This window comes from Brassica rapa, chromosome A06 (assembly GCF_000309985.2).
Source record: "Brassica rapa cultivar Chiifu-401-42 chromosome A06, CAAS_Brap_v3.01, whole genome shotgun sequence".
In the NCBI taxonomy this organism is placed as follows: Eukaryota; Viridiplantae; Streptophyta; class Magnoliopsida; order Brassicales; family Brassicaceae; genus Brassica; species Brassica rapa.
In genome coordinates, this window is record NC_024800.2 from 13,355,953 (window position 1) to 13,428,041 (window position 72,089).

General features: G+C 43.8%; 4 non-coding genes across 4 annotated transcripts; 1 reads left to right on the plus strand and 3 right to left on the minus strand.

Annotated features, from left to right (window-relative positions):
- Positions 1-23,311: 23,311 nt before the first annotated feature.
- LOC117126317 lies at positions 23,312-23,417 on the minus strand. The gene has a single exon (XR_004448892.1). It is a non-coding gene; the product is annotated as a small nucleolar RNA R71 (small nucleolar RNA).
- Positions 23,418-39,358: 15,941 nt separating this feature from the next.
- On the minus strand, positions 39,359-39,464 carry LOC117126311. The gene has a single exon (XR_004448886.1). It is a non-coding gene; the product is annotated as a small nucleolar RNA R71 (small nucleolar RNA).
- A 3,354-nt stretch (positions 39,465-42,818) lies between these two features.
- LOC117126303 lies at positions 42,819-42,924 on the plus strand. The gene has a single exon (XR_004448878.1). It is a non-coding gene; the product is annotated as a small nucleolar RNA R71 (small nucleolar RNA).
- Positions 42,925-69,337: 26,413 nt separating this feature from the next.
- On the minus strand, positions 69,338-69,443 carry LOC117126306. Its single transcript, XR_004448881.1, has one exon. It is a non-coding gene; the product is annotated as a small nucleolar RNA R71 (small nucleolar RNA).
- Positions 69,444-72,089: the final 2,646 nt, after the last annotated feature.

Sequence of the window (72,089 nt, forward strand, 5' to 3'; positions counted from 1 at the left end):
CAGTTCTCGCCCCCCTTAGAGAGTGCCTGACAATCTCCTCAGGGGTTATATCTTTATTGTATTCCCTTACAATCATGTCTCTCGGGCAGATATCCTAGAACTAACCCTCCATTAGATATATGTCATTCTTCGGGAAATACTTTCATTGACCTATGGCCTCAACTTGTTTCACTGCACCTCTAATGTTCCTCTAAACTCATGATATCCGCCACAACCTTCACGCTCTCGGTAGTTACATTAGTCGGGTTTCCATCTCTGGCTTTCCTCCAACCACTCCAACTCATGTGTCTGGCGATGGAACTTCATCAATGGACGTCACCGATGGGGTACCACCTTTCTCTTTATGATGCGCTGAGTCCGAGTGTAGTTCGGGTTCCACCATGCAGGTCCACGATACCCGTAATTGTCACTCTGGTCGATACTGGTTGTCGAAGACATCCTTCAAGTAGACATCCGATCAGAACCATAATAGAAGTATAGATATAGTGGGTGGTTTTGAAATCGTTCATAACTTTCAGAAAAATCACAACTTTCAGAAAAATCAAAACTTTTCACACACTCTTTTCTTTTAGTTAAAACAATTCTCTCTTTTCTTTTTTTTTTTTTTTTTTTTTTTAAACGTCGGAAATGCCGATCCCTTAGGACAGAACTAAGGGATCTTAACCCGCTCTGATACCAATTGTAACAGCCCGATCCCCCGGCGTCCGACCGGGGTTATCGAAGGGGCGTTATGGACACGTGTCTACTCATTTAGACAACCCTACGTATCCCGTTACTGGTCCCGAGAGACGAGCGCATAACCTTCTTTGAAATACCGTCACACCCACATCCATATACTTCTACTTACAGTCCTGCGCACAGGAAAAAAATGGAAATGGAGGGGTGAGCAACAAGTTACTCAGTGAAGTGGCTCTAGACCAGCCTGCCCGCATGACACTCTATACTACTCTATGCGGGAACTAGGACCGACTAGCCACTACAATCAGTTAATGCATTTTATCATTTCCTATCGTCATCTGTAATTTCCACATTAACTTCCATTCATTTCTAACAACCTAGTGATCAATCAATACAATGATCTCACTCATTGCCACACAGGTCAAACCCTAGACTTAACCGACTCATCTTACCAGTCCAACTCGATCCTATGACACCTTTAACTCCCCGTTACCCGACCATGATGCACGTTTTTATATCCCGCCTCTCGCGGTTGGCACACGTTCTTTTCATCAGTGGGTAGTCCCAACTAGGCTTCTACCCCATATTCATGTGGATTCGCCACATCTCCTATGGGTGCTTCCATATTCATGTGGATTCGCCACATCTCCTATGGATACCTAGCGTGAACTGCTGCCACACATACTTTTCCTCAGTGGGTAGCCCCCCACTAGGCTTCTACCCCATATTCATGTGGATTGGCCACATCTCCTATGGGTGCTTCCATATTCATGTGGATTCGCCACATCTCCTATGGATACCTAGCGTGGACTACTTACCCCACCTACTTTCCTTAGACTCTCTATATGCTTTCCCACCCATGCTTAACCTTAACATCATTCTTTCATACTTTTACTTATCCTTTCACTTCCTTATCGTTTCCACTTAACCCTTCTCATTCCCAATTACTCCCCTTTTCATTCATACTTGTACTTGGACTCAATCACTAGACGCCACCCGTTATCGGTGTCACACACAATACACATCGCATTCAAGTTCTACTTCAATAACTTTTATAATCACTGCTCACCTATCATCCTAGCATTTATTTCTCTCTAGCATCCTAACTTCAATCACAACAACACATGGGACATCACAACCAAACATACAAGTATCAACTACCAATCAACCATTACCACAACAATTCAATTCAGTTCATCAAGTCCCATTTATCAGTATGAGGGTTCTTATGCATCATGATCCATTCATCTATCATCCTAGCAATACCATGTACTATCAACCTAACTCCCAAACAGGGTCTAAGCAAACCTAACTCCAACATATAGGAGTATACAGAACCATGAAAGAAGGTTGGGTTCGAAACACTCCACCTTAGCCTAGATCTGGATCTGGAAACAAGGATGAAGAGATCTGAACAGATCTGGAACAACTAAACAAGAGAGAGACGAGATCTGGTCACCACCACCACGGCTGCAACCACCACCACCATCACCACATGGCACCGGCGAGGAGGAGGGAGAGAGGAGAGAAAGAGAGGCGTGAGAGAAGAAGAGGGAAGAGGGAAAAGAGAAGCTTGACGGCTAGGGTTTCCAAGTCTCTCTAAATCTCTGCAGAGCTTCGCTCAAGTTTCAGAAAATGAGAGAAAAGAATGGGCTGCATCTCTTTATAAAGGAAAGGGTGAAGGGAACCCTAGGTTTTTTGTGAAATGGGCCGTAGAGAAGCCCATTCTTTTATGAAAATTTTTGGGCCAGGAACCGGGCCGTTACACCATGCTTCATCACCGGAGGAGCAGCCCATGACATCACAGACCCGTTACCTGCCGTCACATCCGTTGCGCTGTGGTTACGTACCGGATCTGCGAGATGGAGAGAAAGGCGTTCGAGGCGGAGCCGCATGTTCCCCACCACCACCGGTCTTAGATCTGTACCGCCGTGATCCCTTGGTCACCGTAGTTGATCCATATTGTCGGAGAGCCAGCAATGCTACGTCGTTAACTTCTCGTATCGGTTGGTGATGTGGAGCACGTGATAAATTATGATAAGTTCCTTATTCCTATTTTTCTAGTATTACAAGTAACCGTTCTCATCATAAACCCTATAATTATATATATATTAATTATGCCTTTGTCTTGTATTATTTATATGCGATTTGAAGTGTCTCGGTGAGGAGTGGAGATCCATGGCGAAACCGTAGCTTTCTTGCTGATAAAGTCATTTCGTTTTAGTCGGACTCGCTTCTGGTTCTTAGTCATTTGCTAAGGTGAGTGTCTATTCCGTAAATCCCGTACCAGTGTAGAATTGTCTCTATCGTAGTTTAGATTTTGAATCATGATCCGTCTGTTTGACTCTTGATTGTTAGTTAGTTGTTCATTGTAAATTGGAACTAGGGGTCTAGAGGATTCAACCGTTGATTTGATTGTGTGATGTTAAGAGATGCGATATATATATGTATGTATACATAGTTATGAGTAGGGACTATGTGAGTGGGCGGGGGTCCAGAGATGTCTGGACTAGCGACGCAGCTTTGGTGGGCGGGGGCTCAGAGACGTCTGGGCTAGCGACGCAAATTGTGTGGGGCGTGGGTGCAAAGACGTTTGCATTCGACGCAGCTTTGGAGGGCGGAGGTACAGAGACAGACAGTACTAGCGACGCAGCGTATGTATATATATATCCGTATGAGGAGATGCGGGGTGTATGGACTAGCTATATGCTATCATCACATTGCTTGTGTTGTGTGATGCTTTAGGCATCTTGTTTGTTCATTTTAGAGCTAAACTTCCATAGTGGGAGTTCTATTTACTCAAGTCAGTGGTTTGCGTGTTTAGCATCCCATACCTCACGGAGTAACTCTCCTGTTGCTCACCCCTCTTCTTCCCCTTGCAGGTGCGCTTGCCGAGTGTTGGATATCTGGACGGTTTGGTGTCTTGGGAATAATTTATTTATTTCGGTTTTGATTACTAATTTATACGAATTTTAGATTCGATTTATTTTGATATACTTTTATAATTCAATTTAAAAATGTACTTCTTTGGAAATTATTTTATTAAATGTTATGTTATTTTGTCCGATTTTGAATAATTCGGTTTAATTCGATATTTCATCGTAAGTAACATGCCGTTCTCCATATAGGAGGTGACGGGTGTTACAGTTGTATTCCCAAATATGTATCAGATCTATCATCCCTCATGATTTAGAATCGAAGTTGATGAAGCTGATCAGTTTTGTTGGTCTTATAAAGAGGAAGATCCAAGAGTTGATAACATGGTTAGGCTTGTTAAGGAAGGTGTCCGTTTTCATGTTCACTAGTGGAGGGTCAAAGGCAGATTTTTTCCCAAATGCGTGAGTAGGCTAAAGCTGAAGCTCTTGCACGAAAGAAGAGAAAGAGAAAGGTATCATAAAAAAAACCACTAACACAGGAGTTGATACTGAGTACATAGCTTCATTTTTAATGACAAGATTAAAGGTGAACTAGCTAGAGTTGAAGGCAAGATTGATGACCTGCGCAAATCATCACACAGTTCCAAGCGTTTATAAATCACATTTCAGACAACACTAAGAAGATCTTTTACTCAGTTGCTGGTTTTATATCCCAGTTCAATGATCGTACACATGAAGGCAATGCATTTCTAATGGTGGCGTGGAAGCATCAAAAGTTCAGCCATTCACAAGGCGTCCCTTCACGAGCTCATCAGCACATGCATCAAATATTATTAAAATTGTCATAGATATCTTAAAACTTCACTATCTCCCTTGGGTAGCAAATAAGTTATATAATTCTTTCTATTCAGGTCCCAGGAAAATCAGTTGGTGTTCCATGTTATGCGGAAAATATGGTGGAGAGGAGTTATCAGCGGAAACCGACCTTGTCAACAAAACTGTAACACCCGCTTTTTCTAAAATAACTTAAACAAATAAAAAGTCTGAAATCTCCATTTTAATTTTCATAAATAGTTTCTGAACACCATAAATCCAATAAAGAGATAAATTCTGAAAATGTTGATAAAAGCATAAAACTGCAAGTCTGAAAAATAAATAAAGAAAACTCCCAAAGCACCAATCCGATAGCAATCACTCATGCTCGCCAGTCTCACATGAAAGGGAAGAAAAGGAGGGGTGAGTAACATGGTAGTTACTTCGTGAGGTATGAGATGCTAAACACGCAAACCACTGACTTGAGTAAATAGAACTCCCACTATGGAAGTTTAGCTCTAACATAAAAACATACGATGCCTAGCGCATCACACGAACACAAACAATGCGATGATAGCATATAGCTAGTCTATATACCCCACATCTCCTCATACGGATATATATATTTATATATATACATACGCTGAATCGCTAATACAGTCTGTCTCTGTACCCCCGTCCTCCAAAGTTGTGCCGATGGCAAACGTCTCTGCACCCACATCCCACACAATCTGCGTCGCTAGCCAAACGTCTCTGAGCCCCCGCACTCCATAGTGGCATCGCTAGTCCAGACATCTCTGAACCCTCGTCCTCACACGTAGTCCCTACTCATAACTATGTATACGTATATATATATATATTTCATCTCTTAATATCACACAATTAAATCAACGGTTGAATCCTCTAGACCCCTAGTTCCAGTTTACAATGAATGAATTAACTATCAATCAAAACTCAAACAGACTCAATTCAAACAAACGGACCATGATTTGAAATTTAAACTAACATAGGGAAAATTCTATATTGGTACGGGATTTACGGAATAGACCCTTACTTACCCAAGCTCGGAGATAATGGGAAATTGCCCCGCCCAACAAAGCTGGCTTAGAATTTAGAATAATAAATCGAAAGTTGCATGCTTCCTACGCATGAAACATTTAGCCTAAGCTAAGTATGTTGCTTGTTACACTAGTAACAAAGAAGATAACACTTAGCTGCTACACAGATTGGACTACGGTTAATGGTTGCGTCTTTTCTCCATCTAGGTACGTAACCACCACAAGCACTGCCAACAAAATTAATATCACAAAGCCTTGTCTCTGATGATTACATCTTTGGTGGTGATAAAATCATGACGTACCAATATGGAAACACATAAGCGAATGTGGGGAACGAGAGTGAGTGACGGCGGTGGTGCAAGAAAGAGAGAGATTGTGATCTCCCTTGCTCGGATCTCTACGGTGGTGGCTTACGTTGCCTACGGTAACAAAGACGATACTCTCCGGTGACTTGCGAATCATGGCGGTGCAAATCTGTGACTAGTTGTGACGGAACGCGACGGCTCCGGTTTCACTTTCTCATCTCGTCTTGGTCACGTTCGCACAACACAAATCACAACGATGGCTTCTTCGGTGATGGAAGATAACTTGATTTGATGAGACAATGTGAGACAGTAAAAGTGTAATACCCGTTTTTTTCTAAAATAAAATAATAAATAATAATATCTGAAAAATCTCCATTTATTACTTCTCATAAATCAAATCCAACACCATAAATCCGATAAAAAGAATAAATCCTGAAAATATCGATTAAATCATAAAATCGCAAGTCTGAAAAAGAAATAAAGAAATCACCCAAAAGCACCTGTCCAATAACAATATCTACTGCTCGTTAGTCTCACCTGAAAGGAGGAAGAAAGAGGGGTGAGTAACAGGGGAGTTACTCCGTGAGGTATGTGATGCTAAACTGCAAACCACTGACTTAGAACATAGCACTACGACCATGTAGGCCTAGCTCTAGCATGAAACAAGCACAGTGTCTAATACACTACATAAAACATCCAATGCGCTGATAGTACATGCTACTCTATGCACCCCGCATTTCCTCATAAGGATATATGTATATCTCCAGGCGTACAATAGTCCATCCCTGCACTCCAATAATCTGCGTGACGGCGACTGATACAAATGTCTTTATACCCCCGCAATCTCACTGCTCGTCGGCGGCTTACACAAACGTCTTTGTGCACCCGCAATCGCACTGCTCGTCGGCGGTTTACACAAACGTCTTTGTGCACCCGCAATCACACTGCTCGTCGGCGGCTTACACAAAAGTCTTTGTGCACCTGCAATCACCACAGACAGACATATTTATATATATACATTTATAGCAGTTTTAACATAACTAAATTCATTCAATCGTTGAATCTTCTATTATCTTATTTCCGGTTTAACAATCAATAATAATAATAACCAAACAAGACTCTCAAACAGACTCGATTCACAGAGACAGATCATGTTTTGAAACTAAACTTTTCATAATAGCAGTACTAAACTAGCTCGGGATTTAACGGAGTAGCCCTCACCTTAGCCACAGGCTGAAATGAACAACGGAAGATGTGGTCAATTGAGGTCAACTGCAACACTAGAATCAGCGACTTGATCTTAGATTCTCCGGAAATAAGTTTCCTAAAATGGAAACTTTCCTAAAATGAAATCTCTCCTAAAATAGAAACTTTCCTAAAATAGCAACTTTCCTAAAATAGATTCCTGTAACTAGAAATATGGAGGAGACAAACTTACTAGAAAAACTCACTCGAAGTTCGCCAAGAAATCCCGCCGGAAGCTCACACGGAAAGCCCACCGGAAATATTCACTAGTGACTGGTCGTTGGATAATTCAACAACTCGTCATGCGCAAAGAAATAATTTGACTTGATGAATAAAGAGAAGAGAGTGGAGTTTCTTATATAGAGGAAGGAAAGAGAAGAATGTTTTCTAAACTTCCAATGTGGGACAAAATAAGAAAAGAGTATTGGGCTTTAATTTTTTTAATAATAGCCAAAAAGGCCTCAACAAAAATCAGGATCGTTACAATTCTCCCCCACTTAATCGGAATTCGTCCCGAATTCCAGAACGGAACCCGAGAAAAACTCCAACAAATACGAAAGAGAGAAGAACGCGAGATGAAAGGAAAGGAAACAAACAGTAACTAGATCTTTATCTACACCAAAAGATAAAGTCAAAAATACTAACGACTAAACAAATGATTCTGGACAGAAGGATGTCACTTTTATTTTGAAATTCCCAATCCCCAACAAACATTGAAAACCTCTGAAATCCGAGTCCCATAAATCGCCATCCCGGGTCGGAGCCGGGAGGGAACCCCGCTCTGATACCAAATTGTAATACCCGTTTTATCTAAAATAAAATAATAAATAATAATCTCTGAAAATCTATACTTCTCATAAATCAAATCCAACACCATAAATCTGATAAATAGAATAATGCCCAAAAATATCGATAAAATCATAAAACCGCAATTCTGAAAAAGAAATAAATAAATCACCCAAAATCACCTGTCCGATAACAATCTCTACTGCTCGCCAGTCTCACCTGAAAGGGGGAAAAAAGAGCGGGTGAGTAACAGGGGAGTTACTCCGTGAGGTATGGGATGCTAAACCGCAAACCACTGACTTAGTACATAGCACTACGACCATGTAGGCCTTGCTCTAGCATGAAACAAGCACAGTGTCTAATACACCACATAAAACATCCAATGCACTGATAGTACATGCTACTCTATGCACCCCACATTTCCTCATAAGGAAATATGTATATCTCCAGGCGTACAGTAGTCCATCCCTGCACTCCCACAATCTGTGCGTTGGCGACTGATACAAACGTCTTTGTACATCCGCAATCTCACTGCTCGTCGGCGGCTTACACAAACGTCTTTGTGCACCCGGAATCACACTGCTCGTCGGCGGCTTACACAAACGTCTTTGTGCATCCGCAATCACCACAAACGGACATATTTATATATATACATATATAGCAGTTTTAACATCACTCAATTCATTCAATCGTTAATTCCTCTATTATCTTATTCCGGTTTAACAATCAATAATAATAATAAACAAACAAAACTCTCAAACAGACTCCATTCACAGAGACGGATCATGTTTTGAAACTAAACTTTCCATAATAGCAGTACTAAACTAGCTCGGGATTTAACAGAGTAGCCCTCACCTTGGCCACAAGCTGAAATGAACAACATAAGATGTGGTCAATTGAGGTCAACTGCAACACGAGAATCAACGACTTGAGCTCAGATTCTCTGGAAATAAGTTTCCTAAATGGAAACTTTCCTAAAATGAAACCTCTCCTAAAATAGAAGCTTTCCTAAAATAGCAACTTTCCTAAAATAAATTCCTATAACTAGAAATATGGAGGCGACAAACTTACTAGAAAAACTCACTGGAAGTTCGCCAAGAAATCCCGCCGGAAACTCGCACGGAAAGCCCACCGGAAAAATTCACTAGTGACTGGTTGTTGGATAATTCAACAACTCGTCACGCGCAAAGAAATACTTTGACTTGATGAATAAAGAGAAGATGGTGGAGTTTCTTATATAGAGGAAGGAAAGAGATGAAGGTTTTCTAAACTTCCAATGTGGGACAAAATAAGAAAAGAGTATTGGGCTTTAATTTTTTTAATAATAGCCAAAAAGGCCTCACCAAAAATCAGGGTCGTTACAAAAAGAGTGTGTGAGATAAATCCCTAAACCTTTTGTAGATTTAAAGAGAAATGGAAGCAAGGAATAAAAGGTGATCTGAGCTTTAGAAATGTCACCTCTAAGTGCAATGTCACCTCGTATGCTTACGAAAGAGAGAGAGAGAGAAAGGATGAGGATAAGAGAATACTGATTCATTACTTTTAGCTAAATGCCAACGTAGTACATATAAAGGAAAGATTTCTAACGGTCAACAAGCGACCTGTAATCGGGATGCAACCCGTGACTCAGTTAGTTAACTACGGTAACTTAGAAAGGTAAAGATAGTAAAAGATAGGAGGGTAAAGAGGTAAATGTTGTCACAGTACCCCCTGCTCGAGATCATCCTTGTCCTCAAGGATGGAAATGAGGATACTAAGCAATGAAGTCCTTGTAGAACTCCCATGTTGCGTCTTCAGGTCGTTCCCCTTTCTACTGGACCAAGACTTTAGTGACAGCCAAATTGTACGTTTTGCCATCTTTGTTTCCAAAATCACCTCAGGTTCCTTAGAGGTTCCCAAATCAGACCAGAACTGTGGCACCGTTGGAGATGAGGTTGGAGGATTTTGGAAAAGCTTTAGCTGGCTCATATGAAACACATTATGGACTGCTGCTTCAGGAGGAAGTTCCAAACGATAATCTGCAGAGCCTATCGTGTCGATGACCTTAAAGGGACCATAGTAGCATGGAGACAGCTTATGCGGAATTTTCCTGTTCTTGAGTGTGTTCTGTCGGTAAGGTTGGAGCTTGAGATACATATAGTTGCCAACCACAAACATCCTCTGTGATCTGTGGGATTCAGCAGCTTGCTTGTTTCTGTATCGAGCTCTCAATAAGTGAAACTTGAGCATGGAGATTGCATCTTCCCTCTTACATAAGCTTTTGTTAACTAGTGTAGAGGAGGAGGTTGACCGTAAACATTCTCAAAAGGTGTGCTCTTGCTAGCAGAGTGATAGGTTGTATTGTATCACCATTCTGCTAAGGCGAGCCATTTGCTCCAAGTCTTCGGTGTCTAAGCGGTCATGCATCTCAGGTATGTCTCCAGTGTCTTGTTTATGACCTCAGTCTACCCGTCGGTTAGACGGTGATAGGCAGTAGAGTATCACAAGTCCACACCGTGTACTCTGAATAACTCCTTCCATACTTCACTTAAGAAAGTGGGGTCTCTATCACTTACAATGTATTTCGGGAGACCATGTACCTTGAAGATGTTGTCTATGTAGGCTGAGCAATTTCAATAGCGGTGTAAGGATGATACAGAGCAATGAAGTGTGCATTCTTACTGAGCATGTCGATGACAACTAGAATGCAATGCTTCCCAGAAGATGGAGGGAGTCCTTCAATGAAGTCTATGCTGATTGATTCCCAAACACCTTGTGGAACCGGTAGTGGATGCAGCAAACCAGGCTTTGCCATATTCTCATATTTGTTTTTCCGAAACACACTACAGTTCCTCACATAATTATGAACTTCTAGAGACATTTTCGGCCTGAAGAAAAGCGACTTGATCCTTTGAAGTGTAGCATCTCTGCATGAATGACCTCCCACTGTAAAGTCGTGTAGCCACTTAAATATGTGAGTTTTGATCTCCACATCGTTCCCAACAACTAGCTTTCCTTTCCTTCTCAGATCGTCATTAGTGTATGTGTAATGAGGGTGAGAACTCAATGATCAGTTTGGAGAGATGAGGATCTGTCTGCCACCAAAGTTTCAAGGAGTCGAAGAACCCTTGATGAGCTTGAGGTAACAAGATGTGGAGGAGTTGAGAACCCGAAACTCGAGATAGAGCGTTTGCGGCCACAATTTTCTTTACCCAGCTTGTACTACACCTCAAAGTTATACCCATTAGCTAAGAGAGCCATATATGCTGGGTTGGAGTAGTAGCTTTCTGTTCCATCATATATTTGAGACTTTTTGATCTGTTTTGATGATGAAAGGGCGGTGTGCGAGGTATGCACTTTTGTCGAGTTGCTGTAGCTTCATAGAGAAATTTGTTAAGGAAGGCGGTCTTAATGTCCTCCCAGCAGGTTAAAGATCTTGGCTGCAGCTTACTGAACCAGCTAAATGCATCTCCAGATAGAGAATAGGGGAAGATCTTGCAGATAATGTGGTCTACAGATACTTCATTATGCTCGCTTGCAGAGGCTAGCTCCTTAAGTTCTTTGATAAAGTCTATGGGATCTTCATGAGGAAGACATAGGAAAGGGTCCACACTTCCCCAATCATACCATTCGTGGTTCAGATCAAATTCGTTTGTCTCAGCAACATCAATCACATCAGGGATTACATCACCCTCTGCATTATTCAATTGTCATGTGCTGTTGCGAGTGTGACCTTCTTCGTCTCTTAACATCCCATTCTCGTCAACTTTAAGTATGAGCTCCAAACAAGTGGTGTCGGACGGTGAATGAACAGTGTCAGTTGATGGCGGATAAACAGTGTCGATGGACGGTTGATGAACAGTATCGATCGACGTCGGATGAACAGTGTCGATCGACGTCGTGTGAACAGTGTCGATCGACACTTGGATTTCTACGCTGCCAATCGCTGCTTGGAGGGTGACGACTGCCCTCTTAGACTTATGGATCACGCGTTCCAAATCCATTGGCTCTACTAGTAAGAGCCATATCCCCTTGGTGCTTATGGTACTCATATGGATGTACCTGAAACACAAGAAAAACATTTATCAGTTTTTTTTTAACAGTAGTAAAACCTAGACTAAATCTAACTAGATAAGATCTAATGGCGATTAAAGCTCCCCGGCAACAGCGCCAAATTTGATATCACTCAAATTACCATAAGGAGTGATTTATACTCTCTCAAATAAGAGGTCGAGTTGTAGTACTTAGGGATCGAATCCACATGGAGCTAGGACACATAATAGATCTAATAGTTATATGATTAAGCTAGACTAATAGGTTTAAAGCAGTAAACAAAAATAGCAAAGCAGTAAATAAATCAGTAAACAAGTTGAACAAGACAATTGTTCAGCTTGGCAAAGAGTTGTTTGATGGAAGGATGGTTTGCTAGATCTAGGGTTTCTATTCAGATTATTAGGATTATAATGATATATAGACTAAAGCATGATATTATAGAACTCAACGATTAGAATAACCGATCATCTCTCGATTTCTAGATTATCTATTACTAGATCCAAGACCTTCAACTCTCGATGTCGAATCTTAGAAAGTGTCTATCGATGTCTCTATAGGAGCATCGACCGATACGCCTTTCGTCATGTCAATCGATATCTCATTAGGAGAATCGATCGACACACTTCTAGTAAAAGTTTAGCGCGGGTTGATTAAATGTTCACTAGGGTTTCTAGATCAACTCTCCTTTGTTTCTATCAATCATAGCTCAGAGAAGACAAGTCAGATAAAAAACTAAACTTTTGCTTGTGCTTAATAAATCTATGATCAAGTTCAGGTTAATTACTCAAGAAAAAGCAATAAGAACAGACTCAATGATGAACATCACAACTTAGAAATTATATATTTGAGGCTAATCCCACATAACCTATCTGAACTCTAAACCTAACAGATGGATCTATTCAGACATGAAATTGTCACAGAAAATCGTAGATGAATAGATATAAAACTGCAATAGAATAGATAATAAAAACCAAAAGAGTTTCAGGAGGACTCTGAAGGATTTCCTCCTTCCTCTCCTAACGTAGAACAAGAATAAAAGAAAGCTTCGCCGTCAACAATGGCTTATAAAACAGATAAATATGGTTTTAGGTCGTCCAAAGGTATTCTGGTAATTTGTGGTTGCTTCTGGGCTTCAGTCGGTCATAAAATATGTTCAGCCCATATTCTGGCATCACTGTCGACTGACACCAATGCTGTTTCATCGATCAACAGTCCTTCATCTCCTCGACAGCCTCCTCTCGCGAGGCAGACTGACCACTCTTCAGTAAAACGGACATAACATCCGATCCAGGATGCTGATTGACCTCCAACTAGCGGCATTGGAAAGATAGCGCAAAGCTCTATCTTGGGTCAAAAGATGAGCTCAATATAACGGTGGGAAGTTCTCTATCCATAGCCAAACATCTTACGCGTCTGTGAAGCTCTGCACATCAAAAGGCTCCAAAAGACACCAAAAATCACCACATTCCACCAAATCGTACATGAACCTGTCAATGCTCTAGATAGACTCTATATAGTAGTAAATATATATTAAAACACCTATATACCATGGCTAATATTGGTGAAATCTATGGTATATCATGCAACCCGTGACTCACTTAGTTAAGAATTTTTTACATCTAGAGACACTTTCTCACATTCCAATTACACTACAAGATACTTATCACTTGAGACACACTTTCTTTTGTCAAAAAGACTCTTATGACCCTAAACTAAAGAGAATCTCTCTCATCTTCTTATTTCTTTTTATTATTTTTCTTATTCTACTTTATGTATTTATTTACTTTTATCTCAAGTTCTAAAATATATTAAACAAAAATAATTGTCATAATAAACTATATATAAAATTCTCTATCTTTTAAGATCCATGTTCATATATATATTATATATATTAATTTGTAAACAAAATGTGGACGTGGACACCAAAGCGTGGATAACATAATTATAAATTAGTGGTAGAAATGAACATCTTAACAGAATTATAAACAAGTTGTGGAGATGAAAAATATTCATTCGATTCCATTCATCATCTCGGAATCTAAATTCAACTCTAATCAAAATTACATACATCCACATCATGACAAAGTGCAAATTCTTTAGATCAGAAATCTCTGACATGCAAGATCAATTACTCTCCGACAAAAGGTAAACGATTCTTAGATTTTTCTCTCCGCTCATACTCACAATATCAACTCTTTCTCATCTTGATTGAAGTTTAATTGCAGATAATTTATCAATTGAGCTGAAGAAGCAAATTATTTGTATTGGAGATAACAGAGTCCGTGTCCACGTTTTATGGTATAATTTTAATAACATGAGTAGATGTCCACGTATTGTTGTATAGTTTTATGGAATCAAATCAAAGAGTTTGTCCATGTTATCTACTATAAACACATTAACATCACATATCCACACATTACTCATCACTCATCCACACATCACCCGTCCACAAATCACTCAACCACGCATCACTCGTCCACAAATCACCCATCCACAAGTGTCCTTTCCATTAAGGGCAAAATTATCCACAATCTGTTGCTGGCCCACAACAAAGTGTGTCACATGTAAGAAGTGTCTTTAAGTGTAATAGAAAGTCAAAAGTATCTCTTAGTGTAATCAACTCCTTAGTTAACTACGGTAACTTATTGAAAGGTAAAGATTGTAAAAGATAGGAGAGTAAAGAGGTAAATGCTGTCACACAAGTGACTGGTGATGACGGCTAAGTTAATATGAGGAAGGAGATGCGTACGATGATATATATTGCACGGTTTGACCAAAAAGAAAGGGGGAGAGTTTTGGTTATAATTATAATTGTAATTAAACCAAACCAAACCGGTTTTGTAATCCGGATTGTTACAATTATCTCCCACTAATAAAGAATTTGTCCTTGAATTCAAATTCTGAGCTGGCTCTCCAATATTATCCTGAAAAAGCTCTGGATAATTAATCCTTATATAAGTCTCGGTCTCCCATTTTTCCTCTGGATCATGTCTCTTTCTCAACGAACTTTGACAAATATTGTCCTCATTCTCTGAACCGCGTTCACTTGCCAATCCATAATTTCCACTGGCTGGCTATATACAATTTTTTTTACTATTCTCTTTTCTTTTATCCTTCCTAGCATGTTCTTGATTTTATAAACACAATATAACCATTTTAAACTCCAAGTCTGTTGGGGTCAAAATCGGTCACGACGGAATCAATGTCTAAAAGTCCATAAAAATCGGCATGAACGTTTTTAAGAAAAGTAATCTTCCTAGAAAAATATTTACGAAGAGCCTTGCGGTAAAATCTTGTTCAAATCTCAATCGAACCACTAAATACCGATTTTCCGAAGGCAACAAACACGTATCTAAACCAGCCACGGACGAGCTAGAGTATGGAGATCGGACCATGGACAAGCTAAGCACGATCGCTACGTAGCGACCGAGCTCGAGCCAAGCCCGGTCGCTACGTAGCGACCAAAGACGCGTACTACTTGGTCGCTACATAGGGACCGAGGTCGAGCCAAGCTTGGTCGCTACGTAGTGACCGAGCACGTGCACGTTTCGATCGTTACGAAGCGATCGAGCTTTCCCGAAACGTCGATACGACACGGATCCATGCATTCTTGTCTACTCTTTAATGCTATCTCCCGAACACCGTAGCAAACCCATTTCATGTTTCTCGTCATTTAAAGTCATCAATCGAACTTTACAATAAAAACCGCGGAAAGTTTGTTTTTATCAAAAAAAGCCGTAATAAACGTTTCGATTCAAAAGACGGCCCATAGAGACCTAAGACGTGACTCGAAGCCCACTTACGATTTCTTAACCAAAGCCCATAAACCGTAGGAAGGTTTACGCTTGGTTTGCAAGGAAAGATAAATATCAAGTTTCCGCGGATAAATACGAAGTTTTCGAAGATAATTACGAAGATCGGGAAAAATGGAATATCTCCATTTTAAGCTATGACGGCTTAAGGGCAGAAGGGGAAAAGCGTAAACCGACCTAGGAGTGAGTATATAAGGAATCCTTGGCGAGAGGCACGGAAGGGAACTTTTTTAGACTCAGAAACTTTAGGCTTTATTCTCGACAAGTTCGGTTTCTATGACTGGCACTCAATTACTAGACGAACTCGCCCAGGCAGTTCAATCTCTTGTCCAGCTCTACCAATTGAACTACGTTCGGCTTGATCCTCGAAAGGGGTACGTAGGCAGCCTTTAACAAGGTTCAGTCCGAAATCAATCAAAAACCTTTTCTGTATCTTTTTCGTCTTTTGTTATCGAGCTGCGACTCAACTATGTTTGAGCTTTTAGGCCGCTAGAACAAAATAACTCGCTGACAGCCTTTGCGGCCAAAGCTTTTATGATCTCTTGTAATGATCGCAACGAAATCATAAAAGCTTATCTTTTCTCTAAATAAGATCTACTGTTTTCTCTAAACTCGTTTTTTATCTTTTCATGATTTCCGCATATATTTGGTCACTTGTCGTTGGCTCTCGCAGAGATCCGGGACCTCTGGGAAATTAGGGTTTTCCTAGTTTCCTAATTTAAACGGAAATCGACAGTGCAAATTTCGGTTCCTACAGTTTGGCGCTAGAAGGAGGAAGGTACGGATTACTCTAACTCATAGCCGCAAAACGCTTGATCAAAACAATGTCTGCAAATATGAAAGACAAAATCACAGTTCGCAACAACACTGGTAAGAAAACTCCAGCCGCCACTGCGCCTATGGCCAACGCTTACGCAAACGCCACAGTTCTTGAGAAAATCGAAAACCTTGCCGCGACTTTTCGCCAGAGGAAGTGCAATGAAACGAGCTCGCGATTTCTCTTTCAAACCCCGTAAGTTTGGCTCATTACCGAACAAAAGAAATTTCAATGCATAAGGGTCTTACCAAAACACATTTTCCGAAAAGTTTTCGGAAGGGTAAAACTTGTTCTCCCAAAAAAACCGCAGAAAGCCCCAACGTTAATCGCGGAAAAAGGAAGCGCAGCAAATCGATTACACGGCTCGGCCGCTACGTAACAATCGAGCTCTAGCCAATCTCGTTCGCTACGTAGCGACCAAGCACGCACACAGCTCGGTCGCTACGTAGCGACCGAGCACACACACAGCTCGGTCGCTACGTAGCGACCGAGCACGCACACAGCTCGGTCGCTACGTAACGACCGAGCACGCACACAGCTCGGTCGCTACGTAGCGACCGAGCACGCACACGGCTCGGTCGCTACGTAGCTACCGAGCACGCACACAGCTCGGTCGCTACGTAGCGACCGAGCACGCAGACAGCTCGGTCGCTACGTAGCGACCGAGCACTCACACAGCTCGGTCGCTACGTAGCGACCGAGCACGAACACAGCTCGGTTGCTACGAAGCGACCGAGCAAGCCCACGGCTCGGTCGCTACGTAGCGACCGAGCTCAAGCCAACTTTCCACTCGCTACGTAGCGACATGTAAGGCCTCAGAAAGGTCCTCCTTTGTGTTCCCGTTTGAATCCTCATCGAAACACTTTTCGTTTCGTCTCAATAGGAGTTTCCGTTGAGATTTTACGACGAAAACAAGTAGGACTCTTCTTGGCTTGCTTCCACTTGCTACGTAGCGACCTGTCAGACAGTCACTTGCTATATAGCGACCTGTCAGGCCTCAGAAAGGACCTCCTTTGGGTTCTCTTTTGAATCCTCATCGAAACGCTTTTTGTTTCGTCTCAATCGGAGTTTCCGTTTGAGATTTTATGACGAAAACAAGTAGGACTCTTCTTGGCTTGCTTCCACTCGCTACGTAGCGACCTGTCAGACCTTCACTCGCTACAAAGCGACCTGTCAGGCCTAAGAAAGGTCCTACTTTGGGTTCTCTTTTGAATCTTCATCGAAACGCTTTTCGTTTCGTCTCAATCGGAGTTTCCGTTGAGATTTTACGACGAAAACAAGTAGAACTCTTCTTGGCTTGCTTCCACTCGCTAAGTAGCTACCTGTCAGACCTTCACTCGCTACATAGCGACCTGTCAGGCCTCAGAAAGGTCCTCCTTTGGGTTCTCTTTTGAATCCTCATCGAAATGCTTTTCGTTTCGTCTCAATCGGAGTTTCCGTTGAGATTTTACGATGAAAACAAGTAGGACTCTTCTTAGCTTGCTTCCACTCGCTACGTAGCGACCTGTCAGACCTTCACTCGCTACATAGCGACCTGTCAGGCCTCAGAAAGGTCCTTCTTTGGGTTCTTTTTTGAATCCTCATCGAAATGCTTTTCGTTTCGTCTCAATCGGAGTTTCCGTTGAGATTTTACGACGAAAACAAGTAGGACTCTTCTTGGCAACGACTTGTTTTCTCGCATGAATTCAAATTAATCGTATAAAACGGCAACGGTTAGCTTAACACCTTAGCCGCCTCAACTATATGATTACGTTGAACCTTTTTATAAGAATTGACGTCGTATCTAAGGAGAAAATAACAATCAAGTTCGAAAGATAAATGTCAAGTTTCAAAGGATAAACACCAATATCGAAAATGGCGAACATACACGAGAAGAGGAAGGGGAAATGAGCAAACAAAACTGAGAAGAGACAAAACTGCATCTTCGAGAGAACTAAGGTATTTCCGACTTGAAATTTTTGAAATCAGACTTGGAATTTTCGTAGGAAATTACTAAGAAAAAAAAACGCCTTTGAGACTGCCATAGAACTTTAGGGAACATAAAACTTAGGTGGATTGTCTAGCAAACTAAGTCTTAGGCGATTTTTTCTGTCTCGATATATCGTTCCATAACTGTTCATCCAGATATTGCAAACCGATCTAAACTCTCCGAAAATCGAGAAACGATCGCCACGCATATCAAGCTCGCTTCTTAAGGAGAGAAAAAACTAGAGACATCAACGTCATCTTAACCGACATATTCCAAGTCGTCAACATGGAAACAAACAAATCACAGTCCAAGAGTCGTCTTTAAATCGTCCCGGATTATCCATCATTCCAAACGACAGAAGAAGAAACGTACACAACCCTTCAAAGTATCGGTTCAACCGTTTTCTTCCGTAAAAAAAAAGGTGAAGTAGGTGATATACCTTGGATTTGACCTATTTTTATCCATGGTATATAAGTATTTTACTCTATATATATCTATGTTTTCTACTCTTCTAGGTATGTTTTCAGGTTCAAGTGCATTTCAGAGTCACTACAAGAAAATAACTCTTTTGCAACAGAAAAATTGCAACATCCATTTTCGTTAAAAATTTGCTATGTTTATTGCAATATTTTTGCAATAATCAATATTCGTTACAGTTTCATTACAAATTTATTGCAAAATAACAACTATAAAAGACGTTGCATAATTTCGTTACTAAATTGTAACTTTTTGCAACATAAACAAATATCTTGCAAATTTTGCAAGAAACATTCAACATTTTGAATCATTGCTAATTTGTAAAAAAAAATATGTGGCAAAAAATGTGACCGTGATTATATTTTTATTATATGTTTTTATAGAAAAGGTTAATAGTTTTTGTATATTAAATATAAAAATATATAATATATATTTATATTGTATATTTAAACATCTACACTATATTTTTTAAGTTTCAGATTCTTGAGATTTTGTTAATAGTTTTATTTTATGAATTTTATTTTGTTTTCTTCTAATATGGTATAATTTACTTATTCCTATTCAAAATAAAAGGAAATTAGACAAAAAAATATGAAAACAAAAAATTAGACACGTTCCTTCTTCCAAATCATTAAGTGAAAAAAACTAGCCGTCGAGAGAAAAAAAAAAGAGATTTTTTATAGTTTCAAGCCGATGGCGGGAGGCTTCTATAGCTCCGTTATCGGCTTGTTTGATTCGTTCTGCTTCTCTTTCTTTGATTTGATTTACTCCTCGTTACTTGGTTTGTTTCATTGCCAATTTGTTTTAAATCTGGCAAAGTTTTTTTATTATTCTTTTGTATGCTTCTTCCAATGGATTTCGAGAGATAAAAGTTTCGGTTCAATTGAACCGTTTAGAAAAGGTAATTGACAGATCTACTGCGGATGGTGGCGACAGATCTTACCGGCTTCAATCGTTGATGGTTCATCATGTGACAGTGATGGAGTTCTTGCTGCAAACTATGGTTACTTCAAAAAGCAGCATCAAATTCTATGGAACGGTAATCTCCTTTGACTATATTATTATCAATAGAGAAATATAAAGAGTTGTCTTATCTCAGTAGCTCCTACTGGAGTATTAAAAAGAGAGTGACAATCGTTCTCAATTCATTCTGAAGCGTGGTGTTTTTAGATTAATACGAAGATTATCTCCCTTGAGATTCAGCTTCTCCAAAAGCAATATGGAGTTTTTATATGAAAATCTTTAGTCATCCATACGCAAGATGTGTTGTTAGTTTACTTTGGATCCCTACTGGTGTATCTCTTTTATACTCTTTTGTTTTGATAATTCTCATTGTTTAGAACTTTTTGACTATAAGATTTAATAATACAATCCAGCGTTAAAAAAAAGAAACTGATGCGGTCTTTGGGGCTGCCTTACATGATGTTCTTGATGAGGAAATAGACTCAGAACAAGATGATGTAGTATCTCAAGATTCTCAATCAACAGAAGACATTTCATACTTCTGAGACGTGAAACTGCGACTACGGGATGACAAATCCTCTTTTTATTCTTTAGTTTTCTTACCTTTGACATCTTGATTATTACGAGCTCATTCTTCCTTTTATTGTTTAAAGTTTCTCTATATATTGGCATTTTCAAATTATTTTTAGATTCATCGACCTATCTTTCTCTCGTTTATATATCAATCTGCCGTTTTAAGCTGCCTATTTAGCTCAATAATTTTGTTCTAGTTTCAAAAAATGAACGTTTATATATTTTACGTCGTGGTTATTCTAGTTTATAGTATAGCTCTATATACTATATTCTAGTTTATATATTTTTGTAAAAGCTCTATATTTTTGTTCTAGTTTCAAAAATATATAATAGACGTTCTGCCGTATTATTCTAGTTTCATATTAAAAGTTATATATTTTTGTGTTTTTTTTGAAAATTTATCAAATAGTCCATACGAAAGGAGCTTGTAACTACTAGAGTATTTTTAATTTTTAGTCAAATGATCTTCCCGCCTTATATTTCATTTTCCGCTTGAATTTAGTTTGTTTAGAGAATATCATGCTAAAAAGATATGGATATATTCAATATAAAGAGGTTTAGATTTTGTTGTTTTCATATATATATATAGCTTATACGATAATTCAATAACTTCTGCATAGTAGTTATTAGAACGCAACTCACTCCAGATGGAAAATGAGGGTCAGAATCAAGGAGCAGCCCAACCTATGAATGTCTTAGGTGTTCTTAATCCTTCCAAAGTAAATAGATCAGAAAACGTACATATATTTTATATACGTCACGTTATAATTTTAATTGCGTTATATTTTTATTTTTGTTTACAGGTTCAAATGTGATTCCTTAATCACTAATGAGATAAGAACAATCATCCGATCTGATTTTCCTGGCCCGTATCAGAATTGGTCAACTACGCCGCAACATGTAAAAGATCGATGGTGGTACACATTTAAGGTATATCACAGAAAGATAAAACCGTCAGAATATATTTTTCTTGTTTTATGTTTGTTATGACTATAGGAACACTTATATCTCTTCTCAGTGAAGTTTCAGTCAATGGTAAATTTCCAGTCACCATTGAAAGCAGCTTGGAAAATGATGAGACTTTCAAGAAAAAAGTGCAAGATATTTCTGAAGAAAATACAGATATCAAAGCAAGGCTGAGCAAACTTGAAGGATTGGAAAAGATGATAACAATCTTTTTTCCAGCTATTCTGTCCATTGGTGTCAACGGTTAAGTTTCAGTTGGCTGCTTTAGTTATTTTTCTAAGTTCTATTAGGTTTTTCTAAGTTCTTATTATGTTTATGTAGCTCGTTGGTTTTTCTCTAATAATGCATTGTTAAACTTCTTAATATATTTTTTATTTAATAAAGTTGGTTATTTGGCTTTTGTGTTATTATAAAATACTTCAGTAATCATTTATGCAACAAAGCTAATAATTTACTAAATTTATTAAAATATTAATTGGCAACCATGTAATAACTGTCCCCACAAAAAATTTGCACCAAATATATTATATAAAAGTAATTAAAAAATTTGCAACAAAATATTGCAACAACATACGCTAAATATTAATATCAGTTTTTGTAACAATTTAAATTGCCTCTATACGTTAGACGTTTTGATGCAACAATACTACAAAATTGCAATTAAAAATTGTTGCAAAATTGCTATGTTGTTTGCAATATATTTTACGTAGCAATGATTTGCCACAATTAATGTTGCACAAATACATTGTAAATATACAACAAAGTTGTTATAAAAATATTGTTGCAATAATATGACATATATACCAACAACTTAATTTGTTGCTAATTTTTCTACGTATATGCAACAAACATGAATTTGCAATATTGAAACAGCAAGAAAATAAAATTTGTCACAATTTGATTGCAATTTCATATTTGCAACAATATATGAGCATATTGCAAGACTATATCACTATTGCAATAGAGCTGTTTTCTTGTAGTGGTCGATCGACGTCCTCAACTGACAATCGATCAACGTTGGCAAAGGTGTATCGGTTGACGTCTTAATATCAGCGACGTTGGCGCCGTTGCCGGGGAGCTTTGATCGCCATTAGATTTAGTTTTATTGATTCTTATTCTTTTCTTTACCCCCTTTCTAATAATCTTTTTCTTGTCTTTTCAGGTGCATGCCCAGCGGTACCAGAAGCAACAAGGAGAAAGACTTGCTGTTCTCAGACGATCCTGCTCATTTGGAACGCACCATCCGTAGAGGTCAACGTTCCACATCGCTCGACGCAACCACTTCGCCGTCGATCGATACGCATAACCAACCGTCGACCGACACCAGACCATCATCGTCGATCGATCCCAATCGTTCGACAACGATCGATACTACACCGCGTACGTCTATCGATACCGTGTCGTCAAAAATGGTAAACATTATTAGTCTAACTCAGGACGAGAATGGAAACCTGTATGACGAGGCCAGTCATCTGCGTAATGCAACAGGTCAGAAAATAGATGCTCAGGGAACTGTAATCCCTGATGCTGATGCTACAGGAGCTGCTCAACCTGTAGATGAGGACGCTCGATCGAAACCACTGGCCGACTACAATCGCCCAGATGAGTACTATTCCAACAGATCAGCTATTCGACTTCCGGAGATCCAGAAGCAGAATTTTGAGCTGAAGCCTCAATACTACACTCTCGTGTCGCAGATACCCTACTCTGGGTTACCGCACGAGCATCCTATGGACCATTTGGAACGGTTCGAGGATCTAATCGCTGCTATTCGGATGGAAGGAGTCCCCGAAGATTACCTGCTGTGCAAGCTCTTCAGATACACGCTGAATGGAGAAGCGATGCACTGGCTTAGGCAGCAACCCACATGATGTTTAACATCCTGGAGCGACATCAAGAATGCTTTCTTACGAAACTTCTTCGATGAGGCGCGCGCTGAAGAACTTCGGAACAAAATTTCCACATTCTCGCAGAAGGCTGGAGAGTCCTTCAAAGATGTGTGGATTAGATTTAGGTTCTTCCAGCGAGACTGTCCACACCACAAATTTAACGAAGTGCAGCTGCTAAGCACTTTCTTCCGACGTCTCGCCTTACAGTATCAAATGGCCCTTGATACGGCGAGTGAAGGAAACTTCACTACTCGGAATCCATTGGAAGCTGTGAGACTTATCGAAAACCTTGCTAACAACAGCAGCACCAAAAACACTGACTCTGAACAGAAGAAGTCTGTAGCCTCTATCGGGAAGGAACATATGGACGAAGTAAGAGCTAAGTTAGATGTGGTGCACGAGCTTCTTAGGAAGCAAGTCTGTTCAGCTGAAGGAGAAGTAGCAGATACGGAAGGAGAAGAAAATGTGAACTACATCGGAGGTACCAGATTCCAGAAATTTGGAAACCAGGGCGGAACCAGAAACTTCTTTGGAAATGGCCAAAGAAGTAACCAGAATTCACAATTTCAAAAACCCTTCAACAACAACAAAAGCTACTCGAACTCTTACTACCAAAATCCACCACCCCAGACTCAGGAAAGCAAGATCGAAGAAATGCTTGATCGAGTACTGTTGGGACAACAACAAATCACCGTGGATTTCAACGGTAAAATAGACTCCGCCTATAACAATCTGAACACCAAAATCGAGACCTTAGGGACTCAGGTGAGAAAACTTGAAACCTAAGAAGTTCAGACGGGCGAGACTATAAAGAGGCAAGAAGCTTTCGCTAGAGAGGCAGGAGCCGACAAAGGGAAACACCACATAAATGCCATCATAGATGATGATTTCTGGCGAGTGGTGAGAAATGAAAAGCTTGAGGAAGGAGACTTCGAAATCGAAAGCTCCATGAGTCTCGGCGGATCCCAATGGTGTCGACCGATGTCGATGAACTCACATCGATCGACAGACCATGATGAAGATCGATGGACAGATTACTCCATTCATCGATCGTCGTCGTCTGCCAAATCGACTGAGTGCAATGCGGTTCGAATTCTAACTTATGAAGAATTCACAGCTAAGCATCCTCACCCACCCTCCCCTTTCTATGATAAAATCGATCGATCAGTTGACCCAACCATCGATCGACAGAGTGAGTCCGACGTCGATCGTCACAACACACCTCCCATCGATCGACAGGCACCTCTGACATACCGAGTGCGGTTACCCTCAATCGATAATGATTACATCAACGCACTCAGACCACCACCTAAACCATTAGCAAACCCACCCGAACCAAAAACCAACTCTTTGATTAAGAATCTGAAGGGAGAAGGTTAAGGAAAAGAAAGGAGAAGATTCCTAAAAACCTTAAGCGGGAAGCTAACGATAAGGAAATGGATGGTCTCAGAATCCCAATCGAAAAACCTTTTGATGAAGCTAACTTCACACACAGGTTGTGGATGTTCTTCAGAGAAACAAAGGTAACTGAGGAGGACATTAGGAGAATGTTTCATCAAGTCAGAGAGAAGATGAAGCACAGGATCACATTGACGAAGAAGAGTGATCCTGGGAAGTTTGCAATACCATGCGTAGTCAAGGGTGTTGAATTTCCCCAATTAATGTGTGACACAGGAGCATCAGTTAGTCTCCTTCCTAGGATCATGGCAGACCAGCTTGGTTTGACCATCGAACCTTCAACAGAATCCTTCACCTTCGTGGATCTTTCAGAGAAACGATCAGGAGGAATCATAAGAGATCTGGAGGTACAGATTGGTAATGCCCTTGTCCCTGTAGATTTTCATGTCCTAGACATCGAGCTTAACTGGAACTCTTCACTTCTCCTTGGAAGATCTTTCCTAGCTACAGTAGGAGCCGTATGTGACATGAACAAAAACAAATTGTGTCTAACGCTCATAGACCCAAACATCCACTACGACCCCATCCGACCTAAGAGAAAGGTCATTAACTCTGTGGATTACGGGAAAGAACTCGGCTTCATTGGCGCATGCCATTGTGGAGCAGGGTATGAATTGGAGTACGAAATAGAGTACTCGGAATCGATCGACACCCCAACCTTTCCATCGATCGATTCCAATGAGTCAACGGTGACCGATGGCCGCAACAACACGTCACTCGACGTAATGCACCCAGTTGACCATTTCGCTTCACCTAATCATTGTTACCAACACTTTGCCTTCCAACCTCCAAGCAAGAGAGGACATGATGATTATTCCATAGGCAGTTGGGCAGACAGTGGTTTCCATGAAAGTTTTGCAGTTGACACTGTAATTACTTCTCGTAATGAGGAACATACAGAGGAATTTGATGAGGATTATTGGAAAGAACGTGCAATAGAAATGTCTTTCCAAGATGAAAGACTTGAAACACATAAATTCACCAACACGTTCCCCACATCGTTTGACGCTGTGCACTCCACATCCGTTGATACCCACCCTCGTCCAGCAAAACAACCGCTCACATCGATCGACACACGTACTGGAACATCGATAGATATTCGCGCCACAGCGAAAATTCAGGAGCAGGAGAATATTTCCTCCCCAACTAGGTTTATAGATACCTATATAAATCGTTTTGCACCTCCGAAACCACCTACACACATCAGAGCAAACACACAAGCAAAAAAGATGAATACTCTTCCTTCTACATCAACAGAAAAATCCATGAAGAGCAATAATCTCAAGAACACAAGTTCTACAGAAATTACTCTGCCATCGATCGGTGCAACTGTATCTACATCGATCGATACTACTCTAAACCCTAATCTTTCTATTTCTAAATTGAATGATTATGCAAACATTGATTACGGTTTTCTAACACCTGATGAATTTGGTATTTTCAGGGACCCAGATGGCAATGCACGTGCAATGGATGGAAGGATTTTACAAGTGTCCAGAGAGGACATAGCAGACATCCTTCAAGTAGCCAATGGACCTGACAACCTATTCTCACAGCAACGTGGCACTCCAGACCTCATTCAAACAGATCCTAACAACCACGCAGGAGTCGCCACAACAGAGATCAACCCAGATCTATCACGCCAACCAAAAGGGCAAGCATCGATCGACGATAAAACGGAGACATCGATCGAGAGGGTAACACCAACGTCGATCGATAGAGATGACCCGACATCGATCGACAGACGGTATGAATGTGAGAACCGCGCTTTTGACATGTACGGAGCCAGAAAGTTCATTTGGGAACAAAGGGACGAGTATGGAGTCTACAGAGATGAGTGTGGACACGCACGAGGCGTAGCTGGTGAGATGATACCTGTCACAAAGGACAACATCAGGAAAGTACTGGAAAGAGCATCTCTTTTTGAAGAGAGCCACATCTGTCTTCCAGAACATGCCACTTCCTTCACACTCACAAGACTGGCACCAGAACTCTACACCAAAGATGAAATGGGTGAGATGGTGTTTGGTATTTGTGGAGCTCAGGAGAAACTGGGAGAGGAGCTCAAAACATTGGTAGAAGATCCACATCAGCCTTTGGATAAAGGCTACAATGAGCTTTTCAGATGTATGGCAGAAATGAGACAAAATTGAGAGTTTACGTCAGCAACTTGAGAAGGAAGCTACGACCTCAGCATCGATCGACGCACCGCATGCAACATCGATCGACGTCAGTCTTCCTACAGCTCAGATCCCTGCAGAACCACAATGTTCAACACAACACAGGGATGAATGGGAAGTCTCATACATCGACACAAAGATAAACGACGTTTACTGCCCTCTCAACAACAACGTGGACTGGCTAAGCACTAAAATCGAGCTACTACAGCAAGATCTGGACACCATTCGCAAGAAGGACCAACAACCAGCCACATCGATCGACATGTGTACCTTCACATCGCTCGACGCTAAAGTCTCAGCCATGAATGAGAGGTTGAGGACCTACGAGGATATGCATGACCGCTTTATATCACCAGTCATGATAGAATTAAACAAATTGTCTAGTCAATTACTTCATGCCCAAAAGGATATTGAGAACATTACTAATCAAAGTTTTTTGCAGGCAAAATCAGCATCGATCGACAGGCTACGAGGGCCTTGGATTGATGGCAAGAAACCTGTGGAGTTACTTCCTTACACAGCAGCAGAGGTTGACAAGATCACATCCAAGATCTACACTGCTTTAGACACCATGGAGGAACGACTTGACAAACGCTGCGATGACATCTACTTTCCATTCGACAACAAAATCAGTGGACTAGACAGCCACGCAGAATGGCTACAGAAATAAGTCAAAGCCATTCAGAGGCAACTCGCAGCTCAACACCAAATATCAGCAATGATCGACAAGACACTAGCAAAATCGATCGATGGCAACTCGCCAAGATCGACCAACGAACACATAATCGCATCGATCGACGCCGAGTCTACACCAATCGGCGAGCAGCTGATACACAAGACGGTAGAGTCAATGCAAAAGGAACTGATAGATCTTTCAGCATACGCCTATGACAACTTAGGCTAGCACCAGGTCAGCATTGACAACGTTCAAGAAAGGCTACAGAACATCTCCAAAGTAATTGAAAAGATGGATGACAAATGGACAAGAAATGATGAGGCCACAAGAAGTTTCATTGCATCTTGGTCCAGAATGCGCAGAGATGACGTGGATGCTTGCTTTCCAACAAGCAGCTGTTTCTCCACCCAATAGCCAATCACTACCACAGTCAAGCTAAATGACTATAACCAATTGCTGAGTGGGAGGCAACCCACTATTAGGTATTTTACTTTGGTTTTATTACCTAGCATTTAATTCCTTTCATTTTATTTCTTTCAGATTTAGGAGACCAAGTAGGAGGATCTGAATATCGACCGACGACGAGACGTCGACATCGTTCGACATAGACAACCACACGACGATCGATGTAACACTTTCACATCGATCGATATCTAATCCGGTCAGATGTATCTTCCATGCTTGTTACATTTCGTACATCATAAACTATTCATCATAACTCTGGCTGAGTTACACTGGTACAGTGTAATTTAAGTCTCGGGGGAGATTTACTGATATAATTTATTTTATTCTTATGTAAAAAGGAATTTTAAATAAATTATGCTTAGCTATTGAAAATAGGGACTATAATCTTATATTAATTTAAACATGAATTCCGATCAGATGTATCTTCCTTACTTGTTACATAGGCTACTTGGGTCTCCTAAAGATAAAGTGAGAACTCCGGTCAGATGTATCTTCCTTACTTGTTACATTTCGTACATCATAAACTATTCATCATAACTCCTGCTACGTTACACTGGGACAGTGTAATTTAAGTCTGGGGGGAGATTTACTGATATAATTTATTTTATTCTTATGTAAAAAAGAATTTTGATAAATTATGCTTAGCTATTGAAAATATGGACTATAATCTTATATTGATTTAAACATGAATATCTAACTAATCTTTAGCACCATTTTAGATTTACTGATTGCAGATAGCACTAAAGATGCTAAAGCGGATCAACCTATCAAATACACACTTGCCTTGAACCGTATGAAGTAACCAAAGCTGATTTCCAACACTAAACCTGACATAACCGCTTATCTTGAGGCTTGGTATACATGGGATCGGATTCTTCAGACAGGTCTGGAAGGTAACGCCTGGTTTAGATTATATATCACATTTTCTCTCTCTAAATTTCGACCCTAGATTAGTTAGTGAGTAAAAAAAATAAAAAATAAAACAAAATAAATAAATAAATAAATAAGATCTATTGTTTAATTAGGATGAGTCTGAACATGACTTGGTGGCTAAAACCATTAAGGCTTGATTCATAAAGACTCAAATAAAAGAGTTCGAAACGGGACTTGGAGGCGGCAATCTTCAAGGCTCGCTTTCGCACAGAACTCTTGGATATAGGTCAAAAGAAGTGAACAGAACTTGGTGGCAACCACCATTAAGTTTTGATTCATGGAAGCCTATCCAATCTTGGTCACTGATCCTGCAATGGAAGCAGACTTTGACTCAAGAGAGAAATTTAGAGAGAGAGAAACTAGGAACTAACTTTTACCTGCAGCTCCAGATACTTGTATGAAATCCTTGCATCTTGTGATCGATACTCCCAAGGTAAAGCATTCACTTTATATTTATGCTAAGAAATGAAATCAGTAGAGGGGATGTCAGACGTGAATTTATGAGTTGTGTTATGTTAGAAATGGTTGATAAGCTAGGATATTGCATAGTGTGCTTTTGTGATTAGGACTTTTTAAATGTGGTTGCAAAATTGTTGAGGAAAGATTTCTATGTTTTAAAATCTTAAGTTCCCAAATATTTTCAAACCTCTTTCAGAGAGACTGCCTGTACGTTTTGCTTGAGGACAAGCAAAAGGGTAAGTCTGGGGGAGTTGATATACCTTGGATTTGACCCATTTTTATCCATGGTATATAAGTATTTTACTATATATATATCTATGTTTTCTACTCTTCTAGGTATGTTTTCAGGTTCAGGTGCATTTCGGAGTAAAGCTATGACTTTGGAGCATTTTGTAGCTTAAAGGACATTTCACCCGAGCTGACCATGTAGAGGTCGACGAGATGAAGAACAATCGATCGATGCGCATCAGTGCTGACGACCGATATCAGGAAATGCCTCGACAGATGAAGATTAATATCGATCGATGTGCGCAAGTACCATCGATCGATGTCGAGACACCAGACGCGACATTTTGGATTCAGCAGACTTAAAAACCAAGGCCAAACCAAATTACCAAAATGCCCTGACGAGTTTATAACCTAGTAGAATATATACTGCCTAAGTGTTTTGACGGCAGAGAGAACAGAGCTTTTTCTAGTTTTGTTACAAGTTTCATTTGGGAGAGAAGATCACTTATGATTGGAACTCCTTGTTTCTATTTCTTTTCATCTATACTATGAGTTTCTATTCTTTTATTGTGATGAATTGCTTTGCTATGTCTGAGTAGTTCAACTGTTAGATCCAGGGTTCAGATAGGTTTGTGGGATTAGCCCCAAACTATAGATCTGCCTTGTTGTGATATTCATGATAGATTTGTATTCATTGCTTGTTTTAGCCTTGCTAACTAGAACTTGATCATAGGATTGCATACTCAAGCACCATTGGTATCCCATCCTGACATCTATCTATCATATTAGGATTGCTAGAGAGGTCTAACCGCCAATTTAGCATTTTAGTAGGGCATTTCATACTCGCGCATAGGCCTGGCTAGAACCCGTCGATCGACGTCCTCAACTGACAATCGATCGACGTTGGCAAAGGTGTATCGGTCGACGTCTTAATAGACCATCGATCGACACTCTCTCGTTGTCTGCATACTAACCGTTGAGACACGAGATCTAGTCTGTTAACCAGTGGTACATGCGACAGCTGATCACTGAGTTAAGCGAATGAGCTCTAATATATCATGCATGCAACAGTTAGGCATCTATAGGTATTATAATCTCCAACACCTGAATAGTGGCCCTGCATCTAATATCATTTCCAAACAAGTTACATTTATTTCTTACTCGCTTGTTACTATTGCTATTTCATTTAAACATTTACAACCTTTAGAATTAATAAACACTAGATTTAATTGTTCCCTAGCTCCTTGTGGATTCGATCCCTAAGTACTACATCTGAACCTCTTTTGATGAGAGTAACACTCGTTAGGGTAATTTGAGTGGTATCAGTAGGTACGTATACTATACACTTATACTCCCAAACTTCAAAAAACTTTTGCAAATTGTCAAGAAAACGATTTTGTCAAAGCAAATCGTCCCAAATAGGCAAACGACAATCTAAAATTCGTCTAAACGCTAGCAACATATCTAGACAATCACAAACATAATCTCAAAGACTATTCATCATTTCTTGTCGCAATCATGTGTACAGAAAACCTATATCAATATCAAACTGAAACTCGACGATTAGCCAAAGTATTGAACCCTTTTCCGGCTTTAGAAATCCATTTTCGTTTAAAATTTTCTACGAGAAATCTTCAATCACCAAAGCATTTCTTTCAGTTTCCGTTGTACCAAGTGAGTCACGGAAAAGCATCGAAAACATTTGCGACGAAGAAAACTCGAGAATAGATGTAGCATCGTGCACATTAAAAGGAATACTTTCCTCCCGATGGTTAGCTAGATCCCCCTCTGGTTGACCAATTCGTTCCAGAAACGAAGGTGTCATGAGAATCCTTTCAAAAAACCTATGAAAAACGTTATGCGACTAGATCATAATGAAATAAACTTCGGTAACACTCCATGAGTAACTCCAAGCAACTTTCACCTAAGATCGAAATCACAGCAGAAACGTTTCTTGTAAAACCCGCAGAAACAACGCTACTTGAGTGAACACATCCTTCTCGCCAAGACAAACTATTTCAGAAACCATCGCTCCATCACTTAACAACTAAACGACAATCTACGATTTGTCTAAAAACGTTGTGTGACTATTAAGAGAACAATTAAGTATAGCCCACAGTCGGAAATCATATGATAAATTTTTCGTAACGAAACTCAGTCCTAACAACCAAACGGTTAACGGAAAATCTAAACTTTTCGAAAATTGACCAAGTTCAATACACTCCATAATTCACTTTAAGCCCGCAACGTTTTACCCATAATACGCGGCGTGTAAGAAAAAAATTGTAACAAAGCTTCTAGAGTTATACGAAACATCTTAAAAAATGCACGAAATAGATCTCGGAAGGCCAACACTTCACAAAGCATTATGAAGGAAAACGCTTCTTCCCATGGACAAATTTACGCGACACCTCAGTCCTAATTCCTCGATCGCAAATCAAATTATTAGCATCCAATCATGAACAACAATTTTGGCTGCGAACATCCGTAGTCAAACCAGAATGTTTCTCAAATGCATGGCTAAGACCAAACCCTTGCAACATCGCGAAACATCTTCAAGCCCGTGGACATTTCAAGAATAACGAATCTTCAGCATCGCGAGACATCGCAGACGCCTGAAGATTCATTCTTCGACGAAATTTTCTTCCTCGATAAAAACACCTTCTTGGAAGACCAGACAGTCATACGCACTAACATATTCTCAAAACATATCATTCGCGAAGACTCAAAATGGTAATTTTTACCATTAAGTTTGTTGCTGATCACAACAAACTCTTAACGTCCTAAACAGACTTAGCCATCTCATAGAGATGACTCTCGTACATCCGACACAAGGATAATAGCGCTATAAAAGAAACCCAAAATTTTTGGTCAGCACTTCTAGGAGGCTTAAAAATTGTCCTTGGAGAGATGCTCGGTTCCAACCATACAAGTCGTATAAGCCGAGAACCTATCACAGACTTTAAATCGGAATGGAATCAGGGTGAAACTAAAAGGGGATACGTAAGTCGAATTAGTCAACACACCCTCTGAAACCAGGAGTAAACCTAGGTCTTGCCCTAAACCCAGCGCACTGGTCTCTAACATCTCTAGGCATAGTATCAAACACCCTGATACGAGATCCCAAAATTTGTCTCTCTACCAATATTCGAGCGTTTTCAGAAATCCCGCAAGTTTACACAGTGCGGAGAACTCTCGAAACAGATCACGGATATAGCAGTTCACACAGAGTTAGATTACGAGATGACAACTCGTAGTCTTCCTTCTACACCCATATAAAATGCCATCGGCAGCAACACGCCTGATAACCTCTACACGAAAACTAGACCGTAAAGGTCTCGCTGGAAAACTAGTCATAAGAACCTTAACTCCAAGATGAACTACGAAAGGCTTGATCCCTTCAACAAGGGTACGTAGGCAGCCTTCATAAGGCGCAGCCCCAATCTTATCGTGTTCTACTTTAAGAAGAGCGAGAAGACCACTTACCATGGACCTTTTCAACCATTAATTCCGCCTAACTCACCTAACTTGCCTAACTTGCCAAGCCACTCACTAGAACCTCACGCTAGAAGCTCATGGTTCTAACGAGCTGGGGGGGCTAACTGTTCGGGTCAAAATCGGTCACGACGGAATCAATGTCTGAAAGTTCGGAAAAATCGGCATGAACGTTTTTAAGAAAAGTAATCTTCGTAGAAAAATATTTACGAAGAGCCTTGCAGTAAAATCTTGTTCAAATCTCAATCGAACCACTAAATACCGATTGTCCGAAGGCAACAGACACGTATCTAAACCAGCCACGGACGAGCTCGAGTATGGCGATCGAACCATGGACAAGCCAAGCACGATCGCTACGTAGCGACCAAGCATGCACACTGCTCGGTCGCTACGTAGCGACCAAGCACGCGTACTGCTCGGTTGCTACGTAGCGACGGAGCTCGAGCCAAGCTTGGTCGCTACGTAGTGACAGAGCACGTGCACGTTTTGAACGTTACGAAGCGATCAAGCTTTCCCGAAACGTCGATACGACACGAATCAATGCATTCTTGTCTACTCTTTAATGCTATCTCCCAAACACCGTAGGAAACCCATTTCATGTTTCTCGTCATTTGAAGTAATCAATCAAACTTTACGATAAAAACCGCGGAAAGTTCATTTTTATCGAAAAAGCCGTAATAAATGTTTCGATTCAAAAGACAGCCCAAAGAGACCAAAGCCGTGACTCGAAGCCCACTTACTATTTCTTAACCAAAGCCCATAAACCGTAGGATGGTTTATGCTTGGTTCGCAAGGAAAGATAAATATCAAGTTTCCGCGGATAAATACGAAGTTTTCGAAGATAATTACGAAGATCGGGAAAAATGGAATATCTCCATTTTTAAGCTATGAAGGCTTAAGAGCAGAAGGAGAAAAGCGTAAAATGACCTAGGAGCGTGTATATAAGGAATCCTAGGCGAGAGGCACGGAAGGGAATTTTTTTTAGACTCAGAATTCTCTGCACTTAGAAACTTTAGGCTTTATTCTCGACAAGTTTTGTTTCTATGGCTGGCACTCAATTACTAGACGAACTCGCCCAGGCAGTTTGATCTCTTGTCCAGCTCTATCAATTGAACTACGTTCGGCTTGATCCTCAAAAGGGGTACGTAGGCAGCCTTTAACAAGGTTCAGTCTGAAATCAATCAAGAACCTTTTATGTATCTTTTTCGTCTTTTGTTATCGAGCTGCAACTCAACTTTGTTTGAGCTTTTAGGCCGCTAGAACAAAATAACTTGCTGATGGCCTTTGCGGCCAAAGCTTTTATGATCTCTTGTAATGATCTCAACGCTCTTACGCGGACTCGAAATAAGATCTACTGTTTTCTCTAAACTCGTTTGTTATCTTTTCATGATTTCCGCATATATTTGGTCACTTGTCGTTGGCTCTCGCAGAGATCCGGGACCTCTGGGAAATTAGGATTTTCCTAGTTTCCTAATTTAAACGGAAATCGACAGTGCGAATTTCGGTTCCCACAAAGTCTCTCATGCGTTTATCTATAAAAAATTTCTGACAATGATGAGTTTTCTTAGCTAACCCTTAGAGCATTTCATTTTGCTCTAACAGCCTTTGAACAATTGTTAGTTATGTATCACAGTGCTCCCCCAGTTTTGTCCATCATAGTGTTGTCTGACAAGGCCTACAATAAAGATACTCATATGGTGTCATCTCAATACCCAAAAGATAACTGTTGTTGTAGGCAAACTCTGCTAGAGGTTGATACTTCCGTCAACTTCCTTCACACTCTAAGACGCAATCCCCAAGCATATCCTCTAAGGTATGAATAATCATCTCTGACTAATCATCTGTCTTCAGGTGATAAGTTGTACTCATGTGGACTTTTGTCCCAATCGCTTTCTGAAAAGCTCCCAAAATGCAGAAGTGAACTTTGCATCCCGATCTGATACAATGTTGATATGAACTCCATGGAACCTCACAATCTCTCTAATGTAAATCTGCACCAACTGATCAATTTCTATGTGTTCTAAATGAGTTGACTTGGTGAATCTATCCACAATAACCATATGCCATTCCTTCCACCGAAAGTGGTCGGTAACCCAGCCACAAAATTCATAATCACCATGTCCCTATGGCAGTGGAAGGTTCTGCAATAATCCGCTAGGCACCTGATGCTCAGCCTTAACCATCTGACATGTCTCATTGCGATACAAATGTAGCCATATCTTTCTTTATACCAGGACAATGATAATAACGCTCAAATATCAGTACCTCTGAGATTCGGCCACTTTGAAATTGAAGTAGTCTTTTTCCAGATCAACAACACCTCCTAGAAAACAACTGATGCTCTCCAATCTTACCTAGCACAATCCGTAAATGCTCAGCATGCTCCTCTCTGCTTCGAGAATAAATCCGGATGTTGCCGATGAAGATAATCATGCACTTATCCAAGGGTTCACGAAAAACATCATTCATAAGTTTTATGAATGCTACCGGTGCATTCAAAAATCCAATTGACATCACCACAAACTCATGATGTCCATAACGTGTACAGAAACCCGTCCTCCGTACACGCTTCCCTTGGCGTGTATTCGGCCTGATGAAAACCTTATCCGCTTGTTCCCCCAACTGCTTTTCCAACTCAGCCATCTCTGCTGGTGCTAGACGTTATGGAGCTCGTGAAGCCGATACTGTCATTAGTTCTAACTCAATCGTATGAGCATCTCCTCTGGCTAGTAGTTGTGGGAACCGAAATTTGCACTGTCAATTTCCGTTTAAATTAGGAAAGTAGGAGAACCCTAGTTTCCCAGAGGTCCCGGATATCTGATAATACCACACGCCAAGCAATCAGAACACAAAACGAGAATAGTAATAAAATAAGAAATCGAAAAAGAGAGCAAGATAGTTCTTATTCCGAATCTGTGTTTGAGCGTTTACAATAACGTAAATGCCTGGGCTACAAGAGCTGTCAGCGAGATTCCTAGTTCTAAAAACCCTAAGACGGCAAAAACCTAATTGAGTCGCAAAGTTGCCTAACAAAAACCCTAGTTTTGAATAACAAAAACGGAAAGTTGCCTAAAATCGCTCTAAGTGCTAAGTTTGCTGTGTAAAAACTTCTCTCCATGCCTCTCGCCTAGGATCCCTTATATACTCGCTCCTAGGTCGGTTTACGTTTTTCCCCTTATGCCCTTAAGCCGTCATAGCCAAAAATGCAGATATTCCATTTTTTCCAATCTTCGTAATTATCTTTCAAAACTTTGTATTTATCCGCGGAAACTTGACATTTATCTTTCCTTGCGAACCAAGCGTAAAATGTCCTACTCTTTTGGCTCTAGGCGTTTATTACGGTTTCTTTCGATAAAGACGAACTTTCCGTGATTTTTATCGTAAAGTTCGATTGATGACTTCAAATGTCGAGAAACATGAAATGGGTTTGCTACAGTCTTCGGGAGATAGCATCAAAGAGTAGACGAGAATGCATGGATTATGTCGTATTCGACGTTTCGGAAAAGCTCAGTCGCTACGTAGTAACCGAACGGCACGCACGCTAGTGACCGAGCTTGGCTCGAGCCCGGTCGCTACGTAGCGACCAAGCTTGGCTCGAGCTTGGTTGCTACGTAGCAGCCGAGCTTGGCTTGAGCTTGGTCGCTATGTAGCGACCGAGCTTGGCTCGAGCTTGGTCACTACATAGCAACCGGGCAGTGTGCATGTTTGATCGTTGCGTAGTGACTGAGCTTGGCTTGTCCGTGTTCCGATCGTCACACTCGAACCTATCCGTGGCTGGTTTAGATACATTTCTGATACCTTGGGACAGCTTGTGTTTGATCCAACCCAGACTTGAACAAGGTTTTATCTCGAGATCATGTGTCGTGACATTCTTTTTACTAAGCATAATTATCGCAAAAAGACACTCACACTTGTTTTTTGCGGAGGTTTGGATATTAACTTCGTCGTAACCGGTTTCGACCCCAACAGTTAGTCCCCCATACCGTTAGTATCGTGGATTCCCAATGAGATTCTAGCGTGCGGTATTGATATACCTTGGATTTGACCCGTTTTCATCCATGGTATATAGGTGTTTTACTATATATATCTATGTTTTCTACTCTTCTAGATATGTTTTCAGGTTCAGGTGCATTTCGGAGTAAAGCTATGATTTTGGAGCATTTTGTAGCTTAAAGGACATTTCACCCGAGCTGACCATGTAGAGGTCGACGAGAGGAAGAACAATCGATCGATGCGCACCCAGTGCTGTCGATCGACACCGAGAGATGCCTCGACAGATGAAGATTAATATCGATCGATGTACACAAGTATCATCGATCGATGTCGAGACATTGGACACGCGACATTTTGGATCCAGCGGACTTAAAACCCAAGGCCAAGCCAAATTACGAAAATGCCCTGACGAGTTTTTAACCTAGTAGATTATATACTGCCTAAGTTTTTTGACGGCAGAGGAGAGCTTTTTGTTACAGTTTTACTTTGAGAGAGAATAGAGAGTTTTGGAGAGAAGATCACTTGTGATTGGAACTCTTTGTTTTTATTTCTTTCCATCTATACTATGAATTTCTATTTCTTCATTGTTATGAATTGCTTTGCTATGTCTGAGTAGTTCACATATTAGATCCAGGGTTCAGATAGGTTTCTGAGATTAGCCCCAAACTATAGATCTGCCTTGTTGTGATATTCATGATAAATTTGTATTCATTGCTTGTTTTAGCCTTGCTAACTAGAACTTGATAATAGGATTGCATATTCAAGCACCCTTGTTATCCCATCCTGACATGTATCTATCATATTAGGAATGCTAGAGAGGGCTAACCGCCAATTTAGTATCTTAATAGGGCATATCATACTCGCGCATAGCCCTGGCTAGAACCCGTCGATCGATGTCCTCAACTGACTATCGATCGACGTTGGCAAAGGTGTATCAATCGACGTCCCAATAGGACCATCGATCGACACTCTTTCGTTGTCGACATACTAACCGTTGAGACACGAGATCTAGCTTGTTAACCAGTGAAACATGCGACAGCTGATCACTGAGTTAAGCGGTTGAGTTCTAATATATCATGCATGCAACAAATAGGCATCTATAGGTATTATAATCTCCAACACCTGAATAGTGGCCCTGCATCTAATATCATTTCCAACCAAGTTACATTTACTATTTACTTCGCTTGTTATTATTGCTATTTCATTTAAACAATTACAACTCTTATAATTAATAAACACTAGATTTAATTGTTCTGTAGCTCCTTGTGGATTCGATCCCTAAGTACTACATCTGAACCTCTTTTGATGAGAGTAACACTCCTTAGAGAAATTTGAGTGGTATCAAATTTGGCGCCGTTGCCGGAGAGCTTTGATCGCCATTAGATTTAGTTTTACTGATTCTTATTCTTTTCTCTACCCCCTTTCTAACATAATCTTTTTCTTGTCTTTTCATGTGCATGTCCAGCGGTACCAGAAGCAACAAGGAGAAAGACTTGCTGTTCTCAGACGATCCTGCTCATTTGGAACGCACCTTCGTAGAGGTCAACGTTCCACATCGCTCGACGCAACAACTTCGTCGTCGACCGATACACATAACCAACCGTCGACCGACACCATACCTTCATCGTCGATCGATCCAAATCGTTCGACAACGATCGATACTACACCGCGTACGTCGATCGATACCGTGTCGTTAAAAATGGTAAACATTATTATTCTAACATAGGACGAGAACGGAAACCTGTATGACCAGGACGGTCATCTGCACAATGGAACATGTCAAAAAATAGACACTCAGGGGACTGTAATCCCTGATGCTAATGCTACAGGAGCTGCTCAACCTGTATACGAGGACGCTCGATCGAAACCACTGGCCGACTACAATCGCCCAGATGAGTACTATTCCAACAGATCAGCTATTCGACTTCCGGAGATCCAGAAGCAGAATTTCGAGCTGAAGCCTCAATACTACACTCTCGTGTCGCAGATACCCTACTCTGGGTTACCGCACGAGCATCCTATGGACCATCTGGAACGGTTCGAGGATTTAATCGCTGCTATTCGGATGGAAGGAGTCCCCGAAGATTACCTGCTGTGCAAGCTCTTCAGATACTCGCTGAATGGAGAAGCGATGCACTGGCTTAGGCAACAACCTGGGCCGACAACAAGAATGCTTTCTTACGAAACTTCTTTGATGAGGCGCGCGCTGAAGAGCTTCGGAACAAAATTTCCACATTCTCGCAGGAGGCTGGAGAGTCCTTCAAAGATGCGTGGAATAGAGTTAGGTTCCTCCAGCGAGACTGTCCACACCACGGATTTAACGAAGTGCAGCTGTTAAGCACTTTCTTCCGAGGTTTCTCCTTACAGTATCAAATGGCTCTTGATACGGCGAGTGAAGGAAACTTCACTACTCGGAATCCATTGGAAGCTGTGAGACTTATCGAAAACCTTGCTAACAGCAGCAGCACAAAAAACACTGACTCTGAACGGAAGAAGTCTGTAGCCTCTATCGGGAAGGAACATATGGACGAATTAAGAGCTAAGTTAGATGTGGTGCACGAGCTTCTTAGGAAGCAAGTCTGTTCAGCTGAAGGAGAAGTAGCAGATACGGAAGGAAAAGGAGATGTGAACTACATCGGAGGTACCGGATTCCAGAAATTTGGAAACCATGACGGAAACAGAAACTTCTTTGGAAATGGTCAAAGAAGTAACCAGAGTTCACAATTTCAAAAACCCTTCAACAACAGCAAAAGCTACTCGAACTCCTACTACCAGAATCCACCACCCCAGACTCAGGAAAGCAAGATCGAAGAGATGCTTGATCGAGTACTGTTGGGGCAACAACAAATCACCGTGGATTTCAATGGTAAAATAGACTCCGGCTACAACAATCTGAACACCAAAATCGAGACCTTAGGGACTCAGGTAAGAAAACTTGAAACACAAGTAATTCAGACTGGCGAGACTATAAAGAAGCAAGAAGCTTTCGCTAGAGAAGCAGGAGCCGATAAAGGAAAACACCACGTAAATGCCATCATAGATGATGATTTCTGGCAAGTGGTGAGAAATGAAAAGCTTGAGGAAGGAGACTTCGAAATCGAAAGCTCCATGAGTCTCGGCGGATCCCAATGGTGTCGACCGATGTCGATGAACATGCATCGATCGACAGACCATGACAAAGATCGATGGACGGATTACTCTAGTCATCAATCGACGTCATCCTCTAAATCGACTGAATGCAATGCAGTTCGAATTCTAACTCATGAGGAATTCACAGCTAAGCATCCTCACCCACCCTCCCCTTTCTATGATAAAATCGATCGATCGGTTGAGCCAACCATCGATCGACAGGGTGAGTCCGACGTCGATCGTCACACCCCACCTCCCATCGATCGACGGGCACCTCTGACATACCGAGTGCGGTTACCCTCAATAGATAATGATTATATCAACGCACTCAGACCACCACCTAAACCATTAGCTAGCCCACCCGAACCAAAACCCAACCCTTTAAATAGTTCACCAGAACCAGTTCATGAAGATCAGGAAACTGAAGGGAGAAGGTTAAGGAAAAGAAAGGAAAAAATTCCTAAGAACCTTAAGAGGGAAGCTAACGAGAAGGAGATGGATGGTTTCACTAAAAGAGTCCTCAGAATCCCAATCGAAAAAACTTTTGATGAAGCTTACTTCACACACCGGTTGTGGATGTTCTTCAGAGAAACAAAGGTAACTGAGGAGGACACTAGGAAAATGTTTCATCAAGTCAGAGAGAAGATGAAACACATGATCACATTGACGAAGAAGAGTGACCCTGGGAAGTTTGCAATACCATGCGTAGTCAAGGGTGTTAAATTTCCCCATTCAATGTGTGACACATGAGCATCAGTTAGTATCCTTCAACAGAAGTGATTTCAGACAAGTACCTTCAACAGAAGTGAAGAGTTCCAGTTAAGCTCGATGTCTAGGACATGAAAATCTACCGGGACAAGGGCATTACCATGGATACCTCCTGATCGTTTTTCCGAAAGATCCACGAAGGCGAAGGATTCTGTTGAAGGTTCGATGGTCAAACCAAGCTGGTCTGCCATGATCCTAGGGAGGATACTAACTGATGCTCCTGTGTCACACATTGAATGGGGAAATTCAACACCCTTGACTACGCATGGTATTGCAAACTTCCCAGGATCACTCTTCTTCGTCAATGTGATCCTATGTTTCATCTTCTCTCTGACTTGATGAAACATTCTCCTAATGTCCTCCTCAGTTACCCTTGTTTCTCAGAAGAACATCCACAACCGGTGTGTGAAGTAAGCTTCATCAAAAGCTTTTTCGATTGGGATTCTGAGGATTCTTTTAGTGAAACCATCCATCTCTTTATCGTTAGCTTCCCTCTTAAGGTTCTTAGGCATCTTCTCCTTTCTTTTCCTTAACCTTCTCCCTTCAGTTTCTTGATTTTCTTGAACTGGTTTTGGTGAACTATTTAAAGGGTTGGGTTTTGGTTCGGGTGGGCTAGCTAATGGTTTAGGTGGTGGTCTGAGTGCGTTGATATAATCATTATCGATTGAGGGTAACCGCACTCGGTATGTCAGAGGTGCATGTCGATCGATGGGATGTGTGTTGTGACGACCGACGTTGGACTCACTCTGTCGATCGATGGTTGACTCAACCGGTCGACCGATTTTATCATAGAAAAGGGATGGTGGGTGAGTATGCTTAGCTGCGAATTCTTCATGAGTTAGAATTCAAACTGCATTGCAATCAGTAGATTTAGCGGACGACGTCGATCGATGACTCGAGTAATCTGTCCATCGATCTTCGTCATGGTCTGTCAATCGATGCGAGTTCATCGACATCGGTCGACACCATTGGGATCCGTCGAGACTCATGGAGCTTTCGATTTCGAAGTCTCCTTCCTCAAGCTTTTCATTTCTCACCACTTGCCAGAAATCATCGTCTATGATGGCATTTACGTGGTGTTTCCCTTTGTCGACGCCTGCCTCTCTAGCGAAAGCTTCTTGCCTTTTTATAGTCTCGCCCGTCTGAATTACTTGCGTTTCAAGTTTTCTCACTTGAGTCCCTAAGGTCTCGATTTTGGTGTTTAGATTGTTGTAGGCATAGTCTATTTTACCATTAAAATTCACGGTGATTTGTTGTTGTCCCAAGAGTACTCGATCAAGCATCTCTTCGATCTTGCTTTCCTGAGTCTGGGGTGGTGGATTCTGGTAGTAGGAGTTCGAGTAGCTTTTGCTGTTGTTGAAGGGTTTTTGAAATTGTGAACTTTGGTTACTTCTTTGACCATTTCCAAAGAAGTTTATGTTTCCGCTCTGGTTTCCAAATTTCTGGAATCCGGTACCTCCGATGTAGTTCACATTTTCTTCTCCTTCCGTATCTGCAACTTCTCCTGCAGCTGAACAGACTTGCTTCCTAAGAAGCTCGTGCACCACATCTAACTTAGCTCTTACTTCGTCCATCTGTTCCTTCCCGATAGAGGCGACAGACTTCTTCCGTTCAGAGTCAGTTTTTTGGGGCTGCTGTTAGCAAGGTTTTCGGTAAGTCTCACAGCTTCCAACGGATTCCGAGTAGTGGAGTTTCCTTCACTCGCCGTATCAAGAGCTATATGATACTGTAAGGCGAGACCTCGAAAGAAAGTGCTTAACAGCTGCACTTCGTTAAATTCGTGGTGTGGACAGTCTCGCTGGAAGAACCTAAACCTATTCCACGTATCTTTGAAAGAATCTCCAGCCTCCTGCGAGAATGTGGAAATTTTTTTCCGAAGTTCTTCAGCGCGCGCCTCATCAAAGAAGTTTCATAAGAAAGCATTCTTGATGTCGGCCCATGATGTTAAAGATCCTGTGGGTTGCTGCCTAAGCCAGTGCATCGTTTCTCCATTCAGTGTGTATCTGAAGAGCTTGCACAGCAGGTAATCTTCGGGGACTCCTTCCATCCGAATAGCAGCAATTAGATCTTTGAACCGTTCCAGATGGTCCATAGGATGCTCGTGCGGTAACCCAGAGTAGGGTATCTGCGACACGAGAGTGTAGTATTGAGGCTTCATCTCGAAATTCTGCTTCTGGATCTCCGGAAGTCGAATAGCTCATCTGTTGGAAGTACTCATCTGGACGATTGTAGTCGGCCAGTGGTTTCGATCGAGCGTCCTCATCTACAGGTTGAGCAGCTCCTGTAGCATTAGCATCAGGGATTACAGTCCCCTGAGCGTCTATTTTCTGACCTGTTGCATTACGCAGATGACCGTCATGGTCATACAGGTTTCCGTTCTCGTCCTGTGTTAGAATAATAATGTTTACCATTTTTGACGACACGGTATCGATCGACGTATGTGGTGTAGTATCGATCGTTGTCGAACGATTGGGATCGATCGACGATGAAGGTCTGTGTCGGTCGACGGTTGATTGTGCGTATCGATCGACGACGATGTTGTTGCGTCGAGCGATGTTGAACGTTGACCTCTACGGATGGTGCATTCCAAATGAGCAGGATCGTGTGAGACGCTGCGATGACCTCTACGGATGGTGCCTCTGAATAACTTTGACTTCTTTCTGTAGCCATTCTGCGTGGCTGTCTAGTCCACTGATTTTGTTGTCGAATGGAAAGTAGATGTCATCGCAGCGTTTGTCAAGTCGTTCCTCCATGGTGTCTATAGCAGTGTAGATCTTGGATGTGATCTCATCAACCTCTGCTGCTGTGTAGGGAAGTAAATCCTCAGGATTCTTGCCATCGATCCAAGGCCTTCGTAGCCTGTCCATCGAAGATGATTTTGCGTGCAAAAAATTTTGATTAGTAATGTTATCAATATCCCTTTGGGCATGAAGTATTTGACTAGACAATTTGTTTAAATCTATCATGACTGGTGATATAAAGCGGTCATGCATGTCCTCGTAAGTCCTCAGCCTCTCATTCATGGCTGAGATCTTAGCGTCGATTGATTTGATGTTACACACGTCGATCGATGTGGCTGGTTGTTGGTCCTTCTTGCGAATGGTGTCCAGATCTTGTTGTAGTAGCTCGATTTTAGTGCTCAGCCAGTCCACGTTGTTGTTGAGAGGGTAGTACACGTCGTTTATCCTCGTGTCGATGTATGAGACTTCCCATTCATCCTTGTGTTTTGCTGAACATTGCGGTTCTGCAGGGATCTGGGCTGTAGGAAGACTGACGTCGATCGATGGTGCATGTGGTGCGTCGATCGATGCTGAGGTCGTGGCTTCATTCTCAAGTTGCTGACGTAAGCTCTCAATTTCTGTCCTCATTTCTACCATACTTCTGATAAGCTCATTGTATCCTCTATCCAAAGGTTGATATGTATCTTCTACCAAAGATTTGAGCTCCTCTCCCAGTTTTTCCTGAGCTCCACAAATACCAAACACCATCTCGTTTATTTCATCTTTGGTGTAGAGTTATGGTTAGTGTGAAGGAAGTGGCATGTTCTGGAAGGCAGATGTAGCTCTCTTCAAAAAGAGATGCTCTTTCCAATAATTTCATGATGTCGTCCTTTGTGACAGGTATCATCTCACCAGCTACGCCTCGTGCGTGTCCACACTCATCTCTGTAGACTCCATACTCGTCTCTTCGTTCCCAAGTGAACTTTCTGGCTCCGTACATGTCAAAAGCGCGGTTTCCAAATTCATAAAGTCTGTCGATCGACGTCGGGTCATCCTTATCGATTGACGTTGGTGTTACCCTGTCGATCGATGTCTGAGTTGTCCCGTCGATCGATGCTTGATCTTTTGGTTGGCGTGATAGATCTGGATTGATTTCTGTTTTGGCGACTCCTACGTGATTGTTTGGATCGGTTTAAATTACTGCGGGAGTGCCACGTTGCTGTGAGAATAGGTTGTCAGGTCCATTGGCTACTTGAAGGATATCTGCTATGTCCTCTCTGGACACTTGTAAGATCCTTCCATCTATTGCACGTGTGATTCCATATGGGTCCCTGAAAATACCAAATTCATCAGGTGTTAGAAAACCGTAATCAATGTTTGCATTATCATTCAATTTAGAAATAGAAAGATTAGGGTTTAGAGTAGTATCGATCGATGTTGATACAGATGCATTGATCGATGGCAGATTCATTACTGCAGAACTTGTGTTCTTGAGATGAATGCTCTTCATGGATTTTCCTGTTGATGTAGATGGAAGAGTGTTCATCTTTTTTGCCTTTGTGTCTGCTATGGTGTGTGGAGGTGGTTTTAGGGGTGCAAAACGTTTTATATAAGTATCTATAAACCTAGTTGGAGAGGGAATATTCTCCTGCTCCTATATTTTCGTTGTGGCGCGAATATCGATCGATGTTCATGTACGGGTGTCGATCGATGTGAGCGGTTGTTTTGCTGGACGAGGGTGGGTATCGACCGATGTGGAGTGCACTTCGTCGATCGATGTTGGAAACGTGTTGGTGAACTTATGGGTTTCAAATCTTTTATCCTGCAAAGACATTTCTATTGCACGTTCTTTCCAATAATCCTCATCGTATTCCTCTGTATGTTTCTCGTTAGGTGAAGTAATTACAGTGTCAACTGCAAAACTTTAATGGAAACCACTGTCTGCCTAACTGCTTATGGAATAATCATCACGTCCTCTCTTGCTTGGAGGTTGGAAGGCAAAGTGTGGGTAACAATGATTAGGTGGAGCAAAATGGTCAACCGGCTGCTTTACGTCGAGCGACGTGTTGTTGCGGTCATCGGTCACCGTTGACTCATTGGAATCGATCGATGGAAAAGTAGGTGTGTCGATCGATTCCGAGTACTCTGTTTCGTACTCCGATTCGTACTCTGCTCCACAATGGCATGCGCCAATGAAGCCAAGTTCTTCCCCGTAATCCACAGAATTAATGACCTTTTTCTTAGGTCGGATGGGGTCGTAGTGGATGTTGGGTTCTATCAGCATCAGACCCAATTTGTTTCTTTTCATGTCACATACAGCTCCTACTGTAGCTAGGACAGATCTTCCAAGCATAAGTGAAGAGTTCAGTTAAGCTCGATGTCTAGGACATGAAAATCTACCGGGACACGGGCATTACCAATCTGTACCTCCAGATCTCTTATGATACCTCCTGATCGTTTTTCAGAAAGATCTACGAAGGTGAAGGATTCTGTTGAAGGTTCGATGGCCAAACCAAGCTGGTCTGCCATGATCCTAGGGAGGATACTAACTGATGCTCCTGTGTCACACATTGAATGGGGAAATTCAACACCCTTGACTATGTATGGTATTGCAAACTTCCCAGGATCACTCCTCTTCGTCAATGTGATCCTGTGTTTCATCTTCTCTCTGACTTGATGAAACATTCTCCTAATCTCCTCCTCGGTTACCTTTGTTTCTCTGAAGAACATCCACAACCGGTGTGTGAAGTAAGCTTCATCAAAAGCTTTTTCGATTGGGATTCTGAGGACTCTTTTAGTGAAACCATCCATCTCCTTCTCGTTAGCTTCCCTCTTAAGGTTCTTAGGAATTTTTTCCTTTCTTTTCCTTAACCTTCTCCCTTCAGTTTCCTGATCTTCTTGAACTGGTTCTGGTGAACTATTGAAAGGGTTGGGTTTTTGTTCGGGTGGGCTAGCTAATAGTTTAGGTGGTGGTCTGAGTGTGTTGATATAGTCATTATCGATTGAGGATAAATGCACTCGGTATGTCAGAGATGCCCGTCGATCGATGGGAGGTGTGTTGTGACGATCAACGTCGGACTCACTCTGTCGATCGATGGTTGGCTTAACCGGTCGATCGATTTTATCATAGAAAGGGGAGGGTGGGTGAGGATGCTTAGCTGCGAATTCTTCATGAGTTAGAATTCGAACTGCATTGCATTCAGTCGATTTAGGGGATGACGTCGATTGATAACTGGAGTAATCCGTCCATCGATCTTCGTCATGGTCTGTCAATCGATGCGAGTTCATCGACATCGGTCGACACCATTGGGATCCGCCGAGACTCATGGATCTTTCGATTTTGAAGTCTCCTTCCTCAAGCTTTTCATTTCTCACCACTTGCCAAAAATCATCATCTATGATGGCATTTATGTGGTGTTTTCCTTTATCGGCTCCTGCCTCTCTTGCAAAAGCTTCTTGCCTCTTTATAGTCTCGCCAGTCTGAATTACTTGCGTTTCAAGTTTTCTCACCTGAGTCCCTAAGGTCTCGATTTTGGTGTTCAGATTGTTGTAGGCGGAGTCTATTTTACTGTTGAAATCCACGGTGATTTGTTGTTGTCCCAACAGTACTCGATCAAGCATCTCTTCGATCTTGCCGTATCAAGAGCCATTTGATACTTTAAGGCGAGACCTCAGAAGAAAGTGCTTAACAGCTGCACTTCGTTAAATCCGTGGTGTGGACAGTCTCGCTGGAAGAACCTAAATCTAATCCACGTGTGGGAACCGAAATTCGCACTGTCGATTTCCGTTTAAATAAGGAAACTAGGAAAACTCTAATTTCCCAGAGGACCCGTATATCTGCTAATTACCACACGTCAAGCGATCAGAACACGAGAATAACAACGATAAAGTATAAGAAATCGAAAAAGAGAGCAAAGAAGATCTTATTCCGAATTTGCGTATGAGCGTTTACAACAAGGTATAAGCCTGGGCTCGAGAGCTGTCGGCGAGATTCCTAGTTCTAGCAACCCTAAGACGGCTAAACCTAATTGAGTCGGAGCTCGAAATAACAAAAACGGAAAATGCCTAAATTGCTCTAAGTGCTAAGTTTGCTCTGAAAAAAATCCTTTCATGCTCCTCGCCTAGGATTCCTTATATACTAACTCCAAGGTCGGTTTACGCTTTTACTCTTCTGCCCTTAAGCCGTCATAGCATAAAAATGGAGATATTCCATTTTTCCTGATCTTCACAATTATCTTCAAAACTTCCGTATTTATCCGCGGAAACTTGACATTTATCCTTCCTTGTGGACCAAGCGTAAACCGTGCTGTGGTTTACGGGCTTTTGGTTAAGAAATCGTAGGATGGGCCTCGAGTCGTGTTTTAGGTCCCTTTGGGCCGTCTTCCGACTCAACACGTTTACTATGAGTTCTTTCGATAAAGAACAAACTTTCCATTGTTTTTAATTCGCAAAGTTTGATCGATGATTTAGAATAGCGGAAACATAGACTGAGCTTACTACGGTCTTCGTGAGATAGGATTTGATGGTTTGACGAGAATGCATGGACTGGTTTCGTATCGATGTTCGGAAGAGCTCGATCGCTACACAGCGACCGAACTTTGGTTCGAGATCGGTCGCTACGTAGCAACCGAGCTTGGCCGAGATTTGGCTTGGCGAGCGGAACGCGCGCTCGGTCGCTACGTAGCGACCGAGCGGGTCGGATGTTCGGTCGCTACGTAGCGACCGACATCGGCTCGGACTTGGTTGCTACGTAGCGACCGGACAGCGTGTATGTGCGGTAGTTACGCAACGACCGAGCTTGGTCCGTTTGTTTTGAATCTTCAAGGATACTTCTTCGTAAAAACTTCGTATCGGTTATTTTTTACGAAAATTATATCTTTCTTTTTACTATCTCTTTTGGAAATGTTATTTCCGAGGGTTTTCGGGTGATAATTCTGTCGTGACCGTTTTTGACCCCAACAGTTAGCCCCCCAGCCCGTTAGGACCATGCATCGTAGGGTCCTAGCGTGCGGTTAGGCATGTTTGGCAAGTTAGGCGTGTTAGATGGAATTAATATCCGAAAGTCCGAGTTTGAACAGTAAATCCTCATGCCTATAAGAAGGGAGGTAACTTGTTTCTAGATTTTCACTTCATTATCTTCTCAAAGTTTAAGAGTGAAAAGATCCTTTCAACTTTCTTTCTCTATCATTGAGATTTTTCCCTTTCTTCCTTGTTGAGAATGTCTCAAGGGATTTCGGGAAACGCTCGGCCTACTATCTTTAATCGCGGAACTGTCCGTGACGGATGCGGTGAGGTTGTCCAAGAGATCGAGTTCGTGGCACACTCCGTTGACCCTGCCGAGGCCAACGCATATTGGGTGGCTATGTGCAATGTGGAAGAACCGCATCCCGAGCCGTGGGTTCCCATGAGGCCTTTTTCAGAAAGAGTCGTTGGGAGGCCGAGCAGGTGTACCCTTCCGTTCCTTGGAACCGTACGCAGCTTCTGTCACGTTCCGGAAAACGTGGACTTTCGATTACCCCTCGAGGGGGAGAGGGCTGACGAGCCTCCCGAAGGCTTTTTTACTTTGTACGAAGAGCATCTGATGCGTGCTCGCCTATGGTTTCCCATTCTGAACCGTTAGGAAGTTTCGATAAGTCAGATTTCTCCCCGCGGTATAAAGCATCTTGTTGGGTTGCTAGTCTTGGGATATGAGCGAGGCATGGAGCTCACTGCTGATTATCTCGAAGCTTTCCTTACCCTGTCTCGAGTTGAGACCGATCGTCTGTATGGTTTTAGATCGCGTACTCATATGGAAGTCTTGAAGGGATTCTCTCAGGGCGGTTGTGGATGGAAGAGTTATTTTTTCTATGTTAGATTGGACCAAGCCTTGGTCGCCGTGGAGTGCCTTCCCTCGTTTAGGCGACTGTGGGGGGGGGGGGGTAGGAGGTAACGTGCTGAATGATCACTCGTTGTTTTTCTTACTACCCGTTTTTTATTCCATATCTGAACTACGTCCATTTTGCAGTACACAACCACATTCCTCCTTTTCTGGAAGATTTGTGCATCGTCTGAGACCTTCTCCGTGGTGGTCCGCTGTTTTAGGGTCATTTCTCTCCCGAGAGGGTCCGTGCGGCGGTCGGGGCTCATCGATCTCGTTCCAGCTCATCAATTGATAATGATATGGGGGCTTCTTTTGAAGATACCTCCTTGCCCGCTGTCTATGCCACTGGGCAGAGTAGTGGTCAAGGGTCGCTTGACGCTGAGGATGATGGAGAGCCGACCGTAGAGGATCCTGTTTCAGGGAGGTAGTCATTGGATGGACTGATCCTTTGTGTTGATGGTTGAGTTTGATTATCGTTTAATCTACTTTCGGCCGAGTGTGGCCTTTCGAATTTGGATTTTGCTTAGGCCAAGATGGCCGTATTTGTATTTACCGGGACTGGCTGTTGGTGGCTTTGAATCCCTTACCGCTTTACGCGGTTTTATATATATGATGAATGTTTCATTTCGAGTTTTCCTGAATAGGGTCGAAGTAAATATGAGTTGTCGTCTCATTTTTAATTCCGATAAGACGTTCAATCTGTTAGTTCGTTCGTGATTCTCGTAAAAAATTACTTATCTTTACGATTTTCGGGAACATTGAGATGCAAACAGAGAGACATAGTTTAGGATCTCGTATCTTTTAGATATCATGTCTTGAGATGTTCGAGACCAGAGCATTGGGTTTAGGGCAAGACCTAGGTTTACTTTCGGTTAAGGTTTGTGCGGTGACTAGCCGGCTATCGTTTTTCCTGTTGCGATTTCTTCCTGACTCGTACCGATTTAAAGTCCGCGATAGGTTCTCGGCTTATATGACTTGTATGATACGAATCGAGCATCTTCTCAGAGTCAACTGGAAGTGCTAAACCAAAATTTTGGATTTTTGTTGTAGCGCGCTTTTGTCCTAGTGTTGGACGTTTTTGAAGATCAAAAGAGTGATCGAATTGCGTTTGTTTAAGAGGGCTAGCGTGTTCGTCTGGGCCAATCGACGAACGGGGTGTAAGGTTTTTTGGTGGTCGCGTTTGGACAATTTGTTAGTATTATCCTCGAATTTTAACTTTTGCGACGTCTCGCAGTTGTTTCGGGGATTATACGTGTATCTTTGCGTGTTTGAAAGATGATAATTTTACGATTTTTGGGCCGGATGAGGCCGCATACAAGAGTCTTAATGTTTCCAGGCGTGTCCTGAAAGTTTTTTTGTGTTTAACTGAAGCGTAAACGTTTTTGATAAAAAGGAGCAAACGGATGAGGCCGCATACAATAATGAAGATTTTTCTAAGTGGGAGTATACGAGTATACGCACCCACTACCCCCCCCCCCTTTTTAGAGAGGAGGATAGCTGAACTCGTCTTTTGACGACCTGCCTACGTACCCCTTTCGAGGATCAAGCCATCTCGTAGTTGTGTTTCATGCCGCGAGTGTTCTTACTCGGCAGTAGGCGTCGCGATGTCCGCCTTGACCATGTCGATCGTGGCTAGGTCAACGCTATTTTCCGGATGTTCCTGTCGAGTTGTAGCGTGGACTTCGGACTCGTGTTGAATTTCGATCCGATGCGTTTGCGTCGGCAGACGATTTTAATTCATCTTTCCTTGGGGCATTTTTGGCCAAAGATCGATCTATCTTCGGGTGTTTGCCGTTTGCAGTTGCAGAAGTCGTGATTTGCCTTAACTTGTGCTCTGCGAGGAAGCATATCCGCGACTGTTTTTGGCATCCCCAGATAGCCGCGACTCCGCTTGGGGTTGGGAATTTGAGACCCAGGTGGTAGGTCGATGGAACTGCCTGCATGGCGTTTAGCCATGGGGTTCCCATGATCACGTTGTAGATAGCGGGATGATCGACTACCGCGAACTCGACGATTTTCGTGATCTCCTTGGCCATGACCGGCAGCTGGATCGATCCAAGAGTCATCGATACTTCGCCTGAAAAACCCGTGAGCAGTTTTGGCGTCAGAATTACTTCTCCGAGTTTGATGCTCATCCGCTTGAGAGTGTCGCGGAAGATTACGTTGACCGTGCTTCCCGTGTCGACGAGTATCCTTCTGACTGCTAAGTCTCGTATGACGAGATCTATGACGAGCGGGTCGCAATGAGGTTGATCGATGCCTCCGGCTTCCTCTTTTGTGAAGGTGATCGAGCAATTTTGGCCATCTCGGGGAGGAGACCATGTAGGCCAATTTGCACTCGACTCTGCTTTCCGTTGATAAGCCTTGATGGCCGACACAGTATCGCCGCAGTATTGTGATCCTCCGATGATCATATTGACTCTGCGACGATTGTTATCGTTCCTCTTGTCGTCCGGCCTCCTACCGCGTTTATCCCCAGGCTGGTTTCGTTGAGGGGATTTTTCATAGGGCGGATTTCTGTCCGTTTTTGGAGGGCGATCAGAATCGAGGATGAGATCCTTGACGCTACTTACTTCCGAGAGCTCTCCAGCGAGTAGCTTCGCGGCTAGTCTCGCTTCCAAGACTTTGCAGTTGGTCGTGGAGTGTCCTCGGGACTGGTGGAACTCGCAGAAGGTGTTTTCGTCATACCCTTGATTGCGAGTCCACGTGTTGCCCGTGGTTCGGCCTTGATCCGAATTGATCGCATAATTATGCGCCCCTTGGAGATCTTCCCCCTCGTGATGGACGTACTTGTCGTTACGAGAGTTCTTCTTTCTCCCCTTCGGATCCACGTCCTTCGAGGATGGTCTTGCCGCCTTATGTTTTTGCGATAAGACTTTAGTTTCTTCCTCAACTATGATGTAGTCCGTTGCTTTGTGGAGGGCGTCCTGGATCGTTCGCGGTTTGTCGAGAGTTATCCACTTTCTGAATTTTGACTTGTACCAGAGCGTCTTTCTCAGCGCGTCGATGGCCACTTTGTCGCTTATCCCGCTGACCCTGGACATTATCAGCTTGAACCGACTGATAAACTCGCGAAGGGGTTCGTCTTCCCTCTGGTAGAGACTCCAGAGATCAACATCGGAAGTTTCTCTGTCTATGAATACAGAGTATTGTTTGAGAAATTCCGATGCGAGCTGTCGGAAACTCCCGATGGTGTTACGACGAAGGCGTGCGAACCATTCAAGCGCTGCTCCTTCCAGGTTTTCGACGAACAGGCGGCAGTAGCCGGCATCCTTTTCGCCGTCCTTCAGTCTAGCTCTTCCCATCGCGATGGGGAAAGCCTGAAGGTGCGCTTTTGGATCGGCCATACCATCGTACTTCGGTACTTTGATTTTTCCCGGATCGGACACCCTCATGTCCGAAACGCGACTGGTAAAAGGGGTCTTCCGAGCTCCTTCCAGCAGTCGATCGATTTCGGGGGCAGCACTAGTAGCATGATGGATTTGAGACTTTACAGCCCTCAATTCCGCCGCAGTCTTGGTGATGTAGTCGCGAAGGTCACGGATATCCGATGTCTCGTCAGTAGATTTCCGTGCCTGTCGGAGTTTACTGCGAGTGAACTCGGTTTGCCTTTCAGCCAGCTCCTCTTGTTCGTTCCAATAGGCGGTTTCCTCTTCTTCCGTCATTGGTTTTTCGAACGGGGAGCCTTCCCGAGCAGATCGGCTCCTGGTCCTTCTCGGATGTCTGTCGACGTCCTCGTCGGTGTCGTTGGAGACATCGCTAGGATCCAGGTCAATGCGTTCGGCTTCGTTATCCTCCGAGTCCTTTGCAGGGAGCGGAAGACTTTCAGGCTTCCCCTTTTCGATGGGAGATTTCTCGCTAGGGTTTGACCAGAAAGTCGTTCCCGCGCGACTCCTGATCTGTTGAATGGGGTAGCGAAGTCGAGCCTTTTCCAGCGGATTTTGGTGGTTCCGTGGGGACGGATTGCTTGAGTCCTTGCCGTTAAGGTTTCAACCTGTTTCGTCAAGGTATTCACGAGCTTATCATGTTCTTTCGATCTTTTCTCATAGGTGGCGAACATATTTTTAAACTCCTCGAGCGTCGCGGCGTTGGCTTGTGCGTTGGCCGGGGATACGTCCGCTGCTGGAGTGTGGAGATCGGTGCCGCTGCCTCCGTTAAGAGGAGTTTGCACGTTATCCGCGTCGTTAGTTGACATATTTGATTGAGAGTGATGTGGCTTTTGCGGGTTAGATTGATTTGTACCCCCTCCCCTCCTTCTAGCGCCAAACTGTGGGAACCGAAATTCGCACTGTCGATTTCCGTTTAAATAAGGAAACTAGGAAAACCCTAATTTCCCAGAGGACCCGGATATCTGCTAATTACCACACGTCAAGCGATTAGAACACGAGAATAACAACGATAAAGTATAAGAAATCGAAAAAGAGAGCAAAGAAGATCTTATTCCGAATTTGCGTATGAGCGTTTACAACAAGGCATACGCCTGGGCTCGAGAGCTGTCGGCGAGATTCCTAGTTCTAGCAACCCTAAGACGGCTAAACCTAATTGAGTCGCAGCTCGAAATAACAAAAACGGAAAAATGCCTAAATTGCTCTAAGTGCTAAGTTTGCTCTGAAAAAAATCCTTTCATGCTCCTCGCCTAGGACTCCTTATATACTAACTCCAAGGTCGGTTTACGCTTTTACTCTTCTGCCCTTAAGCCGTCATAGCATGAAAGTGGAGATATTCCATTTTTCCCGATCTTCACAATTATCTTCAAAACTTCCGTATTTATCCGCGGAAACTTGAAATTTATCCTTCCTTGTGAACCAAGCGTAAACTGTGCTGTGGTTTACGGGCTTTTGGTTAAGAAATCGTGTGGGAACCGAAATTCGCACCGTCGATTTCCGTTTAAATAAGGAAACTAAGAAAACCCTAGTTTCCCAGAGGACCCGGATATATGTTAATTACCACACGTCAAGCAATCAGAACACGAGAATAACAACGATAAAAATAAGAAATCGAAAAGAGAGCAAAATAGATCTTATTCCGAATCTGCGTATGAGCGTTACAACAAGGTATAAGCCTGGGCTCGAGAGCTGTCGGCGAGATTCCTAGTTCTAGCAACCCTAAGACGGCTAAACCTAATTGAGTCGCAGCTCGAAATAACAAAAACGGAAAGTTGCCTAAATCGCTCTAAGTGCTAAGTTTGCTCCGAAGAAAGTTCTTTTTTTTTCTGCTCCTCGCCTAGGACTCCTTATATACTAGCTCCAAGGTCGGTTTACGGTTTTACTCTTCTGCCCTTAAGCCGTCATAGCAAAAAAACGGAGATATTCCATTTTTCCCGATCTTCACAATTATCTTCAAAACTTCCGTATTTATCCGCGGAAACTTGACATTTATCCTTCCTCGCGGGCCAAGCGCGAACCATGCTGTGGTTCACGGGCTTTTGGTTAGGAAAAATCGTAGGATGGGCCTCGAGTCGTGTTTTAGGTCCCTTTGGGCCGTCTTCCGACTCGACACGTTTACTACGAGTTTTCCGCGGTTTCTAATCCGCGAAGTTTGATCGATGAATTAGAATAGCGGGAAACGTAGCCAAGCTCGGTCGCTACGTAGCGACCGAGCGGGACGATCGCTCGGTCGCTACGTAGCGACCGAGCTTTGGCTCGAGCTCGGTCGCTACGTAGCGACCGAGCGGGACGATCGCTCGGTCGCTACGTAGCGACCGAGCTTGGCTGAGCTCGGTCGCTACGTAGCGACCGAGCGGGACGATCGTTTGGTTTGAATCCCAAAGAATACTTCTTTGTAGAAATAACCTCGTATAGGTTATTTTTACGAAAATTATATCCCTTCTTTTACTAACTCTTTCGGAAATACGATTTCTGAGGATTTTCGGGTGGTAATTCCGTCGTAACCGTCTTTGACCCCAACAGTTAGCCCTCCAGCCCGTTAGGATCATGCATGGGGGGATCCTAGCGTGCGGTTAGGCATGTTTGGCAAGTTAGGCGTGATGGATGGAATTAATATGCGAAAGTCCGAGCTTGAATAGTAAATCCTCATGTCTTATAAGAAGAGAGGTAACTTGTTCCATAATTTTTTCACTTTCTTGTTTTTCTTTAAGATCTTTCAAAAACTTTCTATCTTTCTCTCCCCCCCTTTTCCTCTATTCTCTTAAGAGAAGTGTAAAGATGTCGAGCAAGAAAAAGATTGCGAAAAAGGGTCTTCGTCCGCGAGTCCTTACGAAGAGCTCGTCGTTCCGAAGACGGAGTTCGTGCCTCATTCGGTGCATCCTACCGAGAACGAGGCATGGTGGGTTGCTCATTACGGCTCGTTGATCCCTCCCAAGGAGAAGCCATTCCCGGTCCTGGTCCATCGTGGAGTCGAGGGAAAGGACGCAAGTAGGACCACTGACGAGTTTCTCGCGACGATGCGGTCGTTCTACCGCATCCCGGATGTTGTGGAGTTCCGGGTTCCCTGCCGCGGGGAATGTGCTAACAACCCCCCGGAGGGTTACTTTACTTGTTATGAGGTGTTCATAGTGCGTTGTCGCCTCTGGTTCCCCATACCCGAAATTCTCGTCCGAGTGTTGGACCGTTTTGAAGTCGCGATAAGTCAGTTGACACCCCTTGCCATTCAGCACCTTATTGGGATCTTGATCCTAAGCTATGAGCATGGCCTTTCCCTTTCCGTCGATCATTATGAAGCGCTTTTGAGGCTTCAACTTGTCAAGGATACGGATAAGCATAGGTTTGTCCCTCGGAAATTTATGTCGGTGGTTAAGAAGTTCATTTCGAACTTCAACTCGTGGAAGAAGTTCTTTTTCTTTGTTCGTTTGGACGCTGCGTCCGTCGAAGAGAGTTGCATTCCACTGTTCCGGAGGTTGCCGAACAATCGTCCCTTCATCAATCCTCTTGCTCCGTTCCCTGAGGATATTATCGCGGTGAGGGATCTTCTCAGGAATGGTCCCTTCTTCTGGACTTCTTTCACGCCGAGAAGGGTTCGGAAGGCGCTGAAATTTGTGCAACCTGGTCCAGCTTTGGACGCGGATACGGGAAGCGACTCCGAACCCGACGGCCAGAGTCCCGTTGAAGCTCCGACAGCCGCGCCGGAGTCGAGCTCTTGGAAGGGAAAAGACGTCGATCTCGGCGACATAGAGTTTTCGATGGATGACTCTATGCTTCCAGGATGGGATCCGAACCTTGCTTACGGCGACGGAAGCGGTTCGAGCGAAGCCCCCATTCCGGACTTCGATGATTTCTTTGCTGGGCTGCCATCGGGTTTCGATGCTCCTCCTCCTACGAAAGAATCGGCGAGGCCGAGAGTCGTTGCGGAAGGATCTCGCATCATCAATGGGGTTAGTTTTTTTCTTGGGAATTTTTAAGTGATTATCCTATGTATGGATTTGTAACATGTATTGATTTTGCAGGGATTTTGCAGGGCCTGAGCTTGCTGGGCTCGGCCATCGAGGCGGGTCATAGAGAAGCCATGGTCTACCGTTTCAAGGCGGAGAAAGCGGAGCGGGATCTCGCCCGTGTGCAAGGCGAGATGCTGGAGCGGGAGGCACTGCTTACTCGTGATCATGCGCGGGCTGTTCGCAGATCGGAGAGGAAAGGCAAAAGAGAGATCGTCGAGGTGATGAAGACTCGCGCATCTCAGTTCCAGGTTGAGTACGGGAATCTTAAGAATGCCTTTACCTCGGTGGGCGACTTTCGCGAGTGCCAAGGTTCGGTCGGAAGTCTTTGGAGGACGCAAGCCGACGACTATGTGTTTGAAGAGGAAATGAGCTTGATGAAGAGTGGGATGAGTGACCGTGCCCATGCTGAGGCGCTTATCCCTCCGATCGACGAGAGGATTCAAGGGTTCTGGGATTCCATCCCGGTTTCTCCTGATACCGAGGAGGTCCCGATCGATTTTCACGGCGGTGGCGAGGAAGTGGATCGTCCTGCGGATGCGTTTGGTGCTTCGTTGTCCGGGGACTTCGACTTTGGACTATGAGGGATGGATTAGTTATCCTCGTTTTCGGCCGAATATGGCCCTTTGAATTTGGATTTCGTTTAGGCCACGATGGCCGTATTTGTATTTCCGGGACTGGCCGTTGGTGGCTTTGAATCCCTTGCCGCTTTACGCGGTTTATTTATATGATAAATGTTTCATTTCGAGTTTTTCCTAAGTAGGGTTGAAGTAAATACGAGTTGTCGTCTCGTATGTAGTTCTAATTAGACGTTCGATCTGTTGGTTCGTTCGTGATTTTCGTAAAAATTTATCTGTCTTTACGATTTTCGAGAACATTGAGATACGAACAGAGAGGCATGGTTTATGATCTCGTATCTTTTAGATATCATGCCTTGAGATGTTTGAGACCAGAGCGTTGGGTTTAGGGCAAGACCTAGGTTTACTTTCGGTTAAGGTTTGTGCGGTGACTAGCCGGCTATCGTTTTTCCTGTTGCGATTTCTTCCTGACTCGCACCGGTTTAAAGTCCGCGATATGTTCTCTGCTTATATGACTTGTATGGTACGAATCGAGCATCTTCTCAGAATCTGGAAGTGCTAAACCAAAATTTCGGATTTTTGTTGTAGCGCGCTTTTGTCCTTGTGCTGGACGTTTTTAAAGATCAAAAGAGTGATCGGATTGCGTTTGTTTAAGACGGCTGGCGTGTTCATCGGGGCCAATCGACGAACGGGGTGTAAGGTTTTTAGTGGTCGCGTTCGGACAATTTGTTTAGCATTTTCCTCGAATTTTAACTTTTTGCGACGTCTCGCAGTTATTTTCGAGGATTATGCGTGTTTGAAAGGTGATAATCTTTACGATTTTTGGGCCGGATGAGGCCGCAGACGAGCGTAAACTGAAGCGTAAGCGTTTTCGATAAAAAGACAGTGTATATTGTAAAAATTTTTATGTTTCTAAAAACTCGATTACAATAATGGCGATTGTGGGAGTATACGAGTATACGCACCCACTCCCCCCCCTTTTTAGAGAGGGGGATAGCTGAACTCGTCTTTTGACAAGCTGCCTACGTACCCCTTTCGAGGATCAAGCCATCTCGTAGTTCTGTTTCATGCCGCGAGTGTTCTTACTCGGCGGTTGGTGTCGCGATGTCCGCCTTGACCGTGTCGATCGTGGCTGGGTCGACGCTATTTTCCGGATGTTCCGGTTGAGTTGTCGCGTGGGCTTCGGATTTATGTCGAGCTTCGACGTCCGATGCGTTTGCGTTGACAGACGATTTTACTTCGTCCTTGTGCGGGGCGCTTTTGACCGAAGATCGATCTATCTTCGCGCGTTTGCCGTTTGCGGAAGCCGTGATTTGCCTTAACTTATGCTCCGCGAGGAAGCATAGTCGCGACTGTTTTTGGCATCCCCAGATGGCCGCGACTCCGCTCGGCGTTGGGAACTTGAGACCCAGGTGGTAAGTTGACGGAACTGCCTGCATGGCGTTGAGCCATGGGGTTCCCATGATCACGTTGTAGATAGCGGGATGGTCGACTACCGCGAATTCGACGATTTTCGTGATCTCCTTGGCCATGACTGGCAATTGGATTGACCCGAGAGTCATCGACACTTCGCCTGAAAAACCCGTGAGTGGTTTTGGCGTCGGAATTACCTCTCCGAGTTCGATATTCATCCGATTGAGAGTGTCGCGGAAGATTACGTTGACCGTGCTTCCCGTATCGACGAGTACCCTTCCGACTTCTAAATCTCGTATGACGAGATCTATGACGAGCGGGTCGCAGTGAGGTTGGTCGATACCGCCGGCTTCTTCCTCCGTGAAGGTGATCGAGCAATTTTGGCCGTCTCGAGGAGGAGACCATGTAGGCCATTTTGCGCTTGATTCTGCCTTCCGTTGGTAAGCCTTGATGGCTGACACGGTATCGCCGCAGTATTGAGATCCTCCGATGATCATATTGACTCTGCGACGATTGTTATCGTTCCCTTTGTCATCCGGCCTCCTACCGCGTTTATCCCCAGGTTGGTTTCGTTGAGGAGATTTTTCGGCGGGCGGATTTCTGTCCGTCTTTGGAGGCCGATCAGAATCGAGGATGAGATCCTTGACGCTAGTTATTTCCGAAAGTTCTCCAGCGAGCAGCTTCGCGGCCAGTCTTGCTCCCAAGACTTTGCAATAGGTCGTGGAGTGTCCTCGGGATTGGTGGAACTCGCAGAAGGTGTTCTCGTCATACCCTTGATTGCGAGTCCATGTGTTGCCCGTGGTCCGGCCTTGATCCGAACTGATCGCATAGTTATGCGCCCCTTGGAGATCTTCCCCCTCGTGATGGACGTACTTGTCGTTACGAGAGTTCTTCTTTTTCCCCTTCGGATCTGCGTCTTTCGAGGATGGTCTTGCCGGCTTATGTTTTTGCGATAAGACTTTAGTTTCTTCCTCCACTATGATATAGTCTGTTGCTTTGTGGAGGGCGTCCTGGATCGTTCGCGGTTTGTCGAGAGTTATCCATTTTCTGAATTTCGACTTGTACCAGAGCGTCTTTCTCAGCGCGTCGATGGCCACTTTGTCGCTTATCCCGCTGACCCTGGACATTATCAGTTTGAACCGGCTGATAAACTCGCGGAGGGGTTCGTCTTCCCTCTGGGAGAGACTCCAGAGATCAACATCGGAGGTTTCCCTGTCTATGAATACAGAGTACTGTTTGAGGAATTCCGAAGCGAGCTGTCGAAAACTCCCGATGGTGTTGCGACGAAGGCGTGCGAACCATTCGAGCGCTGCTCCTTCAAGATTTTCGACGAACAGGCGGCAATAGTCGGCATCCTTTTCGCCGTCCTTCAGTCTTGCTCTTCCCATCGCGATGTGGAAAGCCTGAAGGTGCGCTTTTGGATCGGCCGTACCATCGTACTTTGGCACTTTGATCTTTCCCGGATCGGACACCCTCATGTCCGAAATGCGACTGGTAAAGGGGGTCTTTCGAGCTCCTTCCAGCAATCGATCGATCTCGGGGGCAGCACTAGTAGCATGATGGATTTGAGACTTTACGGCTCTTACTTCTGCCGCAGTCTTGGTGATGTAGTCGCGAAGATCGCGGATGTCCGATGTCTCGTCAGTGGATTTCCGAGCTTGTCGGTGCTTACTGCGAGTGAGCTCGGTTTGCCTTTCGGCCAACTCCTCTTGTTCGTTCCAATAGGCGACTTCTTCTTCTTCCGTCATTGGTTTTTCGAACGGGGAGCCTTCCCGAGCGGATCGGCTTCTGGTCCTTCTTGGATGTCTGTCGCCATCCTCGTCGCTGTCGTTGGAGATATCGCTAGGATCCAGGTCAATGTGTTCGGCTTCCGAGTCCTTTGCAGGGAGCGGAAGACTTTCAGAGTTCCCCTTCTCGATGGGAGACTTCTCGCTGGGGTTTTGACCGGAAGGTCGTTCCCGCGCGACTCCTGCTCTATCGAGTGGGGTGGCGAAATCGAGCCTCTTCCCGCGGATTTTGGTGGTTCCGCGGGGACGGATAGCTTGGGTCCTTGCCGTTAAGGTTTCAACCTGTTTGGTCAAGGTATTCACGAGCTTATCCTGTTCTTCCGACCTTTTTTCATAGGTGGCGAACATCTTTTTAAACTCCTCGAGAGTCGCGGCGTTGGCTTGCGCGTTGGCCGCAGGTACATCCGCTACCGGAGTGTGGAGATCGGTGCCGCTGCCTCCGTTAAGGGGAGTTTGCACGTTATCCGCGTCGTTGGTTGACATGTCTGACTGTGTGTGGCTTTTGCGGGTTAGATTGATCCGTAAGTCCCCCTCCTTCTAGCGCCAAACTGTGGGAACCGAAATTCGCACCGTCGATTTCCGTTTAAATAAGGAAACTAAGAAACCCCTAGTTTCCCAGAGGACCCAGATATCTGTTAATTACCACACGTCAAGCAATCAGAACACGAGAATAACAACGATAAAAATAAGAAATCGAAAAGAGAGCAAAATAGATCTTATTCCGAATCTGCGTATGAGCGTTACAACAAGGTATAAGCCTGGGCTCGAGAGCTGTCGGCGAGATTCCTAGTTCTAGCAACCCTAAGACGGCTAAACCTAATTGAGTCGCAGCTCGAAATAACAAAAACGGAAAGTTGCCTAAATCGCTCTAAGTGCTAAGTTTGCTCTGAAAAAGTTCTTTTTTTCTGCTCCTCGCCTAGGACTCCTTATATACTAGCTCCAAGGTCGGTTTACGCTTTTACTCTTCTGCCCTTAAGCCGTCATAGCATAAAAACGGAGATATTCCATTTTTCCCGATCTTCACAATTATCTTCAAAACTTCCGTATTTATCCGCGGAAACTTGACATTTATCCTTCCTCGCGGGCCAAGCGCGAACCATGCTGTGGTTCACGGGCTTTTGGTTAGGAAAAATCGTAGGATGGGCCTCGAGTCGTGTTTTAGGTCCCTTTGGGCCGTCTTCCGACTCGACACGTTTACTACGAGTTTTCCGCGGTTTCTAATCCGCGAAGTTTGATCGATGAATTAGAATAGCGGGAAACATAGACTGAGCTTGCTACGGTCTTCGGGAGATAGCATTCGAAGGTTTGACGAGAATGCAAGGACTGGTGTCGTATCGATGTTCGGAAAGGTTCAATCGCTACACAGCGACCGAACTTTGGCTCGAGCCCGGTCGCTATGTAGCGACCGAGCGAAATGAGTGCTCGGTCGCTACGTAGCGACCGAGCTTCGGCTTGAGCTCGGTCGCTACGTAGCGACCGAGCGGGACGATCGCTCGGTCGCTACGTAGCGACCGAGCTTTGGCTCGAGCTCGGTCGCTACGTAGCGACCGAGCGGGACGATCGCTCGGTCGCTACGTAGCGACCGAGCTTTGGCTGAGCTCGGTCGCTACGTAGCGACCGAGCGGGACGATCGCTCGGTCGCTACGTAGCGACCGAGCGGGGCGATCGCTCGGTCGCTACGTAGCGACCGAGCGGGACGATCGCTCGGTCGCTACGTAGCGACCGAGCTTTGGCTCGAGCTCGGTCGCTACGTAGCGACCGAGCGGGACGATCGCTCGGTCGCTACGTAGCGACCGAGCTTTGGCTCGAGCTCGGTCGCTACGTAGCGACCGAGCGGGACGATCGCTCGGTCGCTACGTAGCGACCGAGCTTGGCTGAGCTCGGTCGCTACGTAGCGACCGAGCGGGACGATCGCTCGGTCGCTACGTAGCGACCGAGCTTTGGCTCGAGCTCGGTCGCTACGTAGCGACCGAGCGGGACGATCGCTCGGTCGCTACGTAGCGACCGAGCTTGGCTGAGCTCGGTCGCTACGTAGCGACCGAGCGGGACGATCGTTTGGTTTGAATCCCAAAGAATACTTCTTCGTAGAAATAACCTCGTATAGGTTATTTTTACGAAAATTATATCCCTTCTTTTACTAACTCTTTCGGAAATACGATTTCTGAGGATTTTCGGGTGGTAATTCCGTCGTAACCGTTTTTGACCCCAACAAATCGTAGGATGGGGCTCGAGTTGTGTTTTAAGTCCCTTTGGGCCGTCTTCCGACTCGACACGTTTACTATGAGTTCTTTCGATAAAGAACGAACTTTCCGCGGTTTTTAATTCGCAAAGTTTGATCGATGATTTAAAATAGTGGAAACATAGACTGAGCTTGCTACGGTCTTCGGGAGATATCATTTGATGGTTTGACGAGAATGCATGGACTGGTGTCGTATCGATGTTCGGAAGAGCTCGATCGCTACACAGCGACCGAACTTTGGCTCGAGCCCGGTCACTATGTAGCGACCGAGCTTTGGCTCGAGCTCGGTCGCTACGTACCGACCGAGCTTCGGCTCGAGCAATCAGAACCAAACTGTGGGAACCGAAATTCGTAAGTCCCCCTCCTTCTAGCGCCAAACTGTGGGAACCGAAATTCGCACCGTCGATTTCCGTTTAAATAAGGAAACTAAGAAACCCCTAGTTTCCCAGAGGACCCAGATATCTGTTAATTACCACACGTCAAGCAATCAGAACACGAGAATAACAACGATAAAAATAAGAAATCGAAAAGAGAGCAAAATAGATCTTATTCCGAATCTGCGTATGAGCGTTACAACAAGGTATAAGCCTGGGCTCGAGAGCTGTCGGCGAGATTCCTAGTTCTAGCAACCCTAAGACGGCTAAACCTAATTGAGTCGCAGCTCGAAATAACAAAAACGGAAAGTTGCCTAAATCGCTCTAAGTGCTAAGTTTGCTCCGAAGAAAGTTCTTTTTTTTCTGCTCCTCGCCTAGGACTCCTTATATACTAGCTCCAAGGTCGGTTTACGCTTTTACTCTTCTGCCCTTAAGCCGTCATAGCATAAAAACGGAGATATTCCATTTTTCCCGATCTTCACAATTATCTTCAAAACTTCCGTATTTATCCGCGGAAACTTGACATTTATCCTTCCTCGCGGGCCAAGCGCGAACCATGCTGTGGTTCACGGGCTTTTGGTTAGGAAAAATCGTAGGATGGGCCTCGAGTCGTGTTTTAGGTCCCTTTGGGCCGTCTTCCGACTCGACACGTTTACTACGAGTTTTCCGCGGTTTCTAATCCGCGAAGTTTGATCGATGAATTAGAATAGCGGGAAACATAGACTGAGCTTGCTACGGTCTTCGGGAGATAGCATTCGAAGGTTTGACGAGAATGCAAGGACTGGTGTCGTATCGATGTTCGGAAAGGTTCAATCGCTACGCAGCGACCGAACTTTGGCTCGAGCCCGGTCGCTATGTAGCGACCGAGCGAAATGAGTGCTCGGTCGCTACGTAGCGACCGAGCTTCGGCTTGAGCTCGGTCGCTACGTAGCGACCGAGCGGGACGATCGCTCGGTCGCTACGTAGCGACCGAGCTTTGGCTCGAGCTCGGTCGCTACGTAGCGACCGAGCGGGACGATCGCTCGGTCGCTACGTAGCGACCGAGCTTTGGCTCGAGCTCGGTCGCTACGTAGCGACCGAGCGGGACGATCGCTCGGTCGCTACGTAGCGACCGAGCTTTGGCTCGAGCTCGGTCGCTACGTAGCGACCGAGCGGGACGATCGCTCGGTCGCTACGTAGCGACCGAGCTTGGCTGAGCTCGGTCGCTACGTAGCGACCGAGCGGGACGATCGCTCGGTCGCTACGTAGCGACCGAGCTTTGGCTCGAGCTCGGTCGCTACGTAGCGACCGAGCGGGACGATCGCTCGGTCGCTACGTAGCGACCGAGCTTTGGCTCGAGCTCGGTCACTACGTAGCGACCGAGCGGGACGATCGCTCGGTCGCTACGTAGCGACCGAGCTTGGCTGAGCTCGGTCGCTACGAAGCGACCGAGCGGGACGATCGCTCGGTCGCTACGTAGCGACCGAGCTTTGGCTCGAGCTCGGTCGCTACGTAGCGACCGAGCGGGACGATCGCTCGGTCGCTACGTAGCGACCGAGCTTGGCTGAGCTCGGTCGCTACGTAGCGACCGAGCGGGACGATCGTTTGGTTTGAATCCCAAAGAATACTTCTTCGTAGAAATAACCTCGTATAGGTTATTTTTACGAAAATTATATCCCTTCTTTTACTAACTCTTTCGGAAATACGATTTCTGAGGACTTTCGGGTGGTAATTCCGTCGTAACCGTTTTTGACCCCAACAAATCGTAGGATGGGGCTCGAGTTGTGTTTTAAGTCCCTTTGGGCCGTCTTCCGACTCGACACGTTTACTATGAGTTCTTTCGATAAAGAACGAACTTTCCGCGGTTTTTAATTCGCAAAGTTTGATCGATGATTTAAAATAGTGGAAACATAGACTGAGCTTGCTACGGTCTTCGGGAGATATCATTTGATGGTTTGACGAGAATGCATGGACTGGTGTCGTATCGATGTTCGGAAGAGCTCGATCGCTACACAGCGACCGAACTTTGGCTCGAGCCCGGTCACTATGTAGCGACCGAGCTTTGGCTCGAGCTCGGTCGCTACGTACCGACCGAGCTTCGGCTCGAGCTCGGTCGCTACGTAGCGACCGAGCGGGACGAGCGCTCGGTCGCTACGTAGCGACCGAGCGGGACAAACGCTCGGTCTCTACGTAGCGACCAAGCGGGACGATCGCTCGGTCGCTACGTAGCGACCGATCTTTGGCTCGTGCTCGGTCGCTACGTAGCGACCGAGCGGGTCGGATGTTCGGTCGCTACGTAGCGACCTACATCGGCTCAGACTTGGTTGCTACGTAGCCACCGGACAGCGTGTATGTGCGGTAGTTACGCTACGACCGAGCTTGGTCCGTTTGCTTCGAATCTTCAAGGATTCTTCTTCGTAAAAACTTTATATCGGTTATTTTTTACGAAAATTATATCTTTCTTTTTACTATCTCTTTTGGAAATGTTATTTCCGAGGGTTTTCGGTTGATAATTCCGTCGTGACCGTTTTTGACCCCAACACCACGCATCTTTGAAGGACTCTCCAGCCTCCTGCGAGAATGTGAAAATTTTGTTCCGAAGTTCTTCAGCGTGCGCCTCATCAAAGAAGTTTTGTAAGAAAGCATTCTTGATGTCGGCCCAGGATGTTAAAGATCCTGTGGGTTGCTGCCTAAGCCAGTGCATCGCTTCTTCATTCAGCGTGTATCTGAAGAGCTTGCACAGCAGGTAATCTTCGGGGACTCCTTCCATCCGAATAGCAGCGATTAGATCCTCGAACCGTTCCAGATGGTCCATAGGATGCTCGTGCGGTAACCCAGAGTAGGGTATCTGCGACACGAGAGTGTAGTATTGAGGCTTCAGCTCGAAATTCTGCTTCTGGATCTCCGGAAGTCGAATAGCTGATCTGTTGGAATAGTACTCATCTGGGCGATTGTAGTCAGCCAGTGGTTTCGATCGAGCGTCCTCATCTACAGGTTGAGCAGCTCCTGTAGCATTAGCATCAGGGATTACAGTCCCCTGAGCGTCTATTTTCTGACCTGTTGCATTACGCAGATGACCGTCCTGGTCATACAGGTTTCCGTTCTCGTCATGTGTTAGAATAATAATGTTTACCATTTTTGATGATACGGCATCGATCGACGTACACGGTGTAGTATCGATCGTTGTCGAACGATTGGGATCGATCGACGATGAAGGTCTGGTGTTGGTCGATGGTTGGTTGTGCGTATCGATCGACGACGATGTTGTTGCATCGAGCGAAGTGGAACGTTGACCTCTACGGATGGTGCGTTCTAAATGAGCAGGATCGTCTGAGAAGAGCAAGTCTTTCTCCTTGTTGCTTCTAGTACCGCTGGGCATGCACCTGAAAAGACAAGAAAAAGATTATGTTAGAAAGGGGGTAGAGAAAAGAATAAAAATCAATAAAACTAAATCTAATGGCGATCAAAGCTCCCCGGCAACGGCGCCAAATTTGATACCACTCAAATTACCCTAAGGAGTGTTACTCTCATCAAAAGAGGTTCAGATGTAGTACTTAGGGATCGAATCCACAAGGAGCTAGGGAACAATTAAATCTAGTGTTTATTAATTCTAGGAGTTGTAAATGTTTAAATGAAATAGCAATAGTAACAAGCGAAATAAATAGTAAATGTAGTGTTTATTACCCTAACGAGTGTTACTCTCATCAAAAGAGGTTCAGATGTAGTACTTAGGGATCGAATCCACAAGGAGCTAGGGAACAATTAAATCTAGTGTTTATTAATTCTAAAGGTTGTAAATGTTTAAATGAAATAGCAATAGTAACAAGCGAGTAAGAAATAAATGTAACTTGTTGGGAAATGATATTAGATGCAGGGCCACTATTCAGATGTTGGAGATTATAATACCTATAGATGCCTATTTGTTGCATGCATGATATATTAGAGCTCAACCGCTTAACTCAGTTATCAGCTGTCGCATGTTTCACTGGTTAACAAGCTAGATCTCTTGTCTCAACGGTTAGTATGTCGACAACGAAAGAGTGTCGATCGATGGTCCTATTGGGACGTCGACCGATACACCTTTGCCAACGTCGATCGATAGTCAGTTGAGGACATCTATCGACGGGTTCTAGCCAGGCCTATGCGCGAGTATGATTTGCCCTATTAAGATACTAAATTGGCGGTTAGCCCTCTCTAGCAGTCCTAATATGATAGATAGATGTCAGGATGGGATAACAAGGGTGCTTGAATATGCAATCCTATGATCAAGTTCTAGTTAGCAAGGCTAAAACACGCAATGAATACAAATCTATCATTAATATCACAACAAGGCAGATCTATAGTTTGGGGCTGATCCCACAAACCTATCTGAACCTTGGATCTAATAAGTGAACTACTCAGACATAGCAAAGCAATTCATAACAATGAAGAAATATAAATTCATAGTATAGATGGAAAGAAATGAAAACAAGGAGTTCCAATCACAAGTGATCTTCTCTCCAAAACTCTCTCTTCTCTCTCAAAGTAAAACTGTAACAAAAAGCTCTTTCTGCCGTCAAAACACTTACGCAGTATATAATCTATTAGGTTAAAAACTCGTCAGGGCATTTTCGTAATTTGGCTTGGCCTTGGGTTTTAAGTCCGCTGGATCCAAAATGTCGCGTGTCTAATGTCTCGACATCGATCAATGGTACTTGTGTACATTGATATACCTTGGATTTGATCCATTTTTATCCATGGTATATTAGTATTTTACTATATATATATATCTCTGTTTTCTACTCTTCTAGGTATGTTTTCAGGTTCAGGTGCATTTTGGAGCATAAAGGACATTTCACCCGAGCTGACCACTTAGAGGTCGATGAGAGGAAGAATAATCGATCGATGCGCATCAGTGCTGACGATCGATATCAGGAAATGCCTCGACAGTTGAAGATTAATATCGATCGATGTACACAAGTACCATCGATCGATGTCGAGACACCATACGCGACATTTTGGATTCAGCAGACTTAAAAACCAAGGCCAAGCCAAATTACCAAGATGCCCTGACGAGTTTTTAACCTAGTAGAATATATACTGCAAGTGTTTTGACGGCAAAGTCATAGCTTCCAATATCATCCTTCTTGATATAATGTTGCTGACCTCTTTCTAATAATCTTTTTCTTGTCTTTTCAGGTGCATGCCCAGCGGTACCAGAAGCAACAAGGAGAAAGATTTGCAGTTCTCAGATGATCCTGCTCATTTGGAACGCACCATCCGTAGAGGTCAACATTCCACATCGCTCGACGCAACAACTTCGTCGTCGATCGATACGCACAATCAACCGTCGACCGACACCAGACCGTCATCGTCGATCGATCCCAATCGTTCGACAACGATCGATACTACACCGCGTACGTCGATCGATACCGTGTCGTCAAAAATGGTAAACATTATTATTCTTACTCAGGATGAGAACGGAAACCTGTATGACCAGGCCGGTCATCTGTGTAATGCAATAGGTCAGAAAATAGATGCTCAGGGAATTGTAATCCCTGATGCTGATGCTACAGGAGCTGCTCAACCTGTAGATGAGGACGCTCGATCGAAACCACTGGCCGACTACAATCGCCCAGATGAGTACTATTCCAACAGATCAGCTATTCGACTTCTGGATATCCAGAAGCAGAATTTCGAGCTGAACCCTCAATACTACACTCTCGTGTCGCAGATACCCTACTCTGGGTTACCGCACGAGCATCCTATAGACCATTTGGAACGGTTCGAGGATCTAATCGCTGCTATTCGGATAGAAGAAGTCCCCGAAGATTACCTGCTGTGCAAGCTCTTCAGATACACGCTAACTGGAGAAGCGATGCACTGGCTTAGGCAGCAACCCACATGATCTTTAACATCCTGGAGCGACATAAAGAATGCTTTCTTACGAAACTTCTTCGCTGAGGCGCGCGCTGAAGAACTTCGGAACAAAATTTCCACATTCTCGCAGAAGGCTGGAGAGTCCTTCAAAGATGCGTGGATTAGATTTAGGTTCTTCCAGCGATACTGTCCACACCACGGATTTAACGAAGTGCAGCTGCTAAGCACTTTCTTCCGAGGTCTCGCCTTACAGTATCAAATGGCCCTTGATACGGCGAGTGAAGGAAACTTCACTACTCGGAATCCGTTGGAAGCTGTGAGACTTATCGAAAACCTTGCTAACAGCAGCAGCACCAAAAACACTGACTCTAAACGGAAGAAGTCTGTAGCCTATATCGGGAAGAAACAGATGGACGAAGTAAGAACTAAGTTAGATGTGGTGCACGAGCTTCTTAGGAAGCAAGTCTGTTCAGCTGAAGGAGAAGTAACAGATACGGAAGGAGAAGAAAACGTGAATTACATCGGAGGTACCGGATTCCAGAAAGTTGGAAACCAGGGCAGAAACAGAAACTTCTTTGGAAATGGCCAAAGAAGTAACCAAAATTCACAATTTCAAAAACCCTTCAACAACAGCAAGAGCTATTCAAACTCTTACTACCAAAATCCACCACCCCAGACTCAGGAAAGCAAGATCGAAGAGATGCTTGATCGAGTACTGTTGGGACAACAACAAATCACCGTAGATTTCAACGGTAAGATAGACTCTGCCTACAACAATCTGAACACCAAAATCGAGACCTTAGGGACTCAGGTGAGAAAACTTGAAACCCAAGTAATTCAGACGGACGAGACTATAAAGAGGCAAGAAGCTTTCGCTAGAGAGGCAAGAGCCGACAAAGGAAAATACCACGTAAATGCCATCATAGATGATGATTTCTGGCAAGTGGTGAGAAATGAAAAGCTTGAGGAAGGAGATTTCGAAATCGAAAGCTCCATGAGTCTCGGTGGATCCCAATGGTGTCGACCGATGTCGATGAACTCGCATCGATCGACAGACCATGATGAAGATCGATGGATGGATTACTCTAGTCATCGATCGACGTCGTCTGCCAAATCGACTGAATGCAATGCGGTTTAAATTCTAACTCATGAAGAATTCGCAGCTAAGCATCCTCACCCACCCTCCCCTTTCTATGAAAAAATCGATCGATCGGTTGAGCCAACCATCGATCGACAGAGTGAGTCCGACGTTGATCGTCAAAACACACCACCCATCGATCGACAGGCACCTCTGACATACCGAGTGCGGTTACCCTCAATCGATAATGATTACATCAATGCAATCAGACCACCACCTAAACCATTAGCAAACCCACCCGAACCAACACCCAACCCTTTAAATAGTTCACCAGAATCAGTTCTAGAAGAACAAGAATCTGAAGGGAGAGGGTTAAGGAAAAGAAAGGAGAAGATTCCTAAAAACCTTAAGAGGGAAGCTAACGATAAGGAGATGGATGGTTTCACTAAACGAGTCCTCAGGATCCCAATCGAAAAACCTTTTGATGAAGCTTACTTCACACACCGGTTGTGGATGTTCTTTGTGGGAACCGAAATTCACACTGTCGATTTCCGTTTAAATAAGGAAACTAAGAAAACCCTAGTTTCCCAGAGGACCCGGATATCTGTTAATTACCACACGTCAAGCAATCAGAACACGAGAATAACAACGATAAAAATAAGAAATCGAAAAGAGAGCAAAGTAGATCTTATCCGAATCTGCGTATGAGCGTTACAACAAGGTATAAGCCTGGGCTCGAGAGCTGTCGGCGAGATTCCTAGTTCTAGCAACCCTAAGACGGCTAAACCTAATTGAGTCGCAGCTCGAAATAACAAAAACGGAAAATTGCCTAAATTGCTCTAAGTGCTAAGTTTGCTCTGAAAAGTTCTCCTCTCTGCTCCTCGCCTAAGACTCCTTATATACTAGCTCCAAGGTCGGTTTACGCTTTTACTCTTCTGCCCTTAAGCCGTCATAGCAAAAAATGGAGATTTTCCATTTTTCCCGATCTTCATAATTATCTTCAAAACTTCCGTATTTATCCGCGGAAACTTGACATTTATCCTTCCTCGTGGGCCAAGCGTAAACCATGCTGTGGTTTACGGGCTTTTGGTTAGAAAAATCGTAGGATGGGCTTCGAATCGTGTTTTAGGTCCCTTTGGGCCGTCTTCCGACTCGACACGTTTACTACGAGTTTTCCGTGGTTTCTAATCCACAAAGTTTGATCGACGAATTAGAATAGCGGGAAACATGGACTGAGCTTGCTACGGTCTTCGGGAGATAGCATTCGAACGTTTGACGAGAATGCATGGACTGGTGTCGTATCGATGTTCGGAAAGGTTCAATCGCTACACAGCGACCGAACTTTGGCTCAAGCCCGGTCGCTACGTAGCGACCGAGTGAGACGAGTGCTCGGTCGCTACGTAGCGACCGAGCTTTGGCTTGAGCTCGGTCGCTACGTAGCGACCGAGCGGGACGATCGCTCGGTCGCTACGTAGCGACCGAGCTTTGCTGAGCTGGGTCGCTACGTAGCGACCGAGCGGGACGAGCGCTCGGTCGCTACGTAGCGACCGAGCTTGGCTGAGCTCGGTCGCTACGTAGCGACCGAGCGGGACGATCGCTCGGTCGCTACGTAGCGACCGAGCTTTGGCTCGAGCTCGGTCGCTACGTAGCGACCGAGCGGGACGATCGCTCGGTCGCTACGTAGCGACCGAGCTTGGCTGAGCTCGGTCGCTACGTAGCGACCGAGCGGGACGATCGCTCGGTCGCTACGTAGCGACCGAGCTTTGGCTCGA